Source organism: Acomys russatus, chromosome 8 (assembly GCF_903995435.1).
Source record: "Acomys russatus chromosome 8, mAcoRus1.1, whole genome shotgun sequence".
Classification (NCBI taxonomy): domain Eukaryota; kingdom Metazoa; phylum Chordata; class Mammalia; order Rodentia; family Muridae; genus Acomys; species Acomys russatus.
The window spans coordinates 77,135,172-77,196,262 of record NC_067144.1 but is presented as its reverse complement, the minus strand read 5'-3'; the positions used below and the strand labels follow the sequence as shown (position 1 = coordinate 77,196,262).

The following is a 61,091-nucleotide window of genomic DNA, read 5'->3' as shown; positions in this document are numbered from 1 at the left end:
TTCTTTCTTTACATGACATTTCATGATAGAAAAAACTCTTAAGGCTTTAGATGTCTCAGCCAGCCAGGTGTGGTGGCGCACGCCTCTTGATGCCCAGCACTCAAGGCAGATCACTGTGTGAATCCAGGCCAGCCTGGCTGCAAAGTGAGTCCATGACAGACGGCGCTGTTTGGAAAGCATGTGGGCTTGAAGCCAGAGAAACTAGTTCTTCTCAGTTGGGGATATCATTGGAAAGATTTAGGAAATGCTGCCCTGATGTAGGAAACGTGTCACTGAGGGTAGGTGACAGGCCGCTGTGGCTCTGTTTTGGTGCGTCTCATCACTGCACACAGAGGCACTGGCATTGTCTCAGCACCTGTGCCCCAGAAACTACTGATAATGGGCGGTATTGATGACTGCCACACATCAGCCAGGGGCTGTACTGCCACCCTGGGCAACTTTGCCAAGGCCACTTTTGATGCCATTTCCAAGACCTACAGCTACCTGAAACCCGATCTCTGGAAAGAAACTGTGTTCACCAAGTCTCTTGTGAAAACCCACACCAGAGTGTCTGTTCAGAGGACCCAGGCTACAGCTGTGGCTACCACATACGGGTTTTTACAAGAAAAATAAAGTGGATTACTTCTGTTTAAAAAAAAAAAAAAAGTTTACATCTGGGGCTTGAGAGATGGCTCAGAGATTAAGAGCACTTACTGGCTGCTCTTCCAGAGGTCCTGAGTTCAGTTCCCAGCAACCACATGGTGGCTCACAGCCATCTGTAATGAGATCTGGCGCCCTCTTCTGGCGAGTAGGTGTACATGCAGACAAAACATTGTCTACATAAATAAAATTGAAGAAAAAAAAAGGAAAGTTCAGATCCACACACCATGTTCAGATTTACTCTGTGCTCCATATGCTGCAGGTTGAGAATGTGAGCTGAGCTTTCTGCTGTGGCTTCCAAGTGTGACACTTGCTGCATTGCCACTCTCATGGTGATCCCTTTTGCCATCTTAAAACAAATTAAACTTGTACAGCTTGCCTTAGACATTGATTTATCACAGCAAAATAAAATGTAATTAAACACATCCATAAAGTTTTATACCTATAATTGAAGAGAACTGTGAAATCTAAAAGGGATACATAACTATTTGAATTCATATTTTTTAGAAGACTTTGCAAATCAAAATACAGAGGGACATCATAATGTTTGAATAGATTCTGACACTTGTCACATTTCTTCTCAGAGAACACTCTTGTGTAACTGAATGTGTGTTGGCTAAGGATTTTACCAAATGCTTTATAGCCCTAGATTCCCTCGTGTATGAGTTCTTTCAGTTCCTCAAAGACTACTGTGACATGCAGGGGCTTTCACTGGTGATTACACACTAAAGGTTTTTACTCTTCTGTAAGAAAACAAAGTGCAAAACTTTACCACCCAGACTACATTTAGGGGTCTCTCTGAAGTATGATTTTTTTTCTCATGATGACTAGAACTGCTGCCACATACAAAGTCTTTACCGCATTACATGTGTTTTCTCTGCAGAATGTGTTCTTTTATGTATTTGCAGGTAACTGTGTTGTGAAAAGGGTTTGTGACATTGGTTACATTTTAAGGGTTTTCTTCAATGTGTTCTGTTACACATTTAAATATGTGTTTGACTGGTTTCATATATAGTTTCATTATTGGTATGAAACTATAATGATTAGCAGTTCTACCGCATAGCTCAGGGGCTAAGCGCAGTGATTGCTCTTCCAGAGGACCCTGGTTCAATTCCCAGCACCCACATGGCAGCTCACAACTGTCTGTAACTCCAAGATCCAACACCCTCACACAGACATATATGCAGGCAAAGCAGCAATGCACATATAAATAAAAATAAATAAGTTAATAAAAAGATTACTTTTTAAGGTAATTGGTCCTTTCTTTGTAATCACAAATTGCAGTCTGTCAGTGAAAAGCAGCAACTGGCTAAAAAATTATCTTGCTTGCTTTCACTTTGTTGATCTATAACACGCTGCTTAGTTGTGAATAGATGTAGGTTCTTGGGAATAATTTGTTTTCTTTACCTGCAATGTGAAAAAGTTTTCTGGGTAAAAATATTGGGGTATATACTGTTTTTACATGGCCATTCACTAAAAGAAAAATAGAACGTAATCACTTTATAATGCTTGGAAGTTGTTTGTTGGGATATGTAAGCTATAAGAAAAAATAAAGTTGTTGGAACGTGCCTTGCTTCATCTACCAAGTGTGTGTGTGTGTGTGTGTGTGTGTGTGTGAATATTCCCTCCTTTTTTATTTTTCTTCTTTGCTAGGGACAAGCAATACTGGCCCCCAGCTGCTGGCCAAAGAGAGAACTGGCTCCAGTAAATCAAGCCAGATTCCATCAGAGAAAACTCTGGTGAGTGATCAGTCACCAACTCTATGTCCTGCCTCAATTTACCCTGTAGTGTTCAAGCTGGCCTTCAGCAGAAATGTACAGAGGCTTCACTTTATTAAATACACTCACAGGCTTTCTCTCCAGTATGAACTTTTTCATGCCTTCGAAGATGACTGGGACATAGGAAAGCTTTACTATACTCATTAAATTCATAGGGTTTCTCCCCAGTATGTGTTCTTTTATGATATTGGAAACTACTGTGATGTGCAAAGGTTTCACCATATTAAATACCTTTAGAGCATCTCTCCACAGTGAACTATTTCGTACCTTTGAGGATGGCTCTGATGTGCGAAGGTTTTACCACATTGAGAATATTCAGAGTGTTTCTCTCCCGTGTGACTTCTTTCATGCCTGCAAAGATAATTAGAGCATGTGAAAGCTTTTCCACATTCACTACACTGAATTAATTTTCTCTGTTAATTAATTTTACAATGGGGTGTAATGGTAAAGAGGAACCAGATCATAAGGTTTTATCACTTTGTTTACATTCGTGGTGTTCCCCTTCTCTACGTGTTGAGTCTCTGAAGATGCCTATGGTAGTGAGAGCATTTATTACATGGCTCACATTTATAGCACCGTTTTTCTATATGATGTTTTTCATATATTTGAAGAGAAATGGAAGAACTCAGAGCTTTACCACACTGACTGCATTCACAAATTTCTCTATAGTGTGAGTCATAACATGTTTGAAAAGTGAACCAGGACAAACGGATTTCTCACATTCTTAGTCCTCAGAGACTTTCTGCAGTGTGAGTTTGTGGAGGTTCACGATGATGGTGAAAAACCAATTAATTGCAAACTTGTATCACATTCATAAAGTATAATCAAAGTGGGAACTCCTACATATCTTCTCATTGTTCTAGAGAGAGGTATGTTTCTTCTTTCAATATCCCTATGCTCACATGGCTAGTATCCATTGTGACATAGGATACACCCACTAAGAATAAAAAATGACAGGTTTCCGCATTGTATTCAGTTTGATTCTTGTTTCTCACAGACATGGTATGAGATTAGGGTTTCTCCACAACAACAGTCATGATTACCATAAACTGCCCTCTCACTGATCTTAGCAACAGGACTACAAGTCTATGTCTAACACTAGCAATGCTAGGGACTTTTTGCTTATAGAAGGTTCTGGACACATACCTATCACATATTCAATGTGTATTCCTTTTGCAATATCTAAGTGGTATGAAACTAAACCAACTGGCAGTTCTACAGCACAGCTCTAATCAGGCTACGATTCAAATAGTGACATGTCTTAAGTCACTGTTTCCTGGTTTCCGCTCTTAGATGAACGCCTTATGAACACAAATCAGGGCTGGAGAGTAGGCTCAGAGGTTAAGAGCACTGCCTGCTCTTCCAGAGGTCCTGAGTTCAATTCCCAGCAACCACATGGTGGCTCACAGCCATCTATAGTGAGATCTGACGCCCTCTGCTGGCCTGCACTGTATACATAATAATAAATAAATCGAGGAGGAAAAAAAAAAAAAACACAAATCAGATTCCTGACATTGAGGTGCCTGGTTTTGTGAGAATGTAATAATCATCACTAAACTTAAAGCAGTGGGGTTTTGGTTTTTTTTTTTTTCAGGTGTTTTTGTTCATTTGTTTTTTGTTTTTTTGTTTTGTTTTGTTTTTGTTATGTTTGTTGTTTTGACGATTCTGAGTTTTATAGCAAACCATATTGTACAGACTTGGGGGTTTAGAGGTGCAGAACGGCTGGGTCCCACACTTGCCCCTTGCCGCGGTGCTTTCTTCCCTCCCTTAAGCGCCCTCGTGGTCAAGCCTTTCTCCAACCCCAGGCCCACCCCTCCCATCTGCCTTTGGTCTGCCCAGCCCCCACCCGCAAACCCGCGCACCTTCCTGTAACCTGAGGTGTGTGGATAGATTCCCCTTCCCTACACCCATGTGGTACAATCCAGTTCCCCCTGGCCTAAATTGAGTGGGACCTGGACCCAACTCCTCCCTCAGGCTCTTGAAACTCTAACCCCAACACTGGAAGAAGGAAAGGGGTGGGGAGAGGGGAGGTGCCAAGAGTCTGTTAACTAAGTTCCCACAGCAACTAAGAGAGACTGTTTCCAGTCTTAGCTCTGATTTCCAGAAGGGTCCATTGGCTGCTATTTCCATGGCAATGAGGACTGACAGTTCCCTGGGCAATTGGGACACAAGTTTCCATGACAATGAAAGAATGGGATGAGCCAAGCTGGAGGAGTCCCATCTTGCCCATCTTTAAGGTGACATTCCCTACCAGGTCAGAGTGGTGGACCTGTTAGAGACAGTAATGCAAGAGAGCTGGGGGTGGGACAGTCCAAACGGGGTACGCACTAGCCCAGTTTAGGTCAAGCTGGCCCTCTCACATCACAGTCCCCCAGATCAGATATTCCCCTGGTTCAGTACAGACGAATGTTCAAGTATTGTGTAGGGAGCCAAGCAGGGGACTGGGCTATCCCTCACCACTCCCCTGGGCCACGAGCTGAATAGCAGGTTGACTCGCAGCCCCCACTCCTTGTAATAGCTGCCATTTTCAGTGACATTCAAGGAGCCAGGGTCAGGGAAAGAACTGAAATTTGGACAGAGGGAAGGGAGAGGGGTAACTCCACAGAGAGGGAAGGAGTCCCACATCTGCTCCTCTCCCAGCCCCCAGTCATGGCATTTCCTGGTTTGTAGAGCCCCCTATCTGACTCCTGGATCCCCAACTGCTCCTCTGGTTTCCCCTTTTTGGACCCCCATCACACCCAACTGGTCTTTGTTCCCTGAACCCTTGTTGGTTTGCTCTCTGCCCTCCACCTCCTCATCACCTCCCACAGCCCTGTGGCTCCCAGTATCCTGCCCCCTCACTCTTCTCTACTAAAGACTTGCACCTTCACCACCCCACCATCCCTTTGGCTCAGCACTTCCCCTGTACCTCTTGTCCCACGCCCCCAAGGGGATGGACAACGAAGCAGGTGGAAGGCAGAGATGGGAAGCAAAGATCCCCAAAGATATCAGTGCAGGTGGGAAAGGAGAAGGTTGGCTGGCTCAAGTCTCTGGGCAGAAATTCCACGATATTAAACTGAGGAGTGTCAAGTCATGAAGAAAATAACCTGGCATCACGTTAGGGGGGGGGGGAATGAGGGCAAGAGGTCCAGGAACTGGGAGTCTTTAACATCCTTAATCCAGTGGAAGTCCAAGAGCCACAGTAAGGGCAGCGGGGTGGAGCCCAGGGCAGAGACGGAGTGCCAGGACCACCCAGAAAGCACCAACTCCTGCAAGCCTTGCAGTCAGTTCAGAAGCCACATGGGCTGTTTTTTTGTGGAAATACCTGCACAGCTGAGGTCCAGAGCACATGGCTGGCGACAAACCACCCCATTAAGCATGGGTGGGGTCATTGACTTCCTCTGGCTTAGGTCCATCCGAGGCCACAGACGCTTGTTGTAGCACCAGCAGCTCAAAGTCCTGCAGACTCGCATGCAGACACATAACTCTTGGAGTCCAAGGTGGTGGAAGACATGGAGCCATGCAGCCCGAGGCAGCAGGCAAAGAAAGGCAGATTGTCAGGCTCAGGGCTTGGGGCAGGGGGCACATAACTGTGGAGGCTATGGTGATGGGTCAGGGACCAGAGGCCAATAGAACAGTGGTCCCCCACTGCCAGGGCATTTAGCCCACCGCAACAACATGGTTTTCCTTCTCACCAGAGCTGCCCAAGGCTGGCTGAAGGCCATTCCAGGCCTCCCCAGGAGCTTTGTCCTCTCTAAGCGATGTGCCCTAAGGAGTCTGAGTCTGTGTGTGAGTCCTAGGAGGAAGAAGAGGTATCAGGCACCGGCTCCAGTTTCTCCCTCTGTGGTGATGGGGACGGCACTGTCAGGCCCTCAGCAGAAGCCATAGGTGGCTTGAGTTTCTCCCAGTTCTCGGGAGGGAGCCCAGGGTGGCAGGATGACAATGCATGGCTGGGATTCAGAACCCTGGGGGTGGGGGGGGGGAGCAGAAGGCCAGGGCTGCCTGGGTCTGCTCATTGGAGGAGGCAGGCATCTTCACCCACCTTCTTCAAGTGCCTCTCTTGGCCTCTTTTCACCTTTTTCCTTGGGGTGGGGGTCTCATCCCCTGCCTCCAAATCCTTCCATTTGTGGGCCCAGACAAAATCGTCAGGGGGAGGGCCAGCAGATAAGGGTAAATTTCTTCTGGGCAGAGGTGGAGGTGTTGGCTCCTCTGTCAGCTTCCATCCACCCCCTCACCACTGTCAACTCTATGGCGCCCTGGACCCTCACCTACATCCTTGTCCATCCTGGGTACCTTGGGGGCACTCACAGCAGTTGGGGATCTCTGAATTGATAGCACCCTGAGCCTTTCCCATCATCAGGCAGCCAGGGTGGACGATCTCATTGCAGACTGTACACTCCATGAGGCTCAAACCAAACTTCTCTTCCTCTCCATCCACCTTCCTCCTTCCCAGCTTCCCCACACAGAAGGCACACAGCTGTGTGTGGGAGCACAGGCGCAGTGCACTGCCGAAGCAGGCAAGACTGCTTCATGCGCCCACCCTGCCGACGCCCCCAGTTTCTTCATGTCTCCTCAAAAACAGCAGTCCCCGCAACTCAGTTCGCACACAAATACAGCTGTGTGTAGGAGCACGGGCGCCGTGCACTGCAGAAGCTGGCAAGACCGCTTCATGCGCCCGCCCCGCCAACTCCCCCAGCTTCTGCAGGTCTCCTCAGAAATGGCAGTCCCTGCACTCAGTTCTCACAGGCGCAGCTCACTGCCAAAGCAGGCAGGACTGCTTCAATGCACCTGCTCCGCCGACACCCCCAGCTTCTTCATGTCTCCTCAGAAATGGCAGTCCCTGCACTCAGTTCTCTCACACACACAGCTGTGTGTGGGAGCACGGGCGCAGCTCACTGCCTAAGCGCACTGCGGAAGCAGGCAGGACTGCTTCACGCACCCGCCCCGCCACGCCCCCAGCTTCTTCATGTCTCCTCAGAAATGGCAGTCCCTGCACTCAGTTCGCACACGCACACAGCTGTGTGTGGGAGCATGGGCGCAGCAGCGCTCTGCCGAAGCTGGCAGAACTGCTTCATGCGCCTGCTCCGCCGACGCCCCCAGCTTCCTCAAATCTCCTCAGAAATGGCAGTCCCCGCACTCAGATAGCACACAGGCCTGGCAGCGGCGGCAGCAGGTTCCGCGTTGGTGCGCTCCAGCCCCAGGGCCCTGGCTGCGCGACGACATTGGGGGTGTCAACACCACCGAAGGCTCAGGCTCTCACGTGTCCAGGGAGCCATCTCCTGGCTGGTGCGCGGCCAGTGGCGGCGCAGGGCGGGAAACGCTCGGAATGGCTAGGTCCACGCCTCCTGAGGGCGCTCGGCCCCTCCCTCCAGCGGAGGGCGGGACAACAGCGTGTGGAGGTCGAGAGTGCTGGGGCCAGGCCCTCCCACCAGCTGCTGCAAGGCCCTTCCAAGGGAAGGTCCTGCTCTGGGGGGCTCAGTCACTCTGCCACTCCAGGCCAACGGGGGGGGGGGGCGGGCTCCTTGGGCACAGGATGCTCAGATTCTGCCCAGGCCACACTCAGTACCGGTACGAGTCTCAGCTTCCCACCCCTACCTCTCCCCAAAGCCCCCCCACCCTTAACTGGCCCCTTCCCAGCTCCAACTATCTAGTCTCCAGGGAAAGATCCAGGGCTCCCCACCATTTCCGGGGTTCAAACACCTCCCACTGCTGGTTCACGGAGGCGGGGGGGTCGCTGCAACCTGCCACTCTCCTCTGGGTCCGCCTGACCCACAGAGACAGGGCAAAGAGGGGGTCGGTTTTTTCGTTTTTTAACATTGTTGCTTTTCTTTAAAACTTGCAGGGCACATTAAAATTTCTTCTGCAAGACATGTATCAGCTTGCACATGAAAATTACCCTCCATGTCTTCTAGAACTTGACAACGTTCTTCAATATTATGGTCTCCCAAATTGTAGCTTAAAATATAGTACCAGAAATATATTATATATTATTGGAAATTAGGAAAATTGAAGTTATTATATCCAGAGTCTCTGAGAACCATGCCTGATTTTTTCACCTCATTATTCCTCATACTCAACTGAAATTGCAGAAGAACATCAGTAACAGAGAAACATTTGTCCCCTGACTTTAAAAAGCAAAACATAATTCAGTCTTACCTACAGCAGCTTGGTTCCTGTAAGGCTCCCGCATCACATCCTTGTAGAGACTCTTCTGGGAAGGATCTAGCAAAGCCCACTCTTCCCGAGTGAAGTCCACATGCACATCATCATAGGTCACTGCATCCTAAAGTGTGCTGAACATGTGTACGCAGAAAGCAGGATACTGACGTCACTGTACATGTCTGCGCCATTGACAACAGAGTCATATAACTCTGGTGCTTCCTCCACTCATTTCCAGACACAAAAGTTTTACTGTAACCACAAAGTCATTTTAGAAGGAAACTGAATAATGAGGTTCATCTCCATCAAGGGCCAGCCTTGACACACATGTTAGTATTTGGACACAGTGTTGGCAAATGCCAAAGAACCATCTGATGCTTTATCAATTGAGCTATTTGTTTTTTTCTGGCTCTTCTGCTGCCAAAGCTGCTCCTTAGCTAAGGAGTCTATTGTTTAACAGCAGGTGGCTGTGACAGTTTTCTGCTGTAAACAACAGGAGGTTGTAAAAGAAAAAACTTAGTCTGCTTTTAAACTTAGTGGCTGCCTTAGGCATTCAACAGTGGCTTGCTGGAAGCTAGAAACCTGATAAAGGCCAAGGAATAGTTCTGGACTGGTTTTCTTGTAGACAGCAAGACAAGGAGAGGGGGGAAAAAAAAGAGGAAAAAAACTTTACACATACATTCATTCAAGTAAAATAAACATGGGCTTTGACCAGCAGATTTCCACAAGCTTTCCTGTGGTGATGGCGTTGATTTTAGCAGTCTCTTTTGCAAAGAATGCAGCAAATCCAGGCCATTCTCAGGGGAACCCAGCCCTGCCTGTGGCTCTTCCACTATATCAGCTCATGTAAGCAATGAGACATGCAGACAGGTACACGTTCATACACACAAGGGAGTTCCCAACTTTACGCGCACACACACACACACACACACACACCAACATGTAGACATTTAAACATGCATACACATTCACATGTGAACATATATACACAGACACATAGTAAATGGGTAGCACAGGCTCTAGCAAGCCCCTCTCTCTTTTATTCTTGTCCTAGGTTTTTATCCCCCTATACAATCATCACACAGGAGAATTACAGTAGGACTATTGATTTTAAGTTATTTCATTAGAACTATATCTAACTGGACATTTTTTGCTTATTAAAGTTTAAATAGTAGTTTTATCTATAAGCTCACTGAGTTCCAAGCAGAAGCTTTATCTTTTTCTTATTTCATATGTACATTATGTGTTCCAAACAAGAGTTTTTGGTGTCAAGGTTGTTATCAAGAAACAGGTGTCTGTCCTGTCTTGTATAGAAAACCATTTGTTCTTTGTTTTTATATTCATATGGTCTTTCTTATTGTGGTAACACCTAGAACTCAGCCTGGACTAAACCTAGAATGAATGCATTCCCTTGATCACTAATGTGTTTCAATCTTGTTTTTCTTTCTGGTGTAACTCATGTGGTTTGCAGAACTCCTAGCAGTTTTTTTTGCCAATTTGTAGGAGGGCTAGAAGTTACTTGAATCTATTCAGAAATCACTATTAAGAACTATGTAATCACCTTAATAAGATTATGCAGGAAATCTGCATAATGTATTATGCCTGACACATGAGAGAAGCATGGAAAGACAGTGTAGCAACAGGAAGCAGTTTTGAGGCAAATTCACTTAGGCTTTTCCTAAATCAGGGATACAGCTGTGAAAATGAGTGGGCTGCGTCCAGAGGCTCACAGGCTTGCTTTTGCCAATCCTGCATAGTTCTTGGCATTTGTCATTTCTGTGTCCTTTGAACAGGAAATAGCCTTGCAAGAGAAATGCCAATTAACAGACAGAGAGAGAAGCACACAGACCACACATCAGAGAAATTGTAGGAACAATTACTAACTATAGAAATGATGGGCAAGCTGGGTGTACTTGCTCATGCCTTTAATCCCTGCACTCAGGAGGCAGAGGCAGGTGCCAGCCTGTTCTATGCCATGACATACAAATTAAGATCCTGACTCCCTTCAAAAAAAAAATCAATCAAACAAACAAAAAAAGGCAGAAAGAACTCAGAGGTCTTTACTGAAGTTCCTACAAAGAATTATGCATTCACTCCTGTTTGGTATTCATCTTCCATAACCCTGAGGTATCCCGGTTTACACTGTAATATTAGTAAGATTTTAATAAAAGGGAATGCATGTTTAAACATTTATAAATAAACAGAAGGAATTAATAGCAATATAAATGTAATAAATATAAATAGCAATATAAATAAACAAAATAGGGCAGGAGAGATGGCTCACCAGTTAAAAGCTCTTGCTGGTATTGAAAATAATTGAGGTAAGCTGGGCATTGGTGGTGCACGCCTTTAATCCCAGCACTTGGGAGACAGAGGCAGGCAGATCACTATGAGTTTGAGGCCAGCCTGGCCTACAAAGTGATCCATGACAGCCAAGGCTACACAAAGAAATACTGCCTTGGAAAAACAAAAATACAAATACAAAATAAAATAAATAAAATAAGAAAAAGAAAAGTGAAGAAAAAAAATTGAGGTCAATTATGATTATTTACATGGGGCTCACAATTATTCATTATTCCAAGTTCAGGAGTTCTGACAGCAGTGAAGAGGAGGCACATGTGACATACATTTTCATGCATACAGGAAAAATACTCATATTCATTCATAAAATTCAGAACAAACACATGTAGGAAGAACGTCACACACCTGCAATGCAATGACTCAGAAGGCTCAGGTCGTATTAATATCATGAATACATGCCATCCTAAAAGACAGAATACACTCTCTGCCAAATTTCAAAATTCAAGATGTGGATGAAGATCAGCACAACAGCATATGCTTCCTTGTACAAAAACCTACATTCCTAGAACTTCCGCTAACTTTATTTAAAAACAAAAACAAAAACAAACAAACAAAACAAACAAACAAAAAACCAGGGAGCTAGAGAGATGGCTCAGAGGTTAAGAGCACTTACTGCTCTTCCGGAGGTCCTGAGTTCAATTCCCAGCAACCACATGGTGGCTCACAACCATCTATAATGTGGTCTGATGCCCTCTTCTGGCCTGCAGGTGTACATGAAGGAAGAGCACTGTATACATAATAATAATTAATAAATCTTTTTACAAAAAATAAAAAACAGCCAGACATGTTGGCCCACATCTAATCCCAGCACTCTGGAGCCAGAGTCAGGTGGATCTCTAAGTTTGAGGCCTGTCTGGCCTACATACTTTCAGGAAAGCTAGGACTATAGAGAGAAACTTTGTTTTCAAAAACAGAAACAAAAACAACAAATTTAAAAATATAAAACCACCAGACTAGCAAATTAGCTTAGCACTAGGTAGCAATTGCTTCTACTGTATCTTATGTGATGTAGCATAGAGTCTATGCTGGTGCAGGCATGACAGCATGAGAAGGAAGCTGACTGATCAGTTGCAACCACAACACAGTAGACACAAAGAACAGGAAATGGATTGAGTCTATAGACAACCAAATTTCATCCCCAATAAGGAATCTTGTTGAATGGTTATTATTATTTATACTTTTAATATAATCACTGCTTATTCCTTAACCAAAACACCACACAGAGAGACGAGGATCTGCTTAATTAGCAGAGAGCATAATACTAAGCCTCCAAGCTAGTATAGCTTCCTGCCATTCAGATTTCCCACATTATAATTGCTTTTATTCATCTACATGGTACAGTTCATTTCTCCTGGTGTTTCCCGGTCCTCTCCACAGGCATCCTTCCTTTCCTTCCTGATGTTTCTCCCCCCCCCCTCACTGGACCAGGATGTCCCACCCTAGTCTCTGTTATTGCTCAGCACTGGCTAGTTGACTTTTATTGGCAATACAGAGAACAAATGGTGACAGGTCGACACAAACTTGACACCAGAGATACTTGAAATAAACATCACAATGAGAACTAGATAGTGGGGTAGAGAAATCAGCATTTGAATGAACAAGAGTAAACTGTACACAATACACCAACAGAATCTAGAAAGGCTCCTCCTACAAAAGCATCCATAAGCTCCCCAAAGAAAGCCACAAAGGTCAGACAGGTGTTCAAAGACAGCCTCTAATCTAGGAGCTTTTTGACTCAAACAACTGCATTCTCACCCTGGTCACTATAGGCTCATGGTCACCCTGTCATGCAATTTTATTTAGTCTAATTGTAATGATCCTAATAATTTGCAACAGCATGTTCACTGTTCAAATGTCCAAAGCAACAGCCTGTACACTGTCCAAATGTCCAAAGTCGCTTCTGACAATTACAAAAACCTCTTGATTGACACATCTTATGAAATCATTAAACAAGTTCTATCTTTCCAACACACCAAGACACAGAATGCTCCTTCTCATTCCAGAAAATAGGAATGTGTACACAGTGAGGGGAGATTAGACCAAGGCAAGAAACTCAGCACGACAAACACCAGATCCTGCAGCTCTGTCTCACACACATGGATCTTCACATCAAAGGGCTTAGATGGCCCTATTCCTGTACCTTTTCACACATCCCTCAGTTTGGCTACTTCCTCTCCCTATCTGCATCTCTCCGTGCAGATTCTCAATGGCTTAGGTGTCTCAACATCTTGTTTGTGGTCTCAAAATGCAACTCAGGCTTCATCCTCACAGCTTCAATGCAGTGAACTCTCACAGTCTCCTCACAGGGACTATAAAGCTGCAAAACATAAACAGCTGGGACATTGCTGAACTGAAACCACAGAGGAAGATTCTTTGAATTTTGTATCTTTCTTGTTTCCAGAACCAGCACAATAAGGCGATCCTGTCAAGAATGACTTCTTTGTTGGTATAGACCCTGCCACGCTTGGACTATAGTAACAGCAAGTTTTCTCAGATTTTTTTCCGGCAACTAGGAATCACTCTGCATACTACTTCCATTAATTTGAGGCTTAGCAGGAGGAGGAAGTATTGCGGTTTCCAATCCAGATCAAAAGCTCTCTCTCTTTACTCCTTGAAAAGTCCTGCCTCTGTTGCAGCATCTGACTGCCATCTGAAATTGCCTAGTGCTGTTTTTCTCTACAAACTGCAGATTTTGTATTTACTTCTGGCCCACATTTTCCTTTTTTTAAATGTAGTCCTGAGTGAGTCACAGGTATTAACCTTTCAAAAGATTCAATATTCCATCTAAGAATCAGCCTACTGTTTTTTAAGAATCAATTAAACAGAGTTGACTCATAGCAAAAACAACGCAAAACAAAAAAAATAAATAAATAAACTAACCCTTATTCAAACTAATTAAAACACAGAATAATATGCAAATTTTAAAAATAGGAAACAAAAAGGACATACAAGCAGACAATGAGGAAAGCCTGAGACTAGTTAATGACACACTTTAAAAACCTGTAATCCAACAAATTGGAAAATCTAAAAGAAATGAATAATTTAATTGATAGGCAACTTTTACCAAGTTAAATCAGGATCAGGTTAATATCTTAAGTAGACCTATAACACCTAGTGAAAGAGAAAAATTCATTACAGGACTCCTAACCAAAAAAAAAAAAAAAAACCAAAAAAACAAAAAAACAAATAAACAGGGCTAAAATCAACCAGACTTTCAAATAAGACTTAGCACCAATACTGCTTAACCTAGTCTACAAAATAGAAACAGAAGGATTATTACCCAATTCACTGTATGAAGCCACAGTCACCTTGATACCCAAAGCACTCAACAAAGAAAGAGCACTGCTGACCAATTTCCATCATGGACATAGATCCAAAAATATTGAATAAAATATCTGCAAACTCTATCAAAGAACAGATCAAAAAGATCATAATGTTAAAGTAGGCTTCATCCCAACGATGCAGGAATGGTTCAACATACAAAAATCAATAAATGTAACCCACCATATAAACAAACTGACAGAAAAAAAGAAAAACCGCAGGATCATCTCATTTGCCACCTTTGACAAAATCTAACACCAATTCATGATAAAAAAAAGTCTTGGAGAGATTAGGGATACAAGGGACATACCTGCTGTGCTTGATTTATCAGTATTAGGTATTATAGTTACAGCATTATTTTATGACCCGCTAGCAGTCAGTCAAGACACAGATACCTGTTATATTTTAAAATAGCTTTAGTTAACCTTGGTCAGGGCAGATATTAAATCCCTAAACTACTTCTTATGCCATCTGCTTCTAATAATTTCTATCAAGCTACCTCCCACCAATAATCCCAAATACTTGCTAACTTTCAGCATCTGGACCAAATATCCATCCACACTGGCGATATGCTTCTCCTTCACCCAACCCATGGCGCAGCCTTCTTCCACCTCTCCTCTCCCCAGTCTCTTCTCACAAGATTATCTCTGTCTCCCAAAGTCTGGGAACCTTAGCCACGCCCATCCCATTTGCCCTGCCCAGGGATGATGGCCTTTTATTGGTTAAACAGGTTAGGCTCTTAGGCAAGATACAAACTGTCAAGCAGTAATTAGCATCAAAATACACCAGACCCACCTCCAACAAATACCTAAACATAATAAAGGGAATGGGCAGCAAGCCCATAGCCAACAGCAAATTAAATAGGGAGAAACTCAAAAAAATTCCACTTAAATCAGGGACAAGACAAGGCTGTCCATTCTCCCAGCATCTATTCACTATTTTATTTGAAGTTACAGCAGTAAGACAGCTGACAGAGATCAAGAGAGTAACAGGCCCTATGGAACTTGAGTTCTGGAAAGATGTCAAGTCCCCAGGCAGACACAGGAAATGGAACCTGGAAACTGCAAGAACAATCACTGCCTTTAACTGCTGAGTCACATCTCCTGCCCTTTAATTGTTCCTTAAATAGCTACTGTGGACTCTTAAATCAATGAACAGTGAGTCAGAAATGATGGAGCTTCAAGGATGCTTTCTTAGGGCATAAGAGGAGTGACAGCTGAGGAAAGACAATCACACAGAAGTGGGGTGACAAAGAGAAGTCAGGTTATGAAAGATATTTGCCCAGAGTTAGGTGCCTGAGGGCTTTACAAGCATGGAAAAAAAAACCTGAAATAGTATGTAGAAAGAAAATAGTAAAGCTATGCAGAAATTAATGAACTAGATAAAGACTCACAGATAATACAATGATTCAACATAACATAACTGTTTCGGTGCAGGGACTAAAGTACTAACAAAGCATTGTTCACCTAATTCGAACTGGAAAAGTGAATTTATATGTATTAGAAGTAGATGGGCTGGAGAGATGGCTCAGTGGTTAAGACCGCCGCCTGCTCTTCTAAAGGTCCTGAGTTCAATTCCCAGCAACCACATGGTGGCTCATAACCATCTGTAATGTGATATGGCGCCCTCTTCTGGCTTGCAGGAGTACATGCAAGCAGAGCACTGTATACATAATAAATAAATAAATAAATCTTTAAAAAAAAAAAAAAAAAAAGAAGTAGAGCTAACATGGGGATACTGCACAATTTGACAAGGACTTCAGTGTTACCTTGTACAGTGCTGTGGAAAGTCGTATACACATAAACCACAGCTGAAGAAGACATGATGAGTTCCTGAAACAAGTGACTAAATCAGCCTCCTACATGATACAGCTACAACACACAGCAAGCAGCTGCTGAGACTGAGGCAGTAAGAGTTTCCGCCAACAGTGTCTGAGGACTGGACAGATTAACATGGAGTTCGCCTTTCCAACCAAACCTTATACTAATGACAAAAGGAGAACACTGCATAAAATACAAAAAAAAAAAAAAAAAAAAAGAGGAGCAATAGAAAGTCCTCATGCAAAGCTGGCTTTACCTCGAAGCACAAAGCAGGTGAGCCCAAACAAATATATGCAAAAAAAAAAAAAAAAAAAAAAAAAAAAACATAGAGCAGTTGCCAAAATCTACTACAGACACAGAGATCATCTCTAAATAACACAGAAATGGAAAAATTGAGTTCACACCAAGAATGCAAGGCTGTTTCAACACCTACAAACAAATCTATGTAAGACACCAAGTATGTAGACTCAGTGAGAGAATGAAAATGGCTATTTCAATAGATACATTAAAGACCCAGGGTAAAATATGACATTTTCTCAGTATAAAACCTCTCAAGATATGAGGACAGAAGGAATATACCTCAGAATGGTACAGACAGACACAAAGCTAAAGCAAACAGTGTAAAAAAGGACAACTGGAATAATTCCACTCTAATCAGGACTAACTCAATACAGTGCATCAGTGAGTAGACGGTTCTCCAACGGAGAAAAATTTAAGGGGACAATGGATCTCCTTAAAGGAAAAAAAAAAAGGAAACTCAGCACAACAGTGGTGGCACATGCCTTTAATCCCAGCACTCGGGAGGCAGAGGCAAGCAGATCGCTGTGAGTTTGAGGCCAGCCTGCTCTACTAAGCAAGTCCAGGACAGAGAAGGCTACACAGAGAAATCCTGTCTTGAAAAAACCAAAGAAGAAGAAGAAGAGGAGGAGGAGGAGGAAGAGGAGGAGGAAGAAAAACCTCAACCAAAACACTCACACTGTCTTCAGATATCTTGGACTACACAGTAATACCATTTACCATTAACAATGTCAAAAAACAGCTATGCAGACTGAGGACATCCCAATTTGGATCTTGTGTGCTACAAATCCCAATCTGTCAGACATGCCCACTGGAGCCATACTGGTAACATTATTTTTAGTAACAGAAGATTTTTCTGGTTCAATATGAGGGTAACTGCACAGGGGGAAAGTACAGATTACACTTGGAACCTGACCAAAGCAAATGATAAGGAAGGGCACAGGCCCTAGAAATGAATCCACTATGACACTTGCTACACACTTAAACGGCTCAGTTCAAACCAAAGCCAGGGCTGCTTTCAGTCTGGGTCAGAGACTTTGTTTTCAATGGGCAACAGTTATTTCAGAGACTCAAAACTAATCCAATACAGAGAACTACTGAATGCTTACTGTACCTCCTATAATGGGCAATCCATTTTACCACATCTAACATTATTCTCAGTGAAATTTTCCAGAGTCATTAATGAAATAGAATCTTGCAAAATCAATTTCATGTCCTGTTTCTATTGTCACTTCAGAGCCACCCCACACCATGCTCAATCTGTCTAACATACCTGGATCCTTTGCTGCAATCTCTGTCATCGCTATCTAGGGCTCTTAGTTGTCACTCACAGGTGAGCAGATCTGAGCAGCAGGAGACCCGCCCATGGTGAAGAGGTGCAAAGCACTTTCATTGAACAGAACTGAAAGATGCTAACACCTGCCAAAAGGATAACCATGAAGGAAATAGAAAGTATCATAAAAATGTCTCTTCACTACAACAGGAGGTCTCTGGAAAAAAAAAAAAAAAAAAAAAAAAAAAAAAAACCTGAGTCCAGGGTCCAGGCGTTCCCACTCCTGCAAGAAATCTATAGTGAAAGAACTCAGTGTTAACAAGCCATGATTTTAAAAACAAGAGTTTGGCCACATGGGCACAGGCACAGTGATTTCCTTGAACCAAGGAGACAGTTTTCTGACTTAAGTCAGCAATCATAATCACTCAAAGACTGCATTCTAATTTTGTTGTAATCTATAGTGAGTTTTCTATCTATAATAACAGTGTGGCCTGATGTCATGCTCTCTCAGCATGCATAGTGGGCTGGGCTCTCAAAGAGACTAAGAACAGAGGGCTACCTGAAATTAACATATTAAAGGAGACATTTTTTTTGGTTGTGAGCCTAGCCTTTAACGGCTGAGCCAAGGAGACATTTTTTGAGAGGTGATTTCTTGCTGCCTGGTTCCTCTCTAACCCCTAGTCTCTCCTCCCTTCTCTTTCTGTCCTCCATCTCCTCCCCTCTCAGTCCTCTCATGAGCTGGCTCAGTCTGGACCCTTCTAGATACATTTGGCTGTTTTCTTCCTCATACTGTAAAGCCCAAAATTGACCTGCAAATACCACCTGCCCAAGAACCAGATTTGCTACCTGGAATGCTGGGAGTTGTAGTTCTTCAAAAATAACAAAGCCACATGGGAAAGTATGGTGGCATACAGGTTTGTATTCATAAGCCCCTGTAGCTCTTGACCAAAGTCTGTTTTTTGGTCAATATTTACTATTTATAATAGTACCTGCTCAAGTGGTGAAGTTTGTTTTTCTCCCAGGAATCTCAGGATGAACACATCATAGAATAAACCTCAACCATACCCTGGACCAGTCAGATCTTCAGCTTTCATCAGACCCAAGGTATAACATTAATAATTAAGCATTGAAGACACATTTCTGAATGCTGTGCTCACATCAGAGATCTTAATGTTTCCAACAGTAACTATGGTGCTTTATAAAGTATATTTTCTGAGTCAATTAAATCTGCACTGGTTCCACATATGACCAACATGTACAAAGCTTTCTATGGATGCTTATTCTGGCGGACAAAGGACATGCTCTTGAATAGACAAATAGAGGAACAGGGGAGTTAAGAAAGCATGGGTGAATTTGAATTCAAGGAGATTTGTAACTGTTGTAGCAGTGAACACGGTGTCCAAATACACATACTGCAAATGGTCCATGAGATGATTTTATGAAAATTATTCTGGCAACCATAAAAGAAATTAAAATTAAAAAAACTCACAATAAATCCCCTACCCAACAATGGAAAGATATCCTCAACAGAATTGTGATAGTGGCATCCTTAAGAGCAGGAGGCAGAGGCAGGCAGATCACTGTGAGTTCAAGGTCAGCCTGGTCTACAAAGCAAGAGTAGGACAGCCAAGGAAACACAGAGAAACCCTGTCTCGGGGGGGGAAAAAAAAAAGGCAGCTGAGGAAATCATGCTGCTATTCTTCCTCGTTTCCCATCCCATCCTGCAGCCCCTCTGACCTGGGAGAGTCCAGGGCTGCTGGGATGCTGGGATGCTGACTGGTGACTGTCCCAGGCCAGCAGCCAGGAAACTGCGTCTGAGGAGAGTTGTTGGGTTTCTGTAAACAACCTGCCCCCACATGCTGCCCATTCACAGAAAGAAATGGTGCATACTCATAAAGACCTGCCCACTATCCCTCAGTTCCAGTCACATGGGTCCCCTAAACCTTTTCAAGGGCCACCCAGATTTTTTCTCTTCCTTGTCACTCTCCTAGTTTTTAGTGTCCCTGCCCTGCAGAGACTAGTCCCTCACACTCCTTCTCAAGTTGCAGGCCACACAGCTCTGTAGGCTCAGTTCTTTTAACCAATATATTTTATTACAACTTATTAACCGAACCTACGTCACTTATAACCCAACTAACCAAAACAATAGGAAAAGAGGATTAAAGAACACAATAACAATACTGTAAAGATATCAGTTCTAAGGAGCAATTCGCCTAGCATAGTCAGCAGAATTTCTTCTGCTGGAACCTGGAGTAACCAGAACCCAGAACCTCAGCAGGAGCTAGAGCCCAGAAGCCTTCCTTCGAGTGGTTCTCTCTAGGAGCGTCTCAGAAGTGGAGTGTTGAATAGCCAAAACTATCCAAAGTCTCCCAACGCCCAGCCTCCAGTTCTGGGCTCATTTATATATCCCGTCTATTCACGGGATCTTTTCAGCTGGCACCAATCAAGCTCCTGCACGAGGTGGTTGGTCTTCTAGTGGATTAACCTCACCTGTTCTCTCACAAGACAATTCTGATCCCACACTTGGGATCATAAAAAACAGGTTTATCTCTCCTTCACAGCTCCAACTGTCAGGCTGCCCTGGCTCTGCTCTGCAAGCCTCCCAGCATTCTTGCTGCCAGCCTAGAACACTACTGGGTCTAGTAGGGTGCTGCACCCCAATATCTGAGCCCTATAGTGAATTCTGAGCCCTTCATATAAAAGATAGGCAGCCTAACTTGTTAGCTTGGAATACAAGCCTCCTAGGATAAAAAACACCAGGCAAAAGACATCCAACACCCTAATTCCAATTCCTTTTGGTCTCATTCACAAAACAAATTATTTAAAAAAAAAAAAAAAAAAGGAATAAACGCCAATAACAACCATAGCTGTATCCCCTAAAAAGAACAATTTAAATAATATCCAACATTCAAAACACAGTGTCATGAAGATAAGCACAAGGAAAACGGTTGATGGCTGTGGAAAGGTGAGGAAATGGACAAAGGAACTGAGGACAATGTAGGATAAGAAAATAACTTTGGTTAGGGGTCACCTCCACAACGTGAGGAAAGGTAGTGGAAGGAGTTGTGGGCCTTCAGATTATTGGGCTTGGTGATGAGTGCCTGCTTATTCCTCTTGGTCAGGAAACTGGAGCAGTTCCCAGGTACCATCCATTGCAGATTCACGGACATTTCGGCAGGTCTTCTCCCTATGGTGTACCTGAATGTTTAATAAGACTTTCCTAAGGCTCATATATAGTTCAATCCAACATATTCTTGCCAACCTATTAGGCTTTAGTTAATGAAATCCTGTCCACCATTCCTTGGAATTTAGTTATTGCTATCTCCCTTTGATGGACCTTTTCCAGAAAGCCCTGAAAAACACCTTGCAACTAAGGAGCTTAGAATTCCAGCTGCTAACAACTTCATGAAGAGGAGTTCAGTTCCTTCTCCCTTTCTAGTTGTTAGTAACTTAGTCTCATGTTTCTCTACTCTCTGCCTTTCTCCATGAACTTTTTTAGAGAGGGTAAGGAGAAGTGTGACTATGACTAAGCACATTGTATACAAATTCATAAACATCAACACAACGCCAAAAAAGATCCAGGAGCCTCCTGCCATGGCGCCTTGGAAAGGGACCATAGTAGTTTTTATTTTATTATTTTTCTAGGCATTTAACTACATTTCTCAGGTTAGTTTAGAATCCTAGTTCCGTCTCTCCAACTGGCCATGTGTATGTAGCCATCTTTGCTCTGGCTCATGGATGCTCTTTGGGAGCTATGAACCGTTTTTAGACTATGCCTGCTTCTAATAACTTCTATCAAGCTACCTCCCATCTATAATCCAATATACTTGTTCATGTTTTTCATCTGGGCCGGATTATCCATCCACGCTGGCCATGTGCTTCTCCTCCATCTAACCCATAGCTGCCTTCCTCTCTTCCCTTCAAGTCTCTCTCCTTTTTCCTCATGGTGTTGTTTCTTCTTCACAGAAATCCTCTCTCTCCTAGCCCCACCTAGCTCCTCTATCCTGCCCAGGTGGGATGGCTTTTTATTAAACAAAAGGTAAGTTAAACAGACAGCAAGTAGTAATTAGCATCAAAATACATCAGACCATCCCCCCAACACTAACCCTAACCCTAATGCTGACCCTGACCCTAACCCTCTAACCCTCTAACCCTAACCCTCTAACCCTAACCCTAACCCTAACCCTGAGTCAAACCCTAACCCTAACCCTTCACCCTTGACCCTTGACCCCTGACCCCTAACCCTAACCCTAACCTAGGACGGTCTGGGGTTCCATCCACAGGCCTCATCCACAGCAGCCCTCCACCTGCTTTCTCTGTCCTCAGAGGGCAAGGTTTGCCACAAGGACCTAGCCGCTACCAGGGCCCGGCCACTAGGCTTGGAGTGCACACACAGCCACCCAGGCTTCCGGGGCTTCGTGACCAATCAGGGATGATGGGGAAAACAGGGCCTCGTGTGAGCCCTGCCTGCCGCATGGTCGGGCTCCGGGCTCCCAGCTCCCGCCTTCTCCAAGGCTCTCGGGACTCACCAGGTGAAGAGGAGGCCCTGGGGACTGTCCTGTCACTGAGGTGCGCCAGCCTTTCCATGGCCACTCTCCTCTGCCCGATGGCTGGTGCTCGCGGTACAGAGCCCAGAGTCCTACACTGGGCAAGAGGACCAGGGCCGCCAGAGCCAGAGCCAGCACCAGCGCTGGGCCCTGCAGGAGCCGCTTCCCTTTACGCCTCATCTGGGTGGCTTTGTGCATCCGGCAGCAGTTGATTGGCCAGCAGAAGCGGCTGAGGCGCTGGACCCGTGGTTTTTTCAGGATAAGATGGAGGAACCAAAGGGATAGAGGGGGTATGGAAGGGATTGGTGGGTGGGCTGGCCACCTCCCTTTGCCTTATGGTGGGTGGCGGGGGGGGGATTATTAGCAGGCTGGGGGTACTAGGTTTAGGGGAGAAAACTGTCCCATATTTTATGAGAGTACACTCACTTGAAGACCGATTGGCCAGTCAGCAGTTAGGGCTGGAACGGGAAGGGACCCAGACCCGCTGTTTCCTCTCCCTGGGGACTGAGCGGGATGATGAGTGTTGAGGACCCAGAGGGAAAATACACTGAGTTGGGAGTCTCGTCAGAGAGAGGTCTCAACTTTATTGTGGCGGCGTTCTCTTATATAGAGTATAGGGAGTGGGCGGAGCATAAGGTGTGGGGCCTATCAGTTTGTGTTACATGGCTGTTGCTAGGCGGGGCTTGCACCAGGATGTGCACGATTGGACTGTGTCGAGTCATTCCTATGCTGAAGTACCCAGCAGAGACTTGCTGAAAACCGAGCCAGGCTCGGTTTTATCCACAAGGCCTCAGAGGGCTGATGGATACCGCCTTGGGGTCCAACACATGAATGCATGGCTTTGACTTTAAAAATAACACGGAGACTGGAACAAGAGATCAGCAGTTAAGAGAAATGGATGTTCTTGCAAAGGATACAAGTTCTGTTCCCAGCACTCACATGGCAGCTCACAACCATTTTTAACTCGAGTTCCAGGAGATCAGATGTCCTCTTCTAGCCTCTGTGGGTACCAGGTACATACATAGTACACATACTTACACACAGGCAAAACATTCATATGCATAACATAAGTAAATATGCTTAAAAATTAGCACATTGAGATACTTCATATCTACTAGAATATTCTCAACTAACCCCCAAGAATAACAAGTGTGATAGAGACTGGAGACATTCAAACTCTTGTACATTGGTAGCAGGAGCTTGAGATAAAACATTCACTTTGGAGAATAGTCAGGAAGAAAAAAGTTAAGTATAGAGTCTATGAGTGACTAGCAATGCTACTTCTAGGTAGCTACCCAAGAAAAATGAAAATAAATGTATACATATATTCCAAGTAGCATCATTCCTAGGCACCACAAACTGGAAAATCCCCAGTGTTTACCAGCAGATAACTGGACAAACACTGTAGTAAACGTACAACTGAACAGTACTGAACACTAAAGGGACACTGTGTGCTTGGTGAGTGCTTTACCAATGTGACCATCTCCCTAGCTGCTCCCTCGTCTCTTTTATGCCATGTTTTTTCTTCTTATCCAGCAGCCTTGCCACCAATACTCTTGCCTGCTAAAGAAGATGAAATAATGTCCCTGGTGGGGTGAGAAATTCCTGAAATGAGACTCTCCCCTGAACAAACAGCCCCTTGCTCTCTGCCAGCAGAGCATCACTTGCTGCTGTTGGCTCCCAACTTTCTCACTGTCTCCTCCTCCACTTACAGACATCAGGCATGACATGGATGGGAAAGTAGCTATTGGGTGGCACACTGTCCACCTGAGGCAGCTTGTACGTCAGTGCTGCTGCATGCTGCTGTATTCAGTTTTGCCTTTGTTAATAGTTGAATATATCATTTCTAATTTTATATATGTTTTTCTTATTGTGCTGGTATGAGATGGTGGCAGTAGCTGCAGATGTCCTCCCTGCAGTTTGAAAGACATGACAGGTGTGTCTCTTTACCTGTTTCTGTATTTCAGCCTCGGACTGACATGCTCATGTGTGTTCTATTCAGGAGTCATTGGCAGTGCATTCTGTATGTCACACACACATGCATGCACGCACACACACACACACACACACGTACGCGCGCGCGCGTGCACACACACACACAGGGGGGGGGTGCGCACAATACTTAGGGATTATCATGGTAGTGTAATGAAATGGTACATTATATCGCTGTCCTGTCATTTGGCCCTGTGAGCTCTATACTATCCTTATGATTGTTTTCCTTTATGTAAATGCTTAAGTACTATACTATACCATAAATCAGGACAGATGAGTAAGTCAAGAGTAGACAAAAGCCAAAGGCAAAAGGGATCAGCTTCTCTCTCTTTACCACCCTTCCTTCCGTCTGTCTGAGTCTGGTAGGATTCAGAGTTGTTGGTGAGGCTCTGGTCACATAGACATCCCCTGGTGACTCAGGGCCTGAGAATTTGCTCTAGAAATTTCTCTGGTAGGAAGTACAGGTTGTTCTGTGAGTTATCATGGAAGCATATGATTGCAGAGATTTGTTAGATATCCACAGGGTGGCTTCTTTGGTGTAGTCTCCATCCTGGAGTCTGTCGTCAGCTGTGCTTGTGGGCAGATTCCCTTAATTCACCACTCAGGTACTATAACACAGGTAGTGCAAGCTGGAAACCCAGCATCTGAGGGGTCATTATTCCCTTCTTACTAGAACTGTTGCCTACCTTTCTCTCTCCTTGCCCCATGCACCTTGTCCCCTCCTGTTACATCACTAAAACCAGTGCAAAGTCCAACAGCTAATGCCAAATGTAATTAGAACCAATGAATGTTTCACACCTCTGTAGCACTGTTTGCTCCCTAGCTATAGGGAGGTCCACTGACAACTCATCTGTCAGAATAGCCCCTGGTACTGACCAATGTTTCCCCAAGTCCACACTTCATTCCTCCCTCCTTTTGCTCTCCAGTCAGTGTGCACCTTCATCGAATGTGTGGAGTTTCTGCTGAGTCTTTGTAGCTATCTGTCCAGAACATAACAGAATATGTGGATGTCTTTCACTGTTGAACACTTAAGAGCTGGGAGAATATGATGAGTAAAGAATAATAGAATGCTGGATACTGAAGAGGTGACTGTTAATCCCTCAGATGGGAAGAGAAAGACCAAATTCATCATGTCCAAATCAATTAAAGCAAATAATTAATTAAAGCAAGTTTTAAAAATTCATGTACATGAAGAAGAAGAAAAAAATTCATGTACATGGCCTTCTCCCCCTAAGGTGGGGTTTGGGAGATAAGCATTGGATGAGAGGAAGACAAGGTTTTATAGCTCAGGGGTAGGGGTTTTCCAAATGGGGGATTTGGCAAGCAAAACAGGCTGGGTTGCAGGAGCAGAACCTAAGCATAACAAGTTAGTCATAACAACCTCCTGAAAAAAGACATGACTGCAAGGTGGTCTTAACATCAAGATGTCAGAACAAGGGGCTGTAACAAGCCTTTTGAAACAAAGGTAGGGTTGCAAGATGGTTAGTAACTTTAAAACAAAGACATGCTTACCATTCCTGGAGCAGGCAGTATGGAATGGTTTGTAGTTAAGGTTACAGGTAGGGCACAGCCCAATCCTTGAGAAACAGGTTTGATCATAAACAGGAATGAACTTTTACTGTAAGTCTTTACCATAAAAACCTTTACTGAAGTATCTACTATAAGATGACTTTTAAGTCTAAAATGGGGGTAGGCTGATTTCTCAGTAGCTACAGAGTAACCAAGACTTACTTTAATTGCTATATCAGCTTGGTTTGGGGTTTTGATTTTGGTTTCTTATCCAAGAAGAGACTTTGTTTCCTTCAGATTCTGCCTGTGGGAGACTTACTCTGTGGCTACCTCTGGAAATTGCTCTTTAGACTTGCCATGCCTGGCTGGGAGCTCAGCTGAGAGGATTTGCATAGCATGGGTAAGGCCCTGGGTTCAAAGCCTTCAGCTCTCCTGTACCCCACTAAGTGTTTTATTCAGCTTCTCTGCTTATGTACAGGCCGGGCCGCATACTTAATGTGCAGAGGGTGATGGAAAGGGCACCAAGTGGGGAGGAGGAGGAAAGGCAAGTTGTTGTGATTCTGCCACATGCGTGCTGAAGCTTCTGCAGCCCAGGACATAAAATATTGCTACAGAGTAATGTAAACAGGAAGTTATCAGAAGAAATACAAAACAATAAAGAAACTAGACAGTGCTCAACCTCTCTAGACACCAGAAATATGCCCAGTAAATAGTAGGGAACACCACTGCCCATAAGGTTGACAAAAATTAAATACTGCACACACTCCAGCAGCTCAAAACCACATCCTGTCATATCATGTACTTCTAATAGGAACAGGCACCCTTACAGTGTCTTCAGAGGTGACCTGAGAGCACAGTGTATCCTCTTCCAGGAGTCTATGCTACAGAGATGCTCATGTACAGATACTTATGCAAGGATGCTTATTTCAACTTTGTATTAACCCAAAATGGAGAGGATAGCATGCCCATATGATCAGAGGAGGTTAAGTAATGACTATGCTGTGCTGGCCACTGGGCAGTAACTCACAGCTCTCACTTTGCAAATACAGATTTTGCATCTGGAGCAAGCTCACCAAGCTGTTCTCTTCACTGCTCAGAGGAAAATGGATTGGCATGATAAAGAACAAATTTTACTTTCTACTTTCTACCCTTCTGAATTATTTGAGATCTTGTCCATAAGCTTGTGTTTTTAGGGTATTACTTTGTTATTTGAAATAAATATTTCTTTGGGGCCAGCCATCTCTAGCAAACAAGGTAAGTTCTATCATTTCTCTAGGCTGCTGGGTGTAGCCATCACAGAGGAGTCCTTGACAGTTTAGTCTTGGCCTCACAAACAACCTCTCAGGCACTCTGAAGTCTGTGTAACCAAACTGAGCCACCTCTTGCAGTGGCAGTTTCTGAAAGGATATTCTATTGCCACAGGAGATCGGGTGTTGCCTTCTTATTAGGTCCTCTGGGTCTAGTCTAGAAATTTCAGTGCACACTTTGACAGGATTTTCTCCTTAATCTTTTGGAAGAAATAGTTTTCCTCAAAAGTGCAATGTTAGTTTCCCTTGGAAATATGAGGGTAGATATCAGAGCATGCTGCTTCTGTCTATCATCCAAATGTGTTGCACATTCTCTAAGTCCTCACATTCAAGTTCCCTTCTGAGTGAGTCTGCTTGTTAGCCACTGTGCCAAAGTAGGGAAAGCTTAGGCTCATGGGAGCATGCAGCCTCCTAGGGAAACTATCTTGATCTCTTTGACCTTTGGGTTGCTCCTCCTAACTGACATCACTGTCCCTAAGAAGCTGTCTGGGGTGGTCTCTGACCTTTGTTTGTATTTTGAAGGTAGTAAGGAAGCCTGAGTCCCAAAGAAGCATGGTCACCTTGGATACCAAATCTACTCTCCCTAAAAGGGATCCAGGACCAGGAGGAAAGGACAGTGTTGACTCCTAGCTGTGCTGTTTAAAGGGATGCCCATGGAGTGTTAGAGTCAGAAAGTGTTGCTGGGTACCGCAGATAGAAGTTTGTATTTCTATCACCAGAGCATAATAGCCTGGTGTGTTTTAAGGGGACTTGCACTGGCTGCCCTGGATCCTATGTTATTTTTGTTTTAAATTTCTGTTAATGTCATGTCCATTTTCCTAGAGAAGCCCATTTTTTCTTGTCTTTAAAAAAAAATCACTTTTCTGTGTGTTCTGTCTGCTGCATGTTAACTATTAAACTTCCCCTCAGATGGGAAAGGAAAGGAAGCAGTGACTTGAGGCTTTTCCCAAATGAATTTAGATGCCTATTCTTTCTTGTTTTCTTCTCTTAATGAGTGGAAGCTGTTGGTTAAGAATCTTCATGGTTAGAAAACATTGACAGGGAAGGGATTAGAAGTGGGAACTTTTATTCTCTCAAGTGCAGAAGGCTTGCTAACCAGTGCCCTGCACTTAGCAGATGCTCAGTAAACCTGTGGGGTTTGACTAAAACTCACCTGTTGAGAATGCAAGACACAAAGAAGGAGAGCAAGTTTGATTGATCAAACTCTCAAACTTTATTAGTCAGGCCGAAGCTTTTATAGTTCAGAAGGCTGGGAAGCATATTGCTATAGCAACTCGTCTGCAGGCTTTTCTCAAAACACAGGGAATTCCAGGCAGGGTCATAATGTCCTGCCACACAGGGTATCTTGCTCTGTCTTCATCTAGCTTTAGTCTAACTGCTGACTCACAACAGGGTGGCTCCATCCCTATCTGTCTTTAACTGCTGACTCACAACAGGGTCAGCTAGTTTCTGGTGAAAGGTAAGCTCTGGGAAAGACAGAGACTTAAAGGTGCAGACTTGGACAAGATGGCTGAACATTGGCCATATGGCCTATTGTCCCCAACAATACACATATACACATAACTAAAAAGAAAATATAAATTTAAAAACAAAACCATTCATGTGGAATTTACTCATTTAAAACATACAATTCACTGATTTTCAGGTCATGCACAGAGCTAGGAAACCATTATTATTATCAGTTATAGAACATTTTCATCATCCCCCAAAACAAAACAAAACAAAAAATCCATAGCAATTAACTGGCTCTCCCTATTTCCCCTAACTATTACCCACTTCCTACCTCTAGGGACTTAACCTATTCTGGTTATTTCATTTCACTGTGGCATATATCAGTATATTGTTCATATTGTAGAAATATATTTCTTTTTATGGATGCAATACATCTTATTCATCCATCTGGGTTTTTTTGATATTGGTACTAAAGATAATGATAATGTAGACTTGAAGACCGAGGCCCTGAATCAAATATGACTTTAATATTTTGGTCCTTTGTCACTGCAGTGGGGAAATGATGGTATGATGCACAGAGCTAGATGTCAGCAGGACAGGCTACTTTCATGTGCCATATTAGCTCATTTGGGACATGTTGAATTAGAAGATGGCAGGTTATTGGAGTATAGGCCATCTGGTAGATACTTAGACATGTGGATCTGGTCCTGGGCTGGAGGCAAGGCTCTATGTGGAGATTTTAGTGGTGTGAATGTGTAAGACTGGAACAGGTCTGTGGAAGAGAAGAGCTCAGGGACTGGCAATAAAACCAAAAACACATCCACATTTAGTATGAAGGTACGAAGTGAATTTTTTTCTTTAAAATTTTCACTTGTGACCTGATTGGTAGGACATGCCTTTAATCCCAGTACTAGGGAAGCATTTGGGGCAAAAAGGGACCTTGCTAGGTTTGTGTATGTGTGTGGACAGATTTTTTTTTCTTTGGGCAGGGTCTCATTGAACCCAGAGCTTACTGTCTTGGCTAGAATCTCTTGGGATCCTCCCAGTTCTGCCTCTGGAGCACCAGATTTACAGGGTGTGTTGTGTCTGGCCTTTTACATGGGTCTGGAATTGGACGTGTGTCCTCATGCTTGCAAAGCAAGTACTTATTTGTTGATCTGTCTTCCCAGTCCCTAAGAGAACTGAGGTAAAGTTCACAGGGTAGAGGGAACAGTAGAAGATCACAGTGGAGGCTTCTGATCTAGGCTAGATACACTTTAGGAACTAAGAGGTCTTCCCTGGTCAGATATAATCTTTGTAAGTTTTGTCGGTAACCATATTTTTTTTACACCCTGCAGAAACATAAACATAACCACATCTCCATATCAAAACTATTTCACGTTTCCAGTCCATCATTGACAGATCTTTATAGGATATTGGTTGTCCTAGTTCCTCATTTTTTTCTATAATCCAGGGTTTCTCAGGTGTTATCCCTTCATCACCAACATTAAGAAAATTTAAAGTCAAAAAAGTAAAAAAAAAAAAAAAAAAAAAAAAAAAAAAAAAAAAAACCCTTCCCTTTTGTTTAATAAGCATCACTTTTAAGGTACTATTAGCTCTTCCCTACAACTGCTTGTCCTGTAGGATTGTGTGGTATACCAGTAATGTGCTTTATATTATAATATGTAAATAATTTCATCTTATGGGACACATATGCAGGAGCATTGTCAGTCTTAATTTGTGTAGGTATTCCCATAATTGCCATTATTTCCAATAAATGAGTAATTACACAGTCAGCCTTTTCAGAACTTAAGGCAATTGAGCACTGAAACCCAAAATATGTATCAATGGAATGGTACATTCCATTACCTTAGTCTTCCAAATTCTGCAAAATGAAACATCCATCTGCCAGATTTCATTCCTTTTGGTACCTGTAGGATAAATTCCAGCAGGTTTGATTATACAAAGAACACGTAGGACACTTATTAATTACTTCTCTGGCTTGTGTCCAAGTAATAGGGAACCTTTTCTTCAAATCCTTACCATTAACATGATGTTTTTCATGAAATTTTGAGGCCTTTGACACAGTTCCTATTAATAATTGGTTGATTTCCTCATCTCCTTGTGTGAATGGACCTGGTAAACCTGAATGGGATTGACTATGAGTAATATACAAGGGATAGTATCTACTTTGATGAGCTGTTTGCAGTTCCATAAATAATGTAGTTAATTCTGAGTTATCAGGAGTAAATTTGGCAGTTTCTATATGCAAAACAATTCTTTTTGCATATTGAGTCAATAATTATGTTAAATTACATTATAATTATATTAAGAGATTCAGAAAAATCTAACAATACCATAAGGATTGCATACAATTCTGATTTTTGAACTGTGGTAAATGGGCTTTTGATCACCTTAGTCATTATCATCTTATAAACAGCCATGCACAACTTATTTGCATTAGTATAGAAGGTGGGTGCACCAGAAATCAGTGTCCTCTTTACAATACTTGGAAGGTTCCAATTAGTTCTTTTTATAAACTGTGCATCTTTGCTTTTTGGGTATTTGTTATTAATTTCTCCCAATCTTCATTGTTGACCCATAATGACATAATCTCAGCATTAGTAAGAGACACTACAATTCCACTGGGTCTGTTTCTGACAGTTGATGAGATCTTATTCTTCCCTTTGTAATCAATTCAGAAATTTTTTCTATGTATGTCTTCAATTTTTTACTTTGTTTATTCTCTAAGAAAATCCACTCCATGATTCGGTCTTGTCTAAAAAACAAAATAAAATAAAAACTGCTATGATCCCTCTCCAAAGCACCATGGCAGAAGGTTCCTGGATCATTTTTGGCTTTGTCTTGGCTTTTATGGATGAAATGTGCTTAGTCACAGTCATACTTCTCCTTATCCTCTCAAAATAAGTTCAGGGAGAAAGGCAAAAAACTCAGAGATGTGAGACTAAGCTACTGGCAACTAGAAGGGAAGAAGGAACTGAACTCTTTTTTCATAGAATTGATAGTGACTGGAATGCAAAGCTCCTTAGCTACAAGGTATTTGTCAGTGCTTTCTGGAAAGGGTCCACCAACAAGAGACAACAATAACTAAATTCCCAAGAATGGTGGACAGGTTTTCACTAACTGAAGCCTAAATTGGCACAACTGACTCAAGGCTAAGAATTTTCTTGTTTCCTTGCTTGAAATTTCTAAAGATTTGACAGGAATCAAGATGAAATATTTGAGAAGGGTGATCTAGGCACATGTCTTTACTCACAACACAATAAAGACAAAGACAGGTGGAACTCTGAGTTGTAGACCAGTCTCGTCTCCACACTAAGATAGGGCATGACCCCCTGCTTAAGATAAGTCACTTGTGGAATAGCCTAGTATTTAAACTGGCACATCTTTCCTTAAATTTACTATATGTGTTCCTTTTTCTTAACAATGGATTATATGTCCTTACTGGTCTAACGGATGGAAACACATCAATCTTATATTTGTGTGGGGAAAAATGGTGTCCTGGCCATATAAAAGGCCAATCTTGAAAATGAACTGCCTACAGGAGAACTGGGGCCAAAGAGTTATTAGCCTGAGATATGTTTTGTTGATCAGTGTAAAGACCGAGGTTGGATGGGGAGAGAGACAGGCAAGCTGCATGCCTCACACATGGAAAAGCTTGTGTATACTGAATGTGTTGAGATATCACTGCTCTGGCCTGAAACACTGCTCTAAAGAAGCCAGCCAATCTCCTTGAAAGTGGAACTTCCATGGGAGATATGGTGCCAAAGAGTAATCGGCCTAAAAGATATGTTTTATGGGTCAATGTAAGGACTAAGGTTGGAAGTGGAGACAAACATGCCTCCCATGTTGAGAAAGGGTGAGACAAAAACACCCACAACAAATGTGAAAAGCCAGATACAAGATGCCTATGGTAAACATAAACCCTAAAATAAAATGGGAGTTTATGTAATATTTATTTAAAGCTTAATGCCTTTTCCTTTGCTCAGGGCAACCAGCTTGTTTCTAAAATGAGAAGCATTTTTATGGGAAACAGGTAGCAGCCTAGCCTACACATCAGATGCCATTGAGCCTAGAGAAGGACATTTAGAACTATACAATCTTGTTTTGATTTCAATATGATAATAATTGTATGTTCATTGTTAATGGTGATGTTATATTTCCTCTTTGAAAGAGGTCAAAATGAAACAGACCTGGATAAAAGAGAGACTGCTAAGTCAGTCTATACTCACATGAATTCAAACTGCAGAACAAGCAGTTTACTTATATTGCTAATTCTACTACATGGGAATAGCTCTGAGACTGGCTGAGACATGAAAGTCTATGCATAGCCAAAGCCTCTTCTTGGTTAAAGAATCCTCATGATTTATTATTAGATGCCATTCTTTGTATGGCATGAGTGAAGAGATGTCTTTCTTAGGTTCATACACCCTTAATTGTTCTGTGCATCCTGCACACCTCATACATTTATAGTATTAGGATGGCATAATGCTTGTGGGAAATTATATGTTTTCAGAATTAAAGAACTGGACCCTGCCGCTGGATAAGACCTTCCAGGGTTCATCCCTCCAGCATTCTGCATTCTTCACGTTCCAGCCCCAAGTGCCTACCCCACTATGGGAAGTAGTCTAGGGGATTAATATCTGCCCTGCTCCAGGTTAACTAAGGCTATTTTAAACTATAACAGGTGTCTGTGTCTTGATTGATTGTTAATGGATTAGAAATATTGCCATAACAATAATTATAGGCTTAATAATAAACACTATTAAGGCATACTGGTAAAAGTAACCATAACAAATTGACACCCAGTGATTAGGCTTACTGGTAAATTAACCCCAACAGTATGAACTAGAGGTAATAGAAGTGTTTAGTAAAGAGGGTTTTCAGGGCATGATAGGGTTATTATACACAGTATTCAAAGCAACTGTGATTGCATGAACATGACATACAAGTCAAGCCAGCCTAAATCACAGCATGGATGAGGTGGGCTGGTGGTGGGACTTATGAGAAGCTGTTGGAAACTGATGGTAGTTAGGGGAAGGAGTCTGTTTTCTGCAGGGATGTGTGAGGCAGAGAGATAGAATTCCCTAAAAAAAAAAAAAATGGAATTTTCTAAAGCTGTAAAATAATCTGTGAAAGGGTGTGGTCACTATTCACATACTTTTCTGATGCAGTTGTCTTCTAATGAGTGTTAACCCACATGGCTATTGGCACATCACCCTCGGCATCAAGACACCATGAGAGACAGTTAAGTCCATCTCTCTGCTGTACATACCTCTTCCAAAGCTTTAACTTATTTAACTTGTGGCCAAGAAAAGAAGTAAATATAAATGAATGCTATTCATAAATGCAGCAAGACCACAGAACTGGAAGAAGCAATCATCTCTGTGGATTTTAACTTGGGAGGTAAAGCCCTTTGAACATCTGACATTTCATGAACACCCTTTGGACGTTGTATTTCAGTAGAGGAGATAGGAAGCACCACTATCATAACATTATTTACAGAGAAAAGAAGTGGGAATACCCGAGAGTGTAGTAGAGCTTCTTCTAGCACTTGGTGAGCACTAAATAGGCTAAGACTCAAGAAAGCTAGAGAAAAGAGACACAGGAAATAGATATTTCTTCAGACCTGCCCTTATAATCACAGTTCTGAACTTGTAACTCTGAGGTAAGACTGTCAGTGTTTGGAGACTTGGGATAGTAGACAATAATTTTTCAAGGCCCTTGTCTTCCTTTGGAATGGCTAAAAAGAACATTACAAGGAGACATACATGGATTATGATATGATTTTGGAATAATTGAAGAATCTAATAGATAGAAAAAGTCACCATCACTCAAAAAGATGCTGGTCTCTTAAGTCTTTTATAATCAGGCAGAAGCATGATGATACACACTATTCTCCTGCCTTAGGAACACGCAGGAAATAAGAGATGCTCTCTTGTCTACAGTGGTGACATAAGAGAGTGATGTAATTTAGCTTGAATATAATGAAGGGATATGGAAAAAAAAACAAAGAAAACTGCAATCCCTCATTAACTTTTTCAAAAACATATAAGGGAGCAACTTCTCAACTTATTTTGTGAGTCTAGTATAGTATTTTAATGCCAAAATTAAACAAAGCTGCTAAAAGAAATGAATGGTATAGCAATATATGAAGATAGTTGTAAAATTCAATAAAAACTAGCATTTTCCTGATGACTAAGGATGTTGAACATTTCTTTAAGTGCTTTTCAGCCACTGGAGATTCCTTTGTTGATACTTCTCTGTTTAGCTCTGTATCCCATTTTTTAATTGGGTTATTTGGTTTGTTGGTGTTTAATTTCTTAAGTTCTTTATATATTTTAAATATCAGCTCTCTTTCAGGTATAGGGTAGACCAAGATCGTATACCATTTAACACAGGGGAACTTAACAGTATAATTTTATTTCCTAGATTCAAATTGTATTAGTTTCCAAAACTCATCCCTAGGGACAGAGTACAGATGCATTTTAGTACAGTTAGAAGATTAAGTGTCTCCATCTCCTACATGACCTCAGACTTCAAGGAAGCTTCCTCAGGGACTCAGAGTGAGCAAAACCCCAGATTGTTGTCTGTGCTGTGGTGAGAGCCCTTCTGGTCCCAGCCATGATGCTCAAGGGCTTATGCAATATATGTTTCATCAATATACTCCAGACCAGAGATATGGACTGTTAATAAATTAGTTTCAACTAATCAGTGAATTGTTTAGAGACAAGTACTCCCAAATAACTGTTGCTAAGACAAACTAAACAAACCAAAAACAAAAAAACCCCCAGAAATAATTAATTCCTGGGAGGACAAAGGTGAGACAGGTTTGTCTTTTAATAAAGCACTCAGTAGCCATTCTTTCTATACTTGGTTTCATTTTTCCACTGGAAAAATTAAAGTATCTTGCTCTGTAACTTGAGGTAGGTGAGGAAGATTAGAAGATTCCTTTAGTATGGAGATCTTTGGCTGTCTAATTAAACTGAGGTCTCTCCATCTCCCTGTCTCCCTGTCTTTGTTTCTCTCTTCTTTTCTTTTGGCAGGCATTACAAAGCCTTCAAGATTTCAGCATACTTGTTAAATGAATTTGAAGTTTGTGTCATTTGATAGTCTCTGCCTCCTGAAGTATTATTTAATAATTGTGGATTTGGGACACATAGGTTACCTGACATGCTGTCTAAATAGCTGCATGTAATGATTACTCTGTGTTTCGGAAGATCCTGGGGATTCATCTCAACTGCAGCAGCAGCTACAGTAAGTTTTTAATCTAACATTTTCCCAAGTTCCCCTCAAGAAATTTTCAATAAAAATAATCAAAACAACACTTTTTGAACATCTTCAGATGTTTTAGGAGGTTTTACAAAAACATTTGTTCCTTTTAACTATAGATATGGATACAAATGCATGCTAATTTTTTAAGTATGAAGTTTACAATTCATGAAACTGCAAAAGCCCATTTTAGGGTTTGAGTGTGGGAGCCTGGTGGGTCACTGAGCTTTCTGCTGAGCACAGCATAGGGAATGCTACTCTGGATACTTTATTGGTTTGTTCACAGTCACACATTTTATAGAAGAAATGCTTTGTCTTGAGGCGGATCAAATTGTACCAATAGCAGGAGACCCAGAATACATCTGAGAATCCAAAAAGGCTCTTTGGAGTTAGAGCTACGATAGACATGTTACCCTAACCACAGTCAAGTCAGGCCAGACTGGGAGGAAGTGGGGCAGCATTTGAATTCTGTTTTTCCAAAGAATCCTCCAATTCTGAAGCTGAAATTCAAAGGTAAATACATTAAAAATTCAGTGTCTGGAATGGAGCAGGATTCTTTCTGCTGTGATTGGGAATGAGTTGAAAGTTCGTGCTCAGGAACACTTTTAATCTTGACTTCATCAAATGCTCTTGGGTATCATGTTAAATGGTCAGAACTTGTTTTCACAATAGTAGAACATGTCCCAATACATAAATAAATATCTTTAACCTTACCCTGAGAATCAAGAAAGGTATTGATTAACATGAATTGGAAGTTATGTCTCTGACCTTTAGGGCTATTGTTTCCCTTATTGTATTATATTGTATCATCCTAAGAAATTTAAGATGCTCAGACAGAAAATATCAGTGTTACGGTTTAGCATACTTAGGCTGTTCTTGTCCTCTGTCACAGACTAATAAGCTCTGGTTCCTTAAAATTCACCTATTCCTTGGGCACTCAACTTTAAAGTGTGTATAAGTTGATAAAATACAATGTACTCAAGAATTTCTAGTGTAGAACGGTTCCAGAGTCTGCGGACTGGAGAACTGAACTCCGTGCCATCTAGCTTTCTTTTGGAGCTTAACAGAGGACTGTGGAGGTTTCCTGTGACCACAACTAGTGTCTTCAAGTCACTTCTCTGCAATGCTGACCCTCAAAGTGAACTTATCTGTGTTGGGGACACTGGCACAGAGTAAATGCTAAAGAGCTAGATTCAGACATCCTGAGTTTTGGTCCAGGGTTCTCTACATTTTATCACTGGGACTTTAGGTAAGTTGTTTACCTTTCACCCACAGACTTCTTTTCTTTAAAATTCACATATAAATGTGTCTAAACCCTTTGACACTGTTGTGAGGAATAGGTAAAATACTACACACAAATTACTTAGTAGAGTGCCAAGGGCACTGCCAGTGCTCAGTGTAAGGATGTCCCACAGGAAGCCTGTGCAGGACATGTAAGCCTCAGTATGCTGCCACAAAGGTGAAAAGCAGAGTGCACTAAAAACTTCCTGTCAGAATATCTGAGCATGGGAATTTAAATAAGTGGCATGGTTTTCTCAGTGTGGCATGAGGTTGTCCATTTACATCTTTGCCTCCCATTGACATCTTTTATGGAAGATTGATCTCTCCCTGCTCCTCAGGGTGTGCTATTAGTCTTTCAACCAGTGTAGGGAATTAAACATTATTCCTTTAACCTGCCATTGAGCAACAAAGACATCAGTTTTGACATATGGTTGAGTTGTTCAGTTTGTCTTTGTGTCTGCATGATGTGAGGAAAAAAAAGTAATCTTAGTGTTTTAAAAGAGAATTAGAATGTATTCAGATTACTAAAAATTTGCAGGAAATAGAACTATTAACTGAACTAATGATGATAGTCAAGGTTTTGATTTTATATGTGGTTTTTATTATAAGATATAACTTTGGTGCAGACATTTGAGTAGTTATGAAAACATATTAGTCCTTGATTTGTTATCCTAAGGATTAACTCCTCTAGAGAAGATCTGGCAATTTAAAATGCACTCCATTTTATTCTTAGAGGTTCTTGTTCCTGAGAGGATTCTTTATACTTTGGGTCATTTGGAATGGAGGCTGTAAACCTGGGCTTAGAGCTGTAAGGTCCATGTGTCAATGAGGTATTCTTGAGGCTACTTGGAAAGACATCTCTTTTCCACAGATCTCAGCACATATCATGACCACATGTGATGAGGACAACTCATCTCACTCTTTACAGTTCTGGTGTATGAGGAATATATGAAGATACTTTTTAAAAAAAGCAAACTGAAGTCCAGGAAAGAGTGAACACTGATAACAACAAAACAGTTTTAAATAAGAAGCTTGAGTGACATCTGCATCTTCATCAAGTATATGAAGCAGATTTTGTATTAAGTTGATTCTGGTTGATTATTCAAGCTTTTTTCAACTTACTGCATTAATAAATTGTTGATTAGTAGGGTTAGTTCACATGAGAGCCTGTACGTGACAGTTGAATATACATGACCCCCAGAATGATTCTAAGTGTTGTGTGTGGGGCCATCTCATCTTCTACCCCGAGTGCCCATTCATGTCTTTGTCCTATGATCATTTGGTAAATTGACAATCACAGTTTTATGAGAATATTCCATTATCTTTTAGCTATATTTAGATGCTATTTCTTGGATTTCCACAGTGTGTTAACATACAATCACTTATATTTGTTGTGACATATTTTACTAAGCTTAAATATTCATGTTTTCAATATAGGACTAAATATAGAAATAAAAATTATTTTCTGATCATAAAAGTAATAATGTAATGTATAGTAATTTGGAAAATGATGAAAAATTAAAGAATGAAATAACAAGTAACCTATAATCTTGTATCTTAAGCAAATACCCTCAATATTTTAACTATTTAAAAATTTCAGTATATGTTTTGAATGACTGTAGAGCATTATTATTTTGTATTTTGAAATTTGAGTGTGTGTATTTGTGTGTATGTGCACATGTAGTGCATGTTTCTATGGCAAGGGCTTCCCTGGAGCTGGAGTTGTATTTGATTGTGAGGCACCTGATGTGGGCTCTAAGAACTGAACTGAAACCTCTGCAGGCACAGCAATCATTCCTAACCACTGAGCTATCCCTCCAGATTCTGCCTTATTTTTGATTAACATGTAGTAATTGCAGATTTAAAAAAGACACAATATGTATTTCAACACATGGACCAATACGTACTGATCATATCAGGGTCCTTAATATTTCTCTCTTATTGTTGCCTTTTTATATTTGGGGACTTGGAGCTCCACTCAGGGCATCATAAAACATATAGATTATTGTGAACAGTAGTCATCCAACTGTGATGTGGAACTTGTGGCAGTTCTGTCTTTGAGTATTTAATTATTTGTTACCTGTTCTTGAGCTCCCTATTTTACAGTTCTATTTGTACATTTAGATTGATGATGGTTTTAGCATTTACTTATGAGAAAGAATATGTGATATTGACATTTGATTTATTTCATTTAAAATTTCCTCCATTTCCATCCATTTCTGCATAGATGTGAAGGAAAGGGAACATATATACTTGTGTTTTAACATCAGTGATTCACAGCCTATATAAAATGGTATGTGAAAAATTCAAAATTTAATTTTATTCTTAAAATACACATCTAAAGCAGAATCTTAACTACTAATTGAAGAATTATAATCACTGTATTTTTGCTTCTGTTACATTTATACAGCTAGGATATAAAAATTTACTTAATTTATATAATTAGTTATATAAGTTAGTGTTGAAAGACTATTAACATGTTATAATTTAGGTGTCTTGCTAGTCTCCAATATTTTTACCACTAATGATCACTGTGTTCCATCATTCCAATGTAAAAGTCAAGTTTTCAAATTACTCCTCTGACTGCAGGAAATTAGATCCTTCCTTTGGGATGTTCCATATCTTTTAAGAATTCTTTTGAATTAAAAAAATAAAGACTAGGAAAGTCAACAAAGCAAATGTTTGACCTTTTTCTATGGAGTTTTGGGGCAACTAGGTCTCATCTGTGACATGGTAGAATTCTTAAGATTAGAATTTGGGGACTATTTAATCACTATGATTTTCTCTTTTCATGTTTCCTGAAGATAGAATATTTTCATTTGAATTTTGAATAAAACTAATCATACCACACAGATGGAGAGTAACAGGAATGTCACTGAATTCATCTTGATGGGTCTTACACAGAACCCCCAAATGCAGAAAGTAGTGTTCATGACATTTTTGGTTCTGTACATGATAACAATTTCAGGCAACTTGCTCATTGTGGTCACCATCATCAACAGCCAGGCTCTGAGCTCCCCAATGTACTTCTTCCTGAGCCACCTTTCTTTGATAGATACAATTTACACTTCTTCTTCAGCTCCAAAGCTGATTGTGGACTCCCTTCAAGAGAACAAAGTCATCTCCTTTAATGGATGCATGGCTCAAGTCTATGCAGAGCACATATTTGGTGCTACTGAGATCATTCTCTTGACAGTGATGGCCTATGACCGCTATGTGGCCATCTGCAAACCTCTGCACTATATGACCATCATGAGCTACAAGCTCTGCATCCTTCTGGTTGGAGTGGCCTGGACTGGAGGATTTCTCCATGCAACTATTCAGATCCTCTTTACAGTCTGGCTGCCCTTCTGTGGCCCCAACATCATAGACCATTTTATGTGTGACTTGTACCCGTTGTTGGAACTTGTCTGTATGGACACACACACCCTTGGCCTCTTTGTTGCTGCTAACAGTGGCTTCATCTGTCTATTTAACTTCCTCCTCTTGATGGGATCCTATGTGATCATCTTGCACTCTCTAAAGAACTACAGCTTGGAGGGCAGGCGCAAAGCCCTCTCCACCTGTGTATCTCACATCACAGTAGTTATTTTATTCTTTATTCCTTGCATATTTGTATATCTACGCCCAGTGATCACTCTGCCAATTGATAAAGCTGTTGCTGTCTTTTATACAATGGTGGCCCCTATGCTCAATCCCTTAATCTACACTCTCAGGAATGCCGAGGTAAAAAATGCAATAAAGAAACTCTGGAGAAGAAAAGTGACTTCAGACAACAATTAAACATGTCATTGAACTTTACACACAGAAGACACACATGAAATCTCAGCCACTGTCTTTTTTCTCTGGAGATGAGAATGTCAACTATAATGCTATAATAGCTATTTCTGCAGACAATCATACTTATGTTCTCCTGTCTCATATGTCAATCATCACAGCAAATTGCTTCTGAATCAGCAAATATTTGTAAAGTGATGGAAAGTCTAAAGCCCCTCTGGAATCTAAACAGCATAAATCTAGAAATTTGTTTTGAAAGTGATAATTTTATATAATATTTCATGCTGATCATTGTTGATTAATTAAGGTAACATTTTAAAGTGATCTTTTACTTTAGACCCTGGGATCCACATTAATTCTTTGTTTTTGAAATTGTATTGTCTATTAAATATTGGTTGTACAGCAAAAGATACACTGTTCATTTTATACATAAAAGCTTTCCATTGATTTTATATTTTATAAGTTGAAATTCAATCAGAAGACAGACCTCAAAGTATCCCTGACTTGAACAGATGAAGTTTATCTACAGTGAATAATTTTATTAAGGTATTAATGATAGAAGAGTAAAAACATCTTATATGACAAATTTCTAGAAATGCATATATATTTAAAAGTAGGTTCCTCCAAGAATACTGGGATTCCAATAACTTAGAAAGGCTTCATTGTTGTCCACTGACTAATGGAACTCATTGTGTCTTCTAAGGTTTGGATAGAAGCTGGTAGAAAAGAAACACTTTTGATAAGTTAATAAGGTTTAAATATTTCACTCAGATGCTGATGGTATTGATGGATGTAGGATGTGGACCTAGATCTTCTGCTCAGATGTAGTACATAGGCAGCACAGTCTCCTTGTGGGTCTCACAATATGGGAAGTAGAGACGAATTCTGACATGAACTTGGGCCTTTAATGTTGTTTACTTGCCCCCTGGCAGGGTGGCCTTGCCAGGCCACAGAGGAAGAGGTTACAGGTAACAGAGAGAACACTGGATAAGCTGAGGTCAGACATTAGGGGAAGAGGTCTCCCCTTTCTAAGAACTAGGGGAGGGAGGGAATGGGGATATGGGAGGGGATAGGATCAGGAGGTGATGAGTGAGGGACTGCAATCAGAATGTAAAGAATTCAAACTGCAGAACATTAGGTAACTTATTTGCTAATCCCACTACATGGGAATAGCTCTGAGACTGGCCGAGATACAAATGTCTATGCATAGACAAGTCTTCATGTTGGTAACAGATTCTCTGTCACTTAGAGGTATTCTTAGCAGGGCCTGAAGGGAGATTTGCAGATGTCTTACCTCTGCTCAGACCATAAGCAGAGAACCAGGGTTAGTTGCTCTGTGCATCCCGCACACCTCATTCAAGCATAATGTTAGGGCTGTATAACGCTTGTGAGAAACTGTGTTTTCACAACAAAATAAGCAGACACTGATGCTGGATCAGACCTGACAGAATTCATTCCTCTCAGCATGGTGGATGTTGACATCCTACATCTTCCATGTTTCAGCCCCAGGCACCTCAGTTGCTGTTACCCATAAGAACAGGACAGCTTCCAGGACAGCGTTGTAGAAAGCTTCTGATCCCAATTGGTCCAGCACTTCAGACTGTCTCACACAGGACTCCTAGTAAGCCTGGAATTTCTCAACATTTAGAAAATGGACCACAAATGCTATCCCTGGCTCGCTTAACAATTTTCCTCAATTTGGGGGAGCATTCAAAGGAATTATTCACCCTAAATCAGCCTGAAGAGAACGGCATCCCATTTCCTCTAAGGGGGATTGGGTAGATTTCTGTTTGCTCTCTTGGTCTACAGATGCTTATTTTCATCTGGAGTTGGTTATAAACTATTATTGGTTTTTTTACAGAGAGAAAACTAGGTTGGACTCACAGGGGTCTCTCTTTTATCTTTCTTTTGTTGGTAAGGAGATAGGAACTGAAAAGAAAGAAAAGGGGATATAGAAATATAGAGGGAGGATAGAACAAAAGGTAGATTACTGAATCTACTCAACTCAAGGCCTTAATTGTTACTCACAAATAAGGTTATTTTTAATTCATTGGTATAGAATTTTGTGTATTGATGCAAATCATGGTCATTTCAAATATTAGTCTAATTTTATCACAAGAATATATATCCTAGGTCTAACAGATAGATATGATTCTATAGATATATAAGGTAAAATAGTTAAATAATGTCTTCAAAAGCCTCAGAAACCTACAGTATATGGCATTTAAAGATGTTTTTATTATTCTAAAGATTCTTTGACAACAAGATACGTGAACTCCTGGCAATACCCAGCCTGCCTCAAATAAGATGATGAGCATCAAAGAACCTCCTTATGGAGTTGGCTTCAAATGTGGCAAACCAGTCACTGGAAAAAATGTCCTTATTTGTGCCACAGAGAGAATTCTGGCTAAAAACGGGCCAGCTTAGATGCAGGCAAGTCTACGGCTGAACTCTGCCAGAACAGGGTCCTGATTAGTTCCTGCCTTGCAAATATGTCTGTCAGATATATAGGGCTAGAAGGCCAAAGATGATGCTCCAACATTTAGAGAGTGTTGGGTGACTGTTGAGACAATAAACTGTTTCTGTCATTTTTTTCATTTTGGAAGCTGCTAAGCTGAACTTCTGGTTCATTCAGGTATTTAGGTTTTATTCCTTCTCAAGTCTCTGGTGGGGTTGAAGACCAGATAGTTTAGTCTTACAATTAAGCTTAGCTGATTAGGGGTTAAGATGTTTTTATGTCAATATAGATTTTTAAGTTAATAGAGATGAGATATGATACATACTGGTTTTCATTCAGAGATTTAGATCCAACAAGATAGGAAAGAGATTTACTTTAAGTTTGCCAAATACAAATAGCCAAATCACTATGAATGTAACATTTATATAATTCCTCATTGTCCTGTGGCTCTCCCTGTTGTATGTAGTTTATTTTATTCATGTGTAATAATATACACATAAATGTTAAAAAAGAAACATAATAAAAAAAGAAAAAAGGAACCGGGGAATTAAAAGAGAAAGAGAGAAAAGGCTCAAAACCCCGCGGCTCACGTTCCCCTGCCTGGCCATGGCCTGATGCGCACTGCCCAACCCGTGACATCCCGGCTGCCCCCCCCCCGCCCCCATCCCAATCGCCACTGCGCGCTGCCTGGAGGGGCCCGTGCAGCCGGAGAAGGAGCCCCTCTTGTCTGTGGTAATAATCCATATTCCTCATTTGGAGAGACCCTGGAGAGGAACGATGAAAAGAACTTATGGAGCATGCCTCATGATGTGTCGCACACAGAGGCCGATGATGACAGGATCTTGTACAATCTGATAGTCATTGGTAACCAGCAGACCAAAGACTCAGAGGAGTGGCAAAGACTCAGCTATGATGCACCCTGAGGCAGATGCACCGGGAAGTGAGAAACAGGTGAAGGCGAATCTTAGAACATTTGGGTTTTCAAAGGGAAGCAGACTCCTTGCTGTCAGTGACCAAGCTCAGCACCATGAGTGATTCTAAAAACACGAGAAAGGACCGAGAGATGCTGCTGAAACTGGCACAAGAGACCTTCTATCTTCCCCTCCAGCTGAGAGCTCTCCGAGAGGTATCTCTTGGTTGTGGATCTTGTCATTGCTCTGGATGCCGTCGAGGAGTTCTTTAAGATTTCTAGTCGAACCTACCCCAAGAAGCCTGGGGTTCTATGCCTGGCAGACGGCCAGAAGAAACAGCACCACCTTCCATTTCCAAGCCCCTAGAGGAAGGACCAGAAGGACAGAGTTCTTTCACCACGACACAGTTGTTTACCAAAGTCAGACATCTGTCTGCAGTTGCAAGTGAGCCATTCGTATGGTCTTCCTCGGGACCTTTGCCTATGAGTGCCCGGCGTTACATTAAAATGGGAGGGAGGGAAGAATGGGAGGATACAAGGGATGGGATAAACATTGAGATGTAACAAGAATAAATTAATAAAAAAATTAAAAAAAAGAAAAAACTGTACAAAGCTGATTATGAATAGTATTATCTATGAAGGAAATGCTCAGAACAACGTGAATGGAGAACATTCTCTTAATATGAAAGATGGTATTTATATAGAATTATTTCCTAGATTGATACCCATGTGAAACACTGAGAATGTTCTTTCAAGAGCAACAAATGAACTCGGTGCTAAAACTCACTTGAAACTTGTATTAGGAAGAGGTTAAAAAAAAAGAGAGAGAGAGAATAAAAGTCATGAAAAATTGAAAAAATAAAAAATAAAACACCCGGTGACTGGGGATCCAGAGAGGAGGTTAAAAGAGCTGGTCGGTGTCCAGTTCTTCCTGGATAGTCAGATTCCATGAACTCAAAGCTTCGTTGGTCATATAAGCTACCGTCATTCATCCCCTAGAGGGCTGGCGTTCTCCAATCAGCAAAATAGCACGACTAGCAGAGAAAGGTGTAGCTGAGCCCTCAATTACTTCACCAACTTTGAAGTAAATCATTGTTAAATGCAATACTAGACAAAATGCCCCAAATTTCACAAAATTCTGGGCCACGTGTGATCTTTCTTGGATTTGGAAACACCATGCAGTGGCTGGAATGTTGTTCGGGGCATCCTTTTGAGCACTGAGTTTTTTGTTTTGTTTTGTTTTGAAGTATAGGTGAACCAGACAATAGAAATGTGTAGAGCCGGGCGTGGTGGCGCACGCCTTTAATCCCAGCACTCGGGAGGCAGAGGCAGGCGGATCGCTGTGAGTTCGAAGCTAGCCTGGTCTACAAAGTGAGTCCAGGACAGCCAAGGGTACACAGAGAAACCCTGTCTCGAAAAACAAAAAAAAAAAAAAAAAAAAAAAAAAAAAAAAAAAAAAAAAGAAATGTGTAGATGTGCAGCCTGGATAGCAGAACTTACTGCAGCTAAGTGCCTTCATCTTTGCCACGAGCGCCCTAAAGCCCCAGCCTTAATCCAGGTTACTCAGTTACCTTGTTTTTACCTGTTGCCCCATTTCTCGTCCAAAAGCCCTTGGCGCCTTATAAGGAATAGTACACCTGTAGACTGGAATGTTTGGCCTCCACTTCCTGTCTTGAATCTGAGGCTTGCACCTGCCTAGTGACCTTGGGGTGCAGACCTGCAGACAGCGAGGTGCCGACAGAGGTCACCGCTGAGTCTTCTATCAGTCTCAAGACAATTTTCAAAATGGAGCTGATGCTACCAGTGCCCACTGGTTGCCCACAGAACGAGAAGCCCCATTTCCTGAGATCATAAGCAAGGAGCTTGCCAAGAGGTGGTGGCTCGTTTTGTTGAAAAGCCTTTAAAGACTTGTGGGTTTTATCTGTAGACCACCGAGAACAATAGGGATATTTTTATTTTTGAATGATTTTGCACTTCTGACTTCAGGTTGAAAATAAATTTGTGTTAGTCTGTTCAGGGGATTGTGACTTGAACAATTTCATATCTCGAGGGTTTTTGTTTTGTTTTGTTTTGTTTTTTTTGCGTGTGTACTCCAAGTTTAAAATATTTACTGGGAAATACGTGTCCTCCATACATTAATATATTGTAAACTAATTTAAAAGACGCATTTCAGGGAAATTCTTCCTAGTTTAATAAGTAAGGTAAAATTTTTATTTTTTTAATATTTAGTGCTTAATCTCTGCTTCATGTTGTTTAAAATTAGCCTGCGGATATTTTTATTCACCTCTGTGGGATTTTAGAAGATAAGCAATAAAATAAACAAAAAAAAATTTTAAAAAAAAAAAAAAAGAAAAGAAAAAAGAAAAGAGGTCAGTTTTTACATGCTCTTATGGTTGTTTTCTTAATTTTTTCTGTTCAATATATGTTATTCATATTTGTTTCCATCTCCAACTTCTTTTCTGATTTTCCCTTTCACAGCAGGTATTAATTGCAAATAAATTCTTGTTTAGGAGTAGAAGTTTGTGTTTACTTCCCCTTTTCAATGCTGAGATATTTTTCTGGTTTGATTCTGTGCAGGTCTTGTGGTTCCTCTTCTGGTTCTTCACTGACATGTCTGGATGACCTGTGAGATAGACAATAATGAGATCTACATGCTCTGCACCAAATGTGTGCTGCTTTCCCTTCTATTCCATTGGGATTATATTATTTTTATTGCATGATAAATACTTTAATTCTCACAGAAAATAACCAATAATAGTTTAGGAATAGCTCCCTGTCTGCTCCTTTTTGTAAACCTTTTGTTGAGATTCTTTAGTGCATTGTGCTTCCATCTCTTGATCATCTAGGAAGTTGTTGTATTTTTATTTCATGTTAATCATTACAATGAGCTGTCAGAGGTCAACTAACCTATGGTAAAATTGCATTTTAATGAACAAATTGGATTTGCAAAGACAATAATCACACTTACTGCTGTCTTAAAAATAAAAACTGAATATGTTTTTATAAAATAATGATATGTGAAGTATCTTCCATCCTAGTTTTATTGGGATATTATAAAGTCAAGCAGAACTATCAATTACCATAAATGGAGAAAATAAGATATTCTATGATGAAGTCAAATTTAAACATTTTCTAGCTACAAATCCATCCCTACAGAATGTGTTATGAGGGAAAATCCAAATAAAGGTGGTTAACTACACACATGAAAACACAGGAAATAAAATAATCTCATATCGCCAAAACCAAAAGAAGGTAGATACACACACACACACACACACACACACACACACACACACACACACACGCTGCTGCCGCCACCACTACCACTATCACCACCACAACCGTAGCAGGAATTGACAAGGAATTGTTTATTGATATCTTTCAATATCAACAGCCTTAATTCTCCAATAAAAACACTGATAAACAGAATAAAAATGAGAACTAGACCCATGGTTTTGCTGTATACCAAAATTACAGCTCAACATCAAGGATAAACATTACCTCAGGATAATATGTGAAAAAAATATATTCCAAGCAAAAGGACCAAGAAGGAAGGAAGCTAGTACAGCTATTTGTTGTTGGTGTTGTTAAAACAGGGTTTCTCTGTATAGTCTTGGCTGTTCTTGACTCACTTTGTAGACCAGGCTGTCCTAGAATTCATAGCGATCTGCCTGCCTCTGCCTCCTGAGTGCTGGGATTAAAGGTGTGTACCACCACACCCAACTCTGTTATAGCTATTTTAATACCTAACAAAATAAACTTCAAACCACAATTAAGCCAGATGGTTCTAGTACAGAATTCTACCAGATTTTCAACGAAGAGTTAATGCCAATACACCTTAAATTATCCCACAAAATAGAAACAGGTGGAACATTGCCAGATTCATTTTATGGGGCCACAACTAAATTGATACCTAAATCACATAAGAACTCAACAAAGAAAGAAAATTATGGACCGATTTATTTTGAATATAAATGAAAAAATATTTTAAAAAGTTGCAAACAGTTAAAGAACGCGTCACAAATATCACCCACCATGATCAAGTAAGCTTTATCCCAGAAACGCAGAGGTGGCTCAACATATGGAAATCATTCAATGTAATCACCATATAAACAAACTGGAAGAAAAAAATCACGTGTTCATCTTATTAGAAGCAGAAAAAAAGCCATTGTCAAAAATCCAACACCCTTTCCTGATAAAAGTACTGGAGATATTAGGAATGCAGGGCACATACCTGAACATAATAAAGACAATTTACAGAAAATCTATAGCCAACAACAAATAAAATGGAGAGAAATTCAAAGCAATTTTACTAAAATCAGGAACAAGACAAGGTTGCCCATTCTCTCTAAATCTATTCAATATAGTACTTGAAGTTTTAGATAGAGCAATATGACAATTGAAGATGATCAAAGGGATACAAATTAGAAATAAAGAGGGCAAAGGATCATTACTTGCATGTATGATAGTAAGTATAAGTGACCCTAAAAATTCCATTAGAAATCTTGTAAATGTTGTTTTTATTTCCTCAGATGAGGGAATAAGATGAGGGCCATTCCGAAGCCTTTTTAGCCCTTTCCAAACTCTTACTGGCTGGCTCAACTCAGCTGTTCAGGCCTAAAGTCCTCTCCAAGTTGACTGACTCAAAGGTCTTCTCTTGGCTTCTGACTGAACTGCTCTGTCTGGCAAACTAATTCGGGCAATGTTTTGATCTTCTGGCTTCTCCTTATTCTCTGGCTCATTCTGTCTTCACCTATGCTTAGTTTGTTCTTTCTGCAACCCGTCTTTATAAAACTGTCCTAGTAAAAAAATAGTCTCAATAAAAAGCTTTCCCAAATCACCCCTGATACATTAACAATATTCTGCTATGCTTGCAGACAAGATCCTAGCATAGATTTTTTCTGAGAGACTACACCAAGAAGCAGCAGATCAAAACAGATGTTGAGACTCACAGCCAAACATGGAACAAAGTGTAGGGAGTCTTTGTGGAAAAGTGGTGGGAAGGATAGAAGAACCTGGAGGTGACAGGAGCTCCACAAGAAGACCAACAATGCTAACTAACCAGCGCCCAGAGGAGCTTGCAGAGACTGAAGCACCAAGCAAGGACTGTATAGACTCAATTTAGGGCCCCCTATATGGATGTAGCTGATGGGAAACTCAGGCTTCATGTGGGTCCCCTAGTACAGGGAGTGGGTCTCTGACATGAACTCTATCACCTGCTTTTTGATCACTCACCCTCTGGTGTGGCTGCCTTGTCAGGCCACAGGGGAAGAGGACATGCTCATCTCTGATACACATTGATGAGTTGAGGTGGGTGGGTAGGGGGATCTCCTTTTCTGAAGAATAGAGGAGGAGTGATGCAGGAAGAGAGAGGAAGGATGGATCCAGGAGGAAAGGAAGGAGGGGCTATGATTGTGATGTAAAATAAATAAATAAATAAATAAATAAATAAATAAATAAATAATAAATCTTCTTGCACTGCTTTTAAGTAGCCTGTGTTTCTTGCCCTAGTCTCACGAGGGTTGGGAATATCCTATCTCTGACTCATTCTTTCAAATTTTTTTCTGATTTGTCATTTTGTCTGCCTCAAAATTACATGTCATTTCAAACATGGCAGTTTCTTTCTATAAACTAACCTTACATTCATTGTTTGGGATTAAAGCTGTGTACTAAAGGCCTATCTGTATTTTAGCCAGATCACATAGATCTAGAAGGTCTTTGGATGTGATTCCTTGTCAGAGAAGCCATGTTTCTGTATTAAAATTCCCCTACAGAAACTCCTACAGCTGATAAACACTTCCATCAAGTGGCTGGATACAAGACTAACTAAAAAGAAAATCAGTAGCCCTCCTATATACAAATGACAAATGGGCTGAGGGAAAAAATGGAAATAAAACCCTTCATAATATCATCAAATAATATCAAATATCTTGGGGTAATTCTAAAGAAGTAAGTATCTTGTATGATAAAACCTTTAAATCTTTGAAAAAATAAATTGAAGAAGATATGAGAAGATGGAAAGATCTCTCATGCTCCGGGATTTGTAGGAGCAACAGAAAAAAAAAAAAAAAAGACCATCCTACTGTAATCAATCTACAGATTCAATGTACTTCCCATCAAAATTCCAACACAATTGTTTATAGACCTTGAAAGGACTTTCCTTCCCCTCATATGGAAAAACAGAAGACACAGGATAGCAATAACAATCCTGAACAATAAAAGAACTGCTGGAGTTCTTTTGGCTCCAGACTGAGGAATGGTTTGCTTTCTAAATTAGACCTCCTCAGAGGACCACTGTAGTCTGTGATGACACTGAGGGCCATGTGTGTATGCCAGTGGTCCTACAGCAGCCAAGGTCTGTGTTGATTTCCTTGGCCAGTGTTAACCAGTGAAGATCATAAGGATGTATATGGTCTATGATGCATTCTGCTTTCCACTGGCCATGCTGCTGCTGGGTGCTATATTCATGTGAGTGGCCTGCCCGGCCACCTATGGTCATGGTGATGTCTGAGTCTCTGGTGCTGCCAAGGGCTATGACTGAGTCTAAGGTCCTACTGCAGCTAGGGTCTGTGTTGGTGTCCATAGTCCATGTTACCCCCAAAGCCTATTCAACTGTCCATGGTCTATGCTGAAGCCTGAAGCCATATGATATCTGTGGTTCAGGCTGCCTCCAAGGGTCTTGTTTGGGATTATGCTCCTACTGCAGCTGGGGGCTATGTTTGTGGTCTTTGCTGTGGCCAGAAACCATGAGGAAGCCATGATCCAATCTCCAGCTGACTCGAAAGAGTGAGGAAGCTACTTTGGCAGTGATATTGATGACTGCAGATGCACAGTTAAGGGAGAGGGACGTGAAAGGCTTCTATGACAATTCCTACCCCTAGCTCCACTCCCAAAGTGACAGCCTAAAAGTAAAGCTATCAAAGAGAATTCTTTAAAAGTGTGATAAGTGTAGCTCTCTACAACTAATGGCTTCTGGTGGGGCACAGGTAGAGAAAGACTCAATTTTCTTAAGGAAGCAGGCCACTATGGATTTGACCAGGCTAAATTAAGTACAATGGACAACACAAATTGGAACTTTTTGTTTGTTTTTCATTTTATTTTGTCATGGGGAAGTCTCAAGAGCAGGAGGTGGACATGGAATGACTGGGAAGTGAGTTGATGGGGTGTACTAGATGAAATTCCCGAAGAATCAATAAAAATTTTATTTTGGAAAAAAAAAAACCAAATTACCCAGTTAAAATGGAGTATAAATTTAAACAGAGAATTCTTAGCAAAGCAAATTTAAATGACTGAAAAAATACTTAAATACTTTCAATATCCTTAGCCATCAGGAAAAGACAAATCAAAACTACCTTAAGATTCCATCTTATACCTGTCGTATTGGCTAATATCAATAACACAAGTATTAGCCCATGCCAGTTGGGTGTAGTAAACAAAGCTCTGCTATTTCAATTAAGGTGAGATGGTTGTTGAGGGGAGAGAATTTAAAATGTGCTTTTTGGCTTTGTGATAAACTCAAAATGGTTTTTAATCAGAAAGCAAGACTGCAGCTTTTCAGCAATAAAAGTGAATGCAGAAAATAGCTTACTTGGTTGACATCTTTGCCATCATGAATGAGTTAAATTTATCACAGTCGCAAGGACCAAATGTGACCTGCTTAGATTGTTCTGAAAAGATCTGATAATACAAATAAAATATCAGCTTTGGAAAAAATGTTGAAAATAAAATTCATGTGTTGTCTACCTTATCTACTTTATTTGGGGAACAAAACATTGAATGGGACAAAAGGCTCGTGGTGATAATTACTGTGAACGAACACTTGCATGTGCTTGCAGACAAATTTTCATCATGTATTCCAAATCTACCTGAAATGACTGAAACTTTAGCTTCTACAGATAAATAAGAATCCCAGTATAGGTGTAAAAGACCTTGTTTTAGTTTGCTTAACATAATGTCCTCTTATCTATGTCATTGCAACTGACAAAATTTCCTTATCCTTTAAGGTTGAACAGTATCCCACTGTGTGCTTGCAAGTACATATTATAATACAATATTTATTAATTCATTTTGGACATTTAGGTTGATCCTTCAATTGACTATTATAAATAATGATGCAGTAGAAATGAGGGAATAGATAATATTTCAAGACAATGTTTTCATGTACATTTGAACATGTAAACCGACATCCCACAGTTATTTTATTTTTAACTTTTGGGTGGAATTATTTTTTTTATGATTCTAGTAATTTCTAGGCCCGTAAAAATTTGAAAAGTACTTTTGCTACTACATCCTTACAAATATCCACTATATTTTGTCTTGGTGACAACTATATAACTGATGTGACATGATAACCCTTTGTGATTGTGTTTTTCCTTCCTTTGGCTAGGAGAGATGATTCCAATTTCCCTCACATAAAATTGTTGGTTATTTTGAAATATGTAAATACATTTCATTTGCCCATTTTAAAGTGTTGTGTTGTTTATTTCATGTTTCATGTATACTAGATATTGGTCTTTCATCACATATATTGTTTGCAACTATTTTTCCCATTATATACATTGAATTTTTGCTCTGTTAATTTTTCTTTCATTTATAAGAGAGGTTTTTTTTTTTTTGTTTTTAGTTTAATGAAATCTCATTCTCTTGTTTTTATTTTGTCGTCTCTGATTTTGTATTTGATATAATAATCATTGCTTAAACTGATGTTGCCAAGATGCTGCTCAGTGGAGGTCTATGGTTTAAAGACCTTGCATTTAAGCCTTTTTCCCTCCCTATTTTGAGTTGATTTTTAGTCATGGTAGAAAAAAGTGTTGTTTCATTCTTCTTCTTGTGATATCCATCCTCCCGTCATTTATTGAAGAAACTGCCATTTTTATTATATGTTCTTAGCACCTTTGTAAATATATCAATAAACTATACACTATATTTCCATAATTTCATTCCTACCCACATCATGTCTTTATATTTATTTTAATACTGTTAACATGTCATTTTAATTGCTACAGCTTTGCAAGATATGCTGAAATTCAGGAGTGCAGTACCTTCAGACATTATATTTGCTTAAGATTGCTTTGGTTATCTGTGATCTTTTATAGTTCCATGATTATTTTAGGATGTTTTTCACATATATGAAAATGATATTGGCATTTTAATGTTAATTGTATAAATATCTAGATTAGTTTGCAAAGTGTGCATATTTTGATTATATGAATTCTACTATATAAACATTGAAAATCTTTGCATTAATGCATATTGTCATCATTGGAACTCAGCAGTGTTTTATAATCCTCAGTGTACACCTATTTCTCGCTTTAATTTTCCAATTAAATGTACTCATAAATATTTAATTCCATATGCTATTATAACTAGAATTTAAATTTTTATTTTGACCTAATGGTTTTGCAACCTGAAACTATTCTTAATTTATTAGTTGGTATTTTTTAAAAAGGGTTTCAGTTTGAAAAATGGTCAACAACCAGCAACTTAATTTCTCTCTTTCTAATTTAGATGATTCTATTTCCTTTTTTTGCCTGATTTCTTTCATCACTATGTTGAACAGAAGTGGAGAAAGTGAGCATGCTCATTTTGCTCCCAAGTTTAGAGGCAAACAACATTTTACTGTTGAATCTTATCTTAGCTTTTGGATTGTCATACATAACCTCTGCAGTCCATTCCCTGTATAACTTTATTTTTTTTCAGGAACTCTTACAAGAAGATAGAAATAAATATCCAGGAAGCTCAATGTGCATTTACTAGAATGACTCCAAACAACCTATATCAAGCAAGAAAAGTGGTCAGAAGTTAAATAAAAAAGCAGTGAAAACACAACACCAAACAAACAAACAACCCACCAAAACCCAAACAAAAACAAAAACCTAAACTAAACCAAAACAAAACAAACTAACCAACCCACCAAAAACCCCTACTTGCTGCATTCAAGGAACTCACCATCAGGCAATTGTGTTAAACATACACTTAGCAAATGTTTTTGTGCTTGGTATATTCCTTATGCTCACAAACTGTTGCCAAATGAATGAGGGACAAAGATGATGAGTTTTTTATTCCGATATGGTTTTGTTCATATAATAACCACTTAAAAACAGTTTTTCATAATAAAATTTCTAAAAACAGGAATTATTAACAGGAAACTATAACCCTAATATCTCACAATCATAGGTTAATGATGTTTTACTGAGAACTGAGAGAATTTTAAGGTAAATGATTTTCTTGTATTCTGAGAATAGATTTCAGAGATTTTTGGTTAGTTTTCAATATAACCAACTTGTAGTTTCCCAAAATAGGCTAACTAGAATTCTCCTTATGTTTTTAATAATAAAAGGGTAAGAAAGAATTCCCTGGCTTACAATTACTTTGCCTCTAAATTTTGTAGAATTTATTTGTCTTCTCTCATACTTCCATTCAATTATTCCCTATTTATTACATATTATATTTATTATTATATATATATTTATTATATATTAGACTATTTATTATATATTAGACTATTTATTATATATTAGACTTGGTCTTTTTCTAGTTGTTTCTAGATGGCAAGTGCTTTATAGAACATGATTATATAACTCATAAATATAAATGTCTGCCAGATAGCCAGTGTTCTTTTGTTGTTTAACCACCATCCTTTTAAATGGAATATCAATGTAATATTGGTGATGGAAACAATAGAAAATGTTTCTTATGTTTACAAGAAATTAAAAAGGTTGTGATTACAAATTTCTTATTTTTTAGATTATTAGGTATTAAATGGTCCATTGGTGCTATAGACTTGTGCTAGCTAGATATTCCAATGGTCAAGGTGATGAACAGTCATCAAATATGATTTATAAAAAGGTGGAAATAATAATGAAAAATTATCAGGTCTGTTATATATATTCATAATCTTTTACTAAAAATGTTAAGTAGTCTGTTTCTCTGACCTGCTTGTTATCATTCTGTGATAAAGTATCATCACAATTATGAATATAGCCTGGAAAATCAGTCATACTTTGCTTAATGGCTCATCAATATTGTCTTGCTCCTCACCTGTTAAATGGAGACAATATATATGTTGAAAAGATTAGTCTACAACACTATTACATTTTATTATTCTTTGTGTGAAGAAAAGCCTATCAACACATATTGACTGAAGCTTGGGAAATTAATTTCTAATCTGGTAGAATTTCGTAGAAGACATGAGTTAAATTTTTGTACATTTCTTATACTCATTTCTAGCCCCAAGGCAGAATACATGAATTATGAAATATTTTTTTATTTTATTCATAAAATTTCTTTCTGGCTTCAAATACAATGTCATTTTGATGATTATCTTTTTGATACTTGCCTCAGATGCTGAACTTTAGAAACATTTTCTTGTTGATGGGAATAGCTCTTCATCTACATAATTTCTTAATGGCATCTTTCATCTGAGCATTTCTCAAGGTGTAGATTAAAGGATTTAACAAGGGAGTTATCATAGTGTAGAAGACAGCAACTGCTTTATCAATAGGCAAAGTGGCTGATGGTCTCATGTACACAAAAATGCATGGCACAAAAAACAAGACAACCACTGTTATGTGGGAGACACAGGTGGAGAGGGCTTTGCGCCTCCCCTCTGCACTGTGGTTTCTTAGTGAACGTAGGATGATCACATAGGAGATCAACAGAAGGAGGAAGTTTAACAGACAAATAAAACCACTGTTGGCAGCAACAAAGAGCCCAAGAATGTGAGTATCAGTGCAGGCAAGATTGAGCAAAGGGTTCAGATCACACATAAAGTGATCTATGACATTAGGACCACAGAAAGGTAATCTGAAGATGAACAGGATCTGTATGGTTGCATGAAAAAATCCTCCTACCCATACCACTGCTATCAGCAGACCACATACTCTTCTGCTCATGATGGTTGTATAGTGTAAGGGTTTGCAGATGGCCACATAGCGGTCATAGGCCATCACAGTAAGCAGGATGCCCTCAGCTCCTCCAAAGAAATGCTCCCCAAAGACCTGGGTCATGCATCCATTAAATAGGATGGTCTTTTTTTCATGAAGTGAATCTGTAATCAATTTAGGAGTGTTGACAGAGGAATAACAGGCATCAATGAAAGAGAGATAAGCTAAGAAAAAGTACATAGGTGATCCCAATGACGTACTGGCAGTTATAGTGACCACAATGAGCACATTGCCTACCATGGAGATGATGTAGATGACTAAAAATACAGCAAATACAATTTTCTGCATGCTTGGGTTTCCGGTGAGCCCCAGGAGAACAAACTCTGTCACGTTGTTCCTAATTTCCATGTAGTTTGTGTGTTACTCAATTACATTATCTGAAAAAATATTATTGTACACTTGGTCAGATCTTGAAGATTACTCAAATTGTTTTTCAGATTGTTATTCCACAAGGTAGGAAGTCATTTGTGCACACTTCATCATTTGGGATGGCTAAGAGTATAATTAAAAATAATTGATTTGACACATAGAACCAGTTAAAATTTCAAAGGTACACTGAAGAGGAATGTAAGGTCTACAGAGACAAAGCTATGGAATTTGTCTTTTGTCCCTCCCCCCTTTTTTTTAAAGGCCAGCATTTTATTGGTTCCTTGAGACGTTTAAAAAAAAAAAAACAGTATATTTGTATCACATTCGCACTTCTTGAAATCTTTCCAGACCCTGTCTTCTCTGCACATCCAACTCTGTTTCCATTAAAGACACACCTAACCCTTTCCTCTAGAAAAGGCAGGCAGGGCCAGGCAATTGAGAACAGGAACAGGGGAATGAAGTGCAAGTGTGCATGTGTGCAAAGTCGGCTTGGATGAAGTGACATGGTGGCCAGAGAACTCCAGTGAGTAGGGCATTTATAACACTCGACCTGAGGCGTATGCAGGCATTGGTTATGAAAATGTAAAAGAGTTTTTAATAGTTATTGTCTAGATCCAAATTAGCTGAATATTTGTTAAAGTACACACCTTTTAGTGAATAATACCCTGTGCAAGTCACAGGGGAAAAGATTTTGCACTTATGGTTTAATTTATCACTCATAACAATCCACATGGTTGGTTGTATTTCATTTGATTTTCAGATGAAGCAATGTAATTATGCCATCACCACAATAATAATCATATGAATTTTAGAAATGAAAAGTTATAACAATAGTAATCTGATTTCAATCTTTTTGGATAGCAGGGTTTTAAGTACATTACAAATATTTGATATTTAAATAAAATATATAATATAATTTTGTATAATTTTACATATCAGATAATAAATGTATAAAGAAGCTTAGTATCACATCTGAAAGCAAGCAGCTAGTAAAAGTCATAGCTCAATTAGGTCATGTTATATTTGTTAATCACTCTTCCTCAAAATTCTAAACTTAAGTTCTATATTATAATAAGCAAATAATCTTGAGAAAGTAATATTCTTTTAATATAGATAGAAGTTCATGGAGAAATTTTATTACCATGCATGTTCATACACATTTTAATTCCCAAACATTTGGAAGACATGATATTCATTAGAGGCTCTTTCATATTGGTCTCTCTGAAACTCTGTTTTTTACTTCCTCAAAGCCCCTTCCAAAATCTTGTCTTCTCATTCTTTGGTGAAATGCTTGGTATTTTTTATCACAGTACACAGTATATTAGATTCAGAATTGTAAGTATATTTGTTTATAGTCTTTATTTTTACCTAGCTATGTTTCTTGGCACTATGAATCCTGCTTCCTAATGTAAAAGGTAAAAATAACATCACGGTTTCACAAATTGTTAAAGAAATTAATTGAAAATACACATCACAATGCTCTGGAAACATATGGCATTTCCCTTTATTTTTTAATCAAATCTACATTCCTATAAGATGAAAAAAAATCATTGACAGGCGCTAACGAGTCAACAGTGCAGTAGATTAAAGAAGAATCACTTCCAAAGTTACTTTTACAGAAGACACAGAAACTCATCCAGAGCAGCCAATCCCAGGAGGGCTTGTTTTTGTTCTTAAAACTTTCTTATTCACTATATTACTATTCATATTTATACCTCTGTGTGTAGGAAACATATTTAAATGGTTTCTTATTTACCATGATTAGTCTTGACTAATATGGAAGTATTTCATAGCAAAAACATGCTAGGAAGCTACATCCTACAAAATATTTAATCTTGCTATACCTCAAGTTCCCATCTGCCAAACTAGATTAATCATATTGACCACTGATATTTTGAAGAATTGAATGAAAATGGAAGGTGCTATTACTATATTTAAGGAGTCCAACCATAATTTTTACCAATGGAAAGTGGACATATTTAATAAGATTAACATGATTGAAACACTTACCTTAGTCATTTTAGTAGTTAGAAGGTGATCCTTATTCTGTTTAGGAAAATTGGGAGAAAATACCATCTAAAATCAAACTCATTTTGGAGTTGTTTCATTTTTAGAGATGTGACATTTTGACAAAGAACCTATTCAGAAAATTCAATATTAAATAAACAGTTATTAAATATTATACTTATTAAATATGTTAATATTTTTGTAGATCAGTTTTAAAAAGTATAGCTGTGTAATACAAAGTAAAGTATTCTTAAAAGTAAAAATTATTTCATCTAGCCTAGTGTCTAAAACATTTCCACAAAAGCTTGGATTTTTTACTCCAAATGGATTTACTTGTAACACTATAAAGAAGTGGTTCTTGCATGTGGTTCTGGTCCTATTGAGTAAGAAACCAAAATCTGCAGGAAGCGTATGCTTCCATATGAGCCACCTCACCCACTGTCAATGCTCTCAAGTGGCAACAAAACATTTCCTCCGTACACCACATGGGTAATCACAGAGGTTCCAGAAAGTTTCAGGGGCATTGCTCTTTCTCTCTCAGGAATTAATTATCTGCTTTGACAGAAAGAGATTTAAAAAAAATTATTACTGTTTTTCTTAAATTATGTATTCTGGAAATACATTTGAACGGGACCTATTCTTGAATGGAGAATTTATATTCCCTATACTTAGAACAAGAGTCTTCCAGTGAGCCTGGGTCATTAAGAAAGTGGATAACAAAGTGCCATAAATCCAGTGTAGATTTGTGATGCATTTTTCTCTGCTGATTTATGTTCTGAGTTGTTTTCTATTTATTATTACATCTTGTGTGAAAACTCCTGTTTACTTTAAATCTTGAAGAGTGAGGGTGTAAGTGTTTTTTGATTTTGATGGACATTGAGTATCCATGCTTCCTTTTTCCTCTTTTCTAACAATATATTCTATATATTAACTATCTGTTATATGTATATCTGGTAAATACTTTTTTCCATTCTGAAGATTGCCTTTTTACAAAGTGACTATATCCTTTGCTGTAAAGAAGCTTTCTGGTTTTATGTAGTCCCATCTGTCAATAGTTGGTCTTCATGTCTGTGCTATTGGGGTCCTGTTAAGAAAGTCTTTTCTTGTGTCTATAAGCTCAAGCCTATTCCATACACTCTCCTTTATAAAAGTCATGATGTCAGGTCTTATGTCAAGGTCTTTGATCCATTTGGAGTTTGAGTTTTTTCTGAGTGAGATATTAGAACCTAGTTTTATTATTATATATGTAGCTATCCAGTTCAAGATGCTAACTCTTTTACAATGCTTTTTTTTGTGTGTGTGTGTCTTTGTCAAAGATCAGTTGACTGTAAGAGGGTGGGTTTAAATATGGGTTCTTAATTCTACTTCATGATGAATGATCCTATTTTTATGCCAGTATCATGCTATTTTTATTATTATAGTTTTGTAATGTAGCTTGACATCTGAGATGGTTGACCTCCAGCAACTTTTTTGTTGTTCAGTATTATTTTGGTTATTCTGGGTCATTTGTATTTCTGCATTAAACTGAAAATTGTAATCTCAATTTCTGTGAAGAGCTGTGTTAAATGTTTTTGAGACAGGTCATCATGGAACTTGCTTTCTAACCAGGCTAGCTCTAAACTCAGAGATTCATTTGCCTATGTCTTTTGAGTGTTAGGTTAAAAGGTGTGTGTGCTACTACTGTTTCTCTCTGGGGTACAATTTTAACTTTTATTTTTATTCTTTTCTATTATTGAAAATAGTTTTCCCCATACAATACAAATGGCCAACACAAAATGAACACAAGGGAATAATTAGGGGTTCTTTGTTTCATGTTTTCTCAGGGAACAGTTTTTGGTAACTAAAAGGCCCTTTGTTTATATATTATGGCTTCTAGTTTTATGTTTTTTTTTTTAATTTTTAATTTTTAATTTGTTCCCTTTATACCCCACTGGAAGCTCCCTCCCTCATTGCCTCCCAATCTTACCCTCTCTCCCTCAAACCTTCTCCCTTGCTTCCGTAGTCCTCAGAAAGGGAAGCCCTGCTCCCCTAACATCTGACCTCAGCCTGTCAAGTTTCATCTGCACTGCCTGTATCCTCTTCTGTGGCCTGGCAAGGTCTATCTGGCAGGGGGAAGTGATCGACATGCGGGGGCCATGTTAGATGTAGTCCCTATTCCCCATATTTTGGGACCCACAAGGAGACTGTGATGCCTATCTACTACATCTGAGCAGAGGGTCTAGGTCCTTACCATGCATGGTCCTTGGTTGGTGCATCAGTCTCTGTAGCACCTCCCTTCTATGCCTGAATTTGTTGGCTACATTGACCTTCTTGTGGAGCTCCTGACCCCTCCATGTTCCTCTATTCCCCAAATCTTCCATAAGACTCCCTGTACTCCACCCCAGAATTTGGCTATGTGTCTCAGCACCTGCTTGGATCTCCTGCTGGGTGGAGTCTTTCAGAGGATCTCTATGGTAGGCTTCTTTCCTGTTCCAATTCTTCACCTGCTTTCTGTGTCTATTCTGTTTGTCATTCTGAATGAGAATTAAGCATTCTACTTAGGGTCTTCATTGTTATTGAGTTTCTTTAGCTCTGTGTATTATTGTGTGGTTATCTTGTATTATTTGGCTAATATCTGCTTAAGAGTGAGTATATTCCA

General features: G+C 40.0%; 2 protein-coding genes and 2 pseudogenes across 2 annotated transcripts; 2 read left to right on the top strand and 2 right to left on the bottom strand.

The window, feature by feature from the left end:
* Positions 1-2,046: 2,046 nt before the first annotated feature.
* On the bottom strand, positions 2,047-7,640 carry LOC127193052 (F-box/LRR-repeat protein 19-like; annotated as a pseudogene).
* A 32,200-nt stretch (positions 7,641-39,840) lies between these two features.
* Positions 39,841-40,770, top strand: LOC127193189 (olfactory receptor 4C12-like). Its single transcript, XM_051150513.1, has one exon. The coding sequence runs from the start codon at positions 39,841-39,843 to the stop codon at positions 40,768-40,770; it is 930 nt and encodes a 309-aa protein (XP_051006470.1).
* Positions 40,771-43,944: 3,174 nt separating this feature from the next.
* Positions 43,945-44,634, top strand: LOC127193188 (melanoregulin-like; annotated as a pseudogene).
* Positions 44,635-55,519: 10,885 nt separating this feature from the next.
* Positions 55,520-56,425, bottom strand: LOC127193187 (olfactory receptor 4C46). Its single transcript, XM_051150512.1, has one exon. It carries the CDS (start codon positions 56,423-56,425, stop codon positions 55,520-55,522), a length of 906 nt encoding a protein of 301 aa, XP_051006469.1.
* Positions 56,426-61,091: the final 4,666 nt, after the last annotated feature.

Excerpts from the sequence above, each read along its gene's own strand:
- LOC127193189 (XM_051150513.1), top strand. The coding sequence starts at position 39,841 with ATGGAGAGTAACAGGAATGTCACTGAATTCATCTTGATGGGTCTTACA.
- LOC127193187 (XM_051150512.1), bottom strand. The coding sequence starts at position 56,425 with ATGGAAATTAGGAACAACGTGACAGAGTTTGTTCTCCTGGGGCTCACC.